The sequence below is a fragment of the Saccopteryx bilineata genome, chromosome 1 (genome assembly GCF_036850765.1).
Source record: "Saccopteryx bilineata isolate mSacBil1 chromosome 1, mSacBil1_pri_phased_curated, whole genome shotgun sequence".
Taxonomy (NCBI): domain Eukaryota; kingdom Metazoa; phylum Chordata; class Mammalia; order Chiroptera; family Emballonuridae; genus Saccopteryx; species Saccopteryx bilineata.
Window position 1 is genome coordinate 95,397,272 of NC_089490.1, and position 69,195 is coordinate 95,466,466.

At 47.7% G+C, this 69,195-nt stretch overlaps 3 protein-coding genes, 1 long non-coding RNA gene and 1 other non-coding gene across 10 annotated transcripts in view; 4 read left to right on the forward strand and 1 right to left on the reverse strand.

Moving 5' to 3' along the window:
• Positions 1–12,248: 12,248 nt before the first annotated feature.
• RBP5 (retinol binding protein 5) lies at positions 12,249–16,860 on the reverse strand. The gene is made up of 4 exons (XM_066253117.1): positions 16,527–16,860; positions 16,061–16,239; positions 13,684–13,785; positions 12,249–13,215 (listed from the first exon to the last, which is right to left on the reverse strand). Exons 1-4 carry the CDS (start codon positions 16,597–16,599, stop codon positions 13,162–13,164), a joined length of 408 nt encoding a protein of 135 aa, XP_066109214.1. The 5' UTR covers positions 16,600–16,860; the 3' UTR covers positions 12,249–13,161.
• Positions 13,225–17,923, forward strand: LOC136319974 (uncharacterized). The gene is made up of 3 exons (XR_010728248.1): positions 13,225–13,389; positions 16,879–16,934; positions 17,579–17,923. It is a non-coding gene; the product is annotated as an uncharacterized lncRNA (long non-coding RNA).
• A 1,069-nt stretch (positions 17,924–18,992) lies between these two features.
• CLSTN3 (calsyntenin 3) lies at positions 18,993–48,146 on the forward strand. The gene is made up of 18 exons (XM_066261271.1): positions 18,993–19,403; positions 21,758–21,880; positions 22,343–22,538; positions 23,812–24,020; positions 24,242–24,391; positions 24,650–24,835; positions 26,446–26,727; positions 27,563–27,675; positions 30,399–30,561; positions 31,185–31,241; positions 31,897–32,054; positions 32,192–32,340; positions 38,437–38,663; positions 38,965–39,135; positions 39,949–40,094; positions 40,323–40,458; positions 46,533–46,735; positions 47,283–48,146. The coding sequence occupies exons 1-18, from the start codon at positions 19,340–19,342 to the stop codon at positions 47,421–47,423; spliced, it is 2,874 nt and encodes a 957-aa protein (XP_066117368.1). The 5' UTR covers positions 18,993–19,339; the 3' UTR covers positions 47,424–48,146.
• On the forward strand, positions 30,060–30,163 carry LOC136321670 (U6 spliceosomal RNA). The gene has a single exon (XR_010728809.1). It is a non-coding gene; the product is annotated as a U6 spliceosomal RNA (small nuclear RNA).
• Positions 48,147–58,746: 10,600 nt separating the features above from the next.
• Positions 58,747–69,195, forward strand: part of PEX5 (peroxisomal biogenesis factor 5) — a 20,161-nt gene continuing 9,712 nt past the window's right edge. For 2 of the 6 annotated variants that reach the window (XM_066261284.1, XM_066261307.1), the window contains exons 1-9: positions 59,494–59,629; positions 60,258–60,420; positions 61,040–61,075; positions 61,338–61,470; positions 61,682–61,813; positions 67,721–67,826; positions 68,313–68,403; positions 68,809–68,919; positions 69,179–69,195. The exon at positions 69,179–69,195 is cut by the window's right edge and continues 76 nt beyond it. In XM_066261284.1, the coding sequence (XP_066117381.1) occupies positions 60,274–60,420; positions 61,040–61,075; positions 61,338–61,470; positions 61,682–61,813; positions 67,721–67,826; positions 68,313–68,403; positions 68,809–68,919; positions 69,179–69,195 (773 nt within the window). In that variant the 5' untranslated portion in view covers positions 59,494–59,629; positions 60,258–60,273. Of the gene's footprint in view, positions 58,817–59,463; positions 59,630–60,257; positions 60,421–61,039; positions 61,076–61,337; positions 61,471–61,681; positions 61,814–67,720; positions 67,827–68,312; positions 68,404–68,808; positions 68,920–69,178 lie in introns of those variants that run through there. The other 4 variants (XM_066261316.1, XM_066261325.1, XM_066261297.1 and 1 more) reach the window with 3 other exon arrangements.

Genomic DNA, 69,195 nt, shown 5'->3' on the forward strand with positions numbered 1-69,195 from the left:
AAGCCATTTTTTCAGTTCCTGAGGTGGAGGCCATGGAGGCATCCTCAGAACCTATGGCCAACTCACTAGAGCCATTGAGAATTGACTGCAGGAAGGAAAGAGACAGCGAGAGAGAGACAGAGAAAGAGAGAGAAAGAGAAGGGGGAAGGGTGGAGAAGTGGGTAGTCACTTCTCCTGTGTGCCCTGACCAGGAATTGAACCCGGGACTTCCACAGGTTAGGCAGATGCTCTGCCACTGAGCCAACCAGCCAGGGCCTCTCTGGACAATTCTAAGAAAAGCTGACACACTAGGACCTCTTTGAGACTCAATATTATAGATAAATTTCAGTATTATTTACTTTTTTATAATATTAATAAGCAATATTGACCAATCCTTCCTTTGTGAAATGTTCTCATCCCTTGGGATCTATGACATCACATCCCTTGTTTACCTAACTCCACTCAGTGTTCTTTCATATTCTTTTTCTTCTGTTTACACTTGAATGTGGATAGTGTTCAAGGTTCATGCCCTGGTCACCCCTCTCTTAACTGCTTTCTTCTTATTAATCACACCCACTCCTATCTATTGTTTTATGCCTCAGATCTATACCAGCCTAATCTACATCTATCTCCTGAGTTCTCTATCGGAATGTGCAAGAGCACATCTCTACTTGGATGTCTCATAGGCACCTTGGGTCAGTCAGGCCTTAATTACAGAGAGCAGGATCATGAAACAGACCAGGGAAAAGCTAACGAACAGACTCTAGGCTGAGCTTCCAAGAGTGACTCCCAAGAGATTCTATTGCTTCTCAGCACCTCAAGGCCACCTTCTAAACTGAGATGTTACTACTTACACTCTAGCTCACCCTGGCTCTGCTACAGTTCACACCAGCAAAATGGATCCTCACTCCCTGCCTCTCTCCTCACTTAATTTTTTTTGACAGAGACAAAGAGAGAGTCAGAGAGAGGGATAGATAGGGACAGACAGACAGACAGGAAGGGAGAGGGATGAGAAGCATCAATTTTTTGTTGTGGCATCTTAGTTGTTCAGTGATTACTTTCTCATATGTGCCTTGACTGGAGGGTTACAACAGAATGAATGGCCCTTTGCTGAAGCCGGTGACCTTGGGCTCAAGCCAGTGACCTTTGGCTTCAAGCCAGCGACCATGGGGTCATGTCTATGATTCCACACTCAAGCCAGTGACCCCGCACTCAATCTAGTGAGTCTGCGCTCAAGCTAGATGAGCCTGTGCTCAAGCCGGAGACCTTGGGGTTTTGAACCTGGGTCATCTGCGTCCCAGTTCGATGCTCTATCCACTGTGCCACCACCTGGTGAGGCTTAATTTGTTTTTGAATTAATTCTTCTGCTAGTGCTTGTGGCTGTCAAAACCTAAGTTACATTAAAACTCCAGCTGTAGTAGAGTGTAGAATATGGAGTTTTTAGTTTTCCACTCTCTGTAAGGCAGGAGGATGCACATGAAGGAAGTCTGAATAAATGTTGAGCAAGTTAAATTTCAATATCTTAGCGTGTCTAAAATTGAGTCCTCATTTTCTCGCACAGTCCACCCCCACTAAGACTGGGTACCACTGTCAACCCAGTTACCCAATTGAAATACCTGAGTCATCTTCAGTTTCCTCAATTTCTCTTTTTCCTCACCTTAGGTCTCAACACACATAGGTACGTGCACACACACATGCACATACACACCCTTTGTCATCAAAATCTTATTGATCTTACCTCCTTAATATTTTTTACATTCATCTATCTCTTCATTATTTCCATCACCACTTTAGTTCAGTCTAATGCCAGGGGTCCCCAAACTACGACCCGTGTCCATATGTGGCCCCCTGAGGCCATTTATCCAGCCCCCACCACACTTCCGGAAGGGGCACCTCTTTCATTGGTGGTCAGTGAGAGGAACACATTGACCATCTCATTAGCCAAAAGCAGGCCCACAGTTCCCATTGAAATACTGGTCAGTTTGTTGATTTAAATTTACTTGTTCTTTATTTTAAATATTATATTTGTTCCCGTTTTGTTTTTTTACTTTAAAATAAGATATGTGCAGTGTGCATAGAGATTTGTTTATAGTTTTCTTTATAGTCCGGCCCTCCAATGGTCTGAGGGACAGTGAACTAACTGGTCCCTGTGTAAAAAGTTTGGGGACCCCTGGATCATTACTTTTAGGCTGTATTTCCTAAAAGCGGACACAAGAGGGCAACAAATAGCTTCTTAGACCAGTTTTTCAGTTACAGTTGCCTTTTCCTACATCTCATTTACTATTCCACTGATTGTTGATGTAATTTGTGCAGCATGACTCTTGAGCTACATCTGACAGGCTAGAAAATTCCTAATGACTCAGAACTGTTCTTCATTTGTATTCTGGTTGCCTTCTCAATGCCAGGCACTTCACTAAGTATTGGTAATTTAAGAAAAGATGAAACAGTTTGTACATTCAAGGAATCAAGAATTTAAAGGGAAAGAGAAGTGATTCTGAATATTCTTCATTCCCTGATATATAAGGAAACAAATGATTTAACTAATTTCATCAGTAGCGACAGCTGCTTAAGAAGATGGAAGGATTAGCTTATTGGGTACAAATAAGATAGAAATTTAGGGTCTCCTAAATGATTGACATGTTTGAAAAGCATGTTCACCACCAACACAGCAAATTTTATCCCAAGCAATTCTATGGCGGTGGAGAAGCATGCTCCTTCATAAGCCCATTGTTTTTCTTCTTTCATTTTTAAATAGGCTTTATTTTTTAGAGCAGTTTTGTTTTCATAGAAAAACTGAGTGGAAAGTACAGAGAATTCCCATATACCCTCTGCTTCACATACCTACATTCTCTTCCCCTTAAAGCCCGAACAATTTTTCCCCCCATTGATTTGAGAGAATGAGAGAGAGAGAGAGAGAGAGAGAGAGAGAGAACCACAACTCATTGTCCCACTTAGTTGTGCACTCATTGATTACTTCTCATATGTGTCCTGACCAGGGGTTATACCTGCAACCTCAGTGCGCTGGGTGACCACCCAGCCAGGGCCATGACCGAAACCTTTTTACCGCCTTACATTTTTATCTTTTTTCAGAGTATATATGGTTGGAATAGAACAAAATGTGCTAGACTTTTTCATGCCTTGCCTTCTGCATCTCTTCCATTTGGCCGTTCCTGAGTTGCAGCCTTTATAACAAATGGCTGATAATAAGTTGAGGAATCTTCTGAGTTCTGTGAGCTAGCTGTTCTAGCAAACTATTGAACTTGAGGAGGGGGTTGTAAGAACCCTGGATTTATACCTACAAGTATGGCAGGCAGGACTTGCAATTGGCATCTGAAGTCGGAGCCCTCATGTGAAATTGAGTCCGTAACTTGTGGGATGTGACACTAACCCCAGGTAGATAGTGTCACCAAGCTGGCCTTTGAGAATTGGTCAATGGAGGGAAAAATTCCATACATTTGGTTCAGTGTAGTAAAATGCATTTTTTACTTACACGGTTTTCAACTTATGATAGGTTTATGGGACCATGACTCCATCATAAGTTTCTGAATTCTGGAGGGATTAAGTAGGCAGAAAAAGTAAATGTTTCAACTTTGTTTACAAAGCTCTACATTAACAAAATTGGTAGAAGTCATAGGTAGCTTAAGAGAAAAAAATGTTTCCTTAAATTTGGAAAACAAAACATTAAGGAACCATCAATATTTTCAAGAAAGTATTGTAAAAATAATAGTCATCCTCATTAACTCGTCTAATCCTATGTTATTAATTCAGGTTCTTCTTGAATCCACTTTTTCTATTTGTTCTAGAAATTCTTACCCAGTTTAGTGATATGCTTAAAGCTATCAGAAATTTGTATTCTAAAGGACTTGTCAGAGTCTCTTCCATGAATCTCTCTGAACACAAAGCTTCTTGCAAAAGCATCACAGTCAAACAATGACTGCAAGTGACAAAAAGACTGAAACAGCAACAAAAAAGGCCATAGTTAAAGATCTGTTGAGAGCTCATTTGATAAGGAAGTGTAATTATTTCTGTGGCATATAACAATTTAGCATCATAATCGGACAATGAGAACACTGACAAATTCCTACGAACTTGAAACAATTTCTGGAATACCTATCTTGGTGATGTATACTGACACACATACAAACTAAGAAGGTTCACCATCACATATTGGACAATGCTTCACACTTCCTTTACATACCAATTAAACCTAATTAGTTTAACATCTCTCCTGTACAAGGTGAGAGGCAAACCTTTTGAGATATTCCACCCCACTGGGTTATTTCTATGTTAATTTTAGGGCAAAATGACTTCATTTCAAATTTGATTCTAGGAATTTATCTAAAACATCAAATGGTTTGACCATTGTATTAACTAGAATCATAAACCATTATGAGATAATGTTTTTAATCAAATCTATGTAACCAAAACAATAGTATAAGATTTTAAAGACAAATGTAAAAGTTCACATGACTGTGACCAAAACTTCGCTCTTCTAATATTAAGAAGACTCAGTTCTCCCAAATAATCAGAGTCCTAAAAAGACATAAAACCTTTGCTTTCTAGCCAAATTACTAAAAAGGTAGAGTTCCTTTCAAAATCTCCTATCAAGAAAGCACACCAACAGTCCAAAAATATTTTGTCTTCTTAACAGAGAGAAAATCACTAATTTTTTAGGAGTGTACTTTTAATATGAAGAATTCCTCCTTAAAAACATAAATTGATTCTAATTTTAGCCAGCTTGACAACATATAAAATTCCTTTCTTATTCTAATGAACAAAATAAAATAGAAACAGACTCATATATAGATATAGAGGGCAGACTGGCAACTGTCAGAAGGGGATGGGGTGGGGAAGCTGAGTGTAAAGGTGAAAGGATTAAGCAAAAAAAGAAAGAAAAAAACTAATAGACACAGACAACAGCATGGCTATTACCAGGGGAAAAGGTGCGTGGAGGCAGGTAGAAGAAGGTAAAGGGGGATAAATGGTGACAGAGGAGACTTTTGGTGTTGAACACACAATACAATATACAAATGATATATTATAGAATTGTACACTTGAAACCTATATCATCTTTTTTCTTTTTATTCAGTGAGGGAGGGGAGGCAGAGACAGAATCCTACATGTACCCCAATTGGTATCCACCCAGCAAGCCTACTAGGGGGCAATAATACTCTGCCCATCTGGAATGTTGCTGCATTGCTCAGCAACCGAGCTCTTCTTAGTATCTGAGGCAAAGGCCATGGAGCCATCCTCAGTGCCTGGAGCCAACTCGCTCCAATTGAGCCATGGCTGCAGGAGAGGAAATGAGAGATAGAGAGAGAGAGAAGTGAGAGGGGGGAGGGGTGGAGAAGCAGATGGGCACTTCTCCTGTGTGTCCTGACCAAGAATCGAACCTGTAACATCCACACATCAGGCCAATGCTCTATCACTGAGCCAACCAGTCAGGGCTGAAACCTATATAATCTTATTAACTAGCATCACCCCAATAAATTCAAAAATTATTAAAAAAAAGATTTAGTTTGACAAATCTTATACACTTTTTCTATATTCATTCAGTTTTTTTTTAATAAAGTAACCTTTTATTTATTTATTTATTCATTTTAGAGAGGAGAGGGAGAGACAGAGAGAGAGGAGAGACGGAGCTGGAAGCATCAACTCCCATATGTGCCTTGACCAGGGAAGTCCAGGGTTTCGAACCGGCGACCTCAGCATTTCCAGGTCGATGCTTTATCCACTGCGCCACCACAGGTCAGGCTAGTTTTTGTCCTATATTTTTCCTCTTTCCTATTCTGGAACAACCAGTCACTCAACTTATAGACAAGGGAATTAATTACTCTTTTCCTTAAGAAAAAGATGTCCTTTATACTTTTCTCTCTTCAAAAGAAAAAAAAAGCCTGACCAGGCGGTGGCGCAGTGGATAGAGCGTCAGACTGTGATGTGGAAGGACCCAGATTCGAGACCCCAGGATACCCAGCTTGAGCGTGGGCTCATCTGGTTTGAGCAAAAAAGCTCACTAGCATGGACCCAAGGTCACTGGCTCGAGCGGGGGGTTACTCAGTCTGCTGAAGGCCCGCGGTCATGGCACATATGAGAAAGCAATCAATGAACAACTATGGTGTCGCAACGAAAAACTGATGATTGATGCTTCTCATCTCTCTCCGTTCCTGTCTGTCTGTCCCTGTCTGTCCCTCTCTCTGACTCACTCTCTGTCCCTGTAAAAAAATTTAAAAAAATAAAATAAAATTAAATTAAATAAAAAGAAAAAAAAACCATATTTTACTTTTGTTACCTGTTTTTCCTATATGGTTGATTTTCTTTCAGCCTTATTATTTGTAGTAGTTTTAATTACATATATTGATTATAATTCTTAACCTTTAGAAACCTTAATTTCTAAGGAAAACTATGAAGTAAGCAATTGTAGGATGTTTATTACACTAACATTCTGTGGATCGGATACATTTCATAATTTCTACATGTATATTTCTCCTCCTAGTGAATTTTTCAATGTGGTGCAGACACATTGACACTGATAGATCCAAATATCTTTAGTTCCTTTGTAATAAGCAGCCAAAAGTAGATAAACTTGTATTCAATAATTGTTTCGGTATTTTATCTTATTTGAAATGACCTAGATATTTAATGAATATCTGTAATTTAACTTAGTAAAATTTTGAGTTTTCAAGTTAGCAAAAATACTTTGGAAACTACTTTTAAAGAAGACACACCATAAAACGTTTAGTGTTGATAACTATGAAGGCATCGTTATTGGACTAAAGGGGTCTGTTTGCCTGCGTGCATCAAAGGGATTGCTCAGCTGAGACCCTTTTCTTCAGGGCACCTCAGAAATGGAGCCAGGTTAAAGCTTCCCACTGTGGCACTGTAATGCAAGACTATCTTTTGCAAGGTTAACCTACTTGTTCAGCCTTAAAACAAATTTATATTTTTAAGATTTTATTTATTTGATTTAGAGAAGAGAGAGAAGAGAGGGAGGAGCAGGAAGCATCAACTCCCATATGTGCCTTGACCAGGCAAACCCGGGGTTTCCAACTGGTGACCTCAGCATTCCAGGTTGATGCTTTATCCACTGTGCCACCATAGATCTTTCAGTAAAGGATGCTTTAAAAGTACTGAGTATGTGCCTTGCTTGCTAACAGCTGTATCCTGCTCCATCCCTTCCTTCCACAGGAGGAGTTAATGGGTGAGGCTGTTTGAACCTCAGATAGTCTACTTGTATATTATCCTCTGTTCTAGTTCCTTCATTTCCACCACCACTTTAATAAATCCTTATTCAAATGGTGTACCCTTGTCCCATCTGTGCTACTCAGAAAGAAAGGAGTGGAGGGGATAAGGGGTTGGTGACTGGCAATGCTGGTGAGGGAAGACACCTGGAATCAGAGAGAGTGCTTAGCTGCCCCTTCTCATGTTGGGGCTCTCCCTCCATTAGGGACCTCACAGGATGAGCTTTAGTTACATGAAGCAAGACAATAGTTTCCTTACAGCTGGGTCAAGGATGGGGAGTCAGGGTTTCCTGAAAATAGTCCAGAAGGAGGGGGGGTGGGAATGGAAGGTAAGAGGCTAGATCATTCATAGACATCAAGGCAGAACAGACCAGTCCTGAGAGGAGACAAAGGCATACAGAGGGAAATACTCTGCCCAAGATCACAGTGACTCCTCAAGCAGTGCTTTCAGCTCTGCCCTGCCGCCTGCCTGAGTCAGTGAATCCCACAGCTATTGTCACATGCATGAAGCAGAGGGAGAGGGAGGTGCTGGCTCTCAGCAGTCTTCTAGAACAGCGGATGGAAAGGCCATGCAGATAATGCACACACATCCTACGTAGAAGAGATGTGTGCAAGACAGACTCACAAGGGTCACGAACATTTGTGTGAAAGGGAAGCTGTGCAGTTGGCACTCACTTGATCCTCCACCTCCTGGCTCATGTGTGGGGTAGCAAGAGCTGGTGAGGCCCAAACTGAGGCAGGAATGGAAGGATGGCTGGGGCCTCCTTTGGGTAGAAAAATGACAGGGGCTGTGCTGAAGGGGATGAGGGCAGGAGGCTGGAGGACTCTCAGGCAAGAGGAAAGCAGGAGAAAGAATCTCGGGGTGGGGTGGAGGGTGCTGGCATCCACAGGGAAGAAGGGTAAGGAGCCAGGACCGGTCGAGGGTAAGTGGCTGCACCTGCAGCGGGGGAATGGGGGGATCTGGGGCCTGGGCACAGTCCTTGCCGCGGTCCAGCCCCGTGAATGGTGCAGCTTCAGTGCGCACCCTGGGAAGGAGTACCAGAGGGACAGAGGGGTGGGGGCGGAGCCTGATGGCGCCGCACGGCTGACTCCACAGTGGCGCTGTCCTGCCATTGGCTCCCTCCCTTGCCCTGCAGCTTTCTCCGGCGGGTGGGAAGGGAAGAGTGCCTGCTGCTGGGCGGCAGCTCGTCACCAGGCTGCAGGAGCAAAAGTGGCCACGGAGATGGTGGCACAGGGACTTTGCAGGGTGGTGGTGCTGTCTGGTACAGCACACTTGTCCTGGGGCTGCGGGGATACGGGCACAGTGAGAGAATCTGATTTTGGAGCCTTGGGGAGATGTAACAACTCTCCTTCATCCCCATCGCCCCAGCTGTTTTACCTGCCTGACCAGCCAAGGCGAGGGCTATACTGTCTCTCAGTCTTTGGTATTGGTCACTTACCCTTTGGTATAAATATAAGCCACTGTGTGACCTCAGGGCAGGGGGAGTGATGCCTTATTCTTTTTTTTTTTTTTTTTGTAGAGAGAGAGTCAGAGAGAGGGATAGACAGGGACAGGCAGACAGGAACGGAGAGATGAGAAGCATCAATCATTAGTTTTTCATTGCGCGTTGCAACACCTTAGTTGTTCATTGATTGCTTTCTCATATGTGCCTTGACCATAGGCCTTCAGCAGACTGAGTAATCCCTTGCTTGAGCCAGCGACCTTGGGTCCAAGCTGGTGAGCTTTTGCTCAAACCAGATGAGCCCGCGCTCAAGCCCGAGCCCCCATTACTCACCTTGGGGTCTCGAACCTGGGTCCTCTGCATCCCAGTTCGATGCTCTATCCACTGCACCACCACCTGGTCAGACAGTGATGCCTTATTCTTAACTGTAGGATACAAGGCTTTGCTTCTAGTTAAGGGAATCTCATTCATCAAGTTAAGAGGTAAGAGCTAATAAAAGTAATAATAGCTAAGCCTCGCCAGGATTTACTCTATTCTAGGTACCATGCTGAGTGATTTTACATGGAATCGTCACAAAATTCTTAGAAGGAAGGAAGTGCCCTTGGTATTGCTCTTCATGACCAACAGATGTGACTTATTTACTCTAAGTTAGTGGCTTGTATAGTCTCACATTGTTAGTAAGAGGTGGCAGTTTGACAAGAGAGCCTGCTCACCTGACCACTATGTAATACTCCCTTCTAATTCTGGGTGTTATTTTAGGTTCATCTACAGCCTCTGAGGCAAGTGGTTTATCCATGAACTCGGCTATGCTGGTGACCTTCAACTTGGGCATTACTCACTGAGGACAGAATGGACAGTCCTAGGGCTCCCCCTCTTCCTAGTGGCCAGAACAAAAGTGGGATTAAGGGGCAGTAAGGCTTGAGAGCTGGGTGGGTAGGGGGAGGCAAGAAGCTCACTCCCAGATAGATGGTGGGCTCGGAAGTCCTTGAGAGGACAGAGGTCCTCTTGTTCTTGCTGGAAGGGTGAGTGTGGAAGGTCAGCTGCATCTCACAGCCCTGGGATCAAAATGGCCCCTGGTGAGGGTTGGTATTCAGTGTGGAGCACAGGGGTGCACAGAGCCAGCCCAGAGCCATTCTGTGGACTGAGATTTAAGATAGGAGGAGGAAAGCCCGGTGGGTGCTGGTTTTGGCCCCTGGCCAGGCAGGGCCATTGCTTGTACCTCTAGCCACAGGGCCTTGCCTACTGTCTTTGTTCTTTCTTTCTGCCTTCCATGCAAACCCAGGTTGGCTAAATCAGAGACCTGCTCAGAGCCCATTCATTTGTCCACTAGGCCCCCTCATCCTGTCACTTCCCACTTTACCTGCAAGGTCTCTCCCATCCTCACCTGTCCATAATCATGTTTTGGGTTGGCTCCAGGTCAGTGTTTGGGGGCCCTGATGGCATGAGTGCTGTCATAATTGAGAGGGTTATGGTGGGGGGAAGTTGGAAGAGATGTTCCAGAGAGCTGGATGTAGGTATTGGGGGTGTTCCCTAGGCTGGGTAGGAGTGAATTCCAGAGGAGCCTGTGGAAAGGCAGGAAGAGGAGAATGAGGCCATAGCAAGGGGAAGCCTCTATCCTCATCTTCACCCTCAACTATATCAGGGATTGCTGGCCTCTTACTGATCTTTGGATATTTAAGCCTAGATCATATAGGGTTCTTGCTTCTTAGGAGATAACATTTAGGTGGAGGAAAGTGGCCAATAGGTCAAGTCTGTGCTCTTCCTTGGGGGTCCTAGGACTTGCAGTGGTTTCAAAGGGGCCCCCAGGATCAGGCTTCTGGCTGAGATAGCCTTTGTGTTTTAGTGTTGAGGGATTTCCTACTTCCATCTGAGCTCCCTGGGCACATGAGCTGAGGGGAGAGGGGGACAGATGGGGAGAGGTACACAGCCAGACTTTGCTGCTCCTGCCTCCTCTTGGGCCCCTTCCTAGAATGTGGAGCTCAAGTCCTTGGGCAGTATGTGGTCCTTGGCTTCAGAGGACACATACCTGCTACTGTCCTCCTGTCCACTGTTGGCCAGTTTCTTCTGACTGAGATATCTGGATTGACCTAACAGATCATCTGGTGTTCAGGTTAGAAGGTTTTTGGTAACATATGGTGCTATCTTGGCCAAGTGGAGTGGAAACGGGATAGGGGTCTGGCATGGGGCTGGTTTAGAGGGGTGCAGTTATTCCATTTCACATGGAAATAAACATCTTGGATTCCTGATCATTTCTCTGAGATCTAAGACTGGTTAAAAAAAATTAGATTCAGTCCTGAGATCCACAACTTTGGTTTCCCTGAAAGGGCTGGGGTGAGACTGATTTTGGGGTCCACCCATCCATCTGCGGTTGTTGCCTCCTCTCCTGTCTTTTCTTTACTTACATGTTGTGCTCCTGGTGATTCATCTGAGGATGAATGGAGCAGTCTGATTTGAATGAGGGTAGAAGTGTTGTCAGGGTGAGTACGCAGGTTAGGATTTCGTGTGTGTGAGTGAGTGTATGTGTCTAATGGAGAATGGAATAGCCAAGAAAGTGGAGGAGGAGGGAAGACAATGTGGTGGATTTTTGGCTCCCATTGCAGTGAGATGCGCCCCCTGCTGCCCAAGGGGGAAACAGCAGCTGGAGCTCTTCATAGTCTCAGTAGGTCCAGGACACATCATTCTTCCCCACACCCTCCCGCCTAGTGCCCAGCCCCTTGTAGATGTCTCAGAGCTGTGCAGTCCTCCTCTAGTTGCTTGTATTCCTTTGGAGGTCTTCAAGCCTCCGGTTCCTGACCGAGTGGAATCGAGTGGAGAATGTGGACCTGCAGCGTGGATGCTCATGTCACAGGAATTTGGGGAGAATGAAGCTGCTTTCACTTGGGCCTGCCAGTCACCATGGAGGCCTCTAAGCTTCTGGGTCAGGCCCTCCGGCTAGACTCCAGTAAGGGGTGCTGAACTGACAAGAAGAGAACAGAGAACAGTGGGGAGAGGCTTGGCCATGCACTGAGGACTCAGACTGGCTGGGACCTGAATTGACCTGGTGACTTAGGCAATGAGTGAATATACATGAAGCATCATCTTTGACTCTCTCCACCTTGGAAAGGGACAAGGCAGAGCCCAGCAACCCTCAGAACCTCTGCTGGGCAGATTGTCTGTAGAGGACTCCCCACTTTGCTGGGGTCCTCTACAGAGATGCTGGGCAGGGAATAAGTTATTCAGTTCCACTCTGAGTTCTTCTCTTGCTCTTTTTCCAAATGCATTCCAGGAAGTGAGGTAAGGTCAATGTTGCAAGCCTAGTCCTTCTTGGTTGGTGTCTCAGTGACTGTCCTGAATGTGTAGGGGGCCTAGCCTTTGCGAGAAGAGAGGGCAGAAGTGTTCATTTAGTGAGCACAGGCCAGGGACTTTCCAACAATCGCCCCTCCCCGCCCTATCAGGCTCTGTCCCCACCCCACACTGAGTCCCCTTCTCTCTGACTCTTGCCTCACGTACTTTTATTCTGAAAGAATGAAAGCCACTGGTGGTAGGGAGGAGCCAGAGGTTAGAGCTGGCCCTGACCCTGAATAGTATCTTTCTGGGCTGTTTTCCACAGCAGTGATTTTAGGACCCTAAGGGAGGGGCCTTGCTGTTCTGCGCTCTCCCCCTTATCCTGTGTCCCCAGTCTTGCTGAACTTTAAGCAGAGGGTCTCTATAACCAGGCCTGTTGGTCTTTTCCCTATTTTTGCCTTCAGAGCTCCAAGATCCTCATCTTTCCAGCCCTTGGCCTTGTATCTTCTACTGCTTCCCTTTTCAGTCTTTTCTGGAATTCTTGCTGTCTGTCCTTTTCAAAGTAGAGATAGAGGCCAGATCACTATTTAGAAACTTCTCAGCTTCCCCAGTACTGTACAAAGGTCTTACCCAGTCACCTCTTTCTCCCCTGATATGTAGAATGTAACTATAAGATAGCCAAGTTGCAGTCAGATGTTGGTGAACTGAATTCTGTGTGGGTGGGGCCATGCCTTGGGCCTGGTTCTCTTGAGCATTGATGCTTTCTTCAAAATAAGGACAAGGAAATGGACAAACAGACTCTATCAGTAGCTTCTGTTTAAATTCTTGAACCTCAGCAAAGTATTCCAAAACTCAGCCAGGATAGAGTTTTACTAACCCCCAAAGGCTCAAAGTTTAGTTCTTTCTTAGATGGAAAATAAGAGGCTGAATGAACTAAAGAGAGTTGAGATTGGTTATTCTCAAGAGCCCTTTCCTCTTTGTCTGTTTCTTTCATCTAGGAGGCCAGATCTTAAACTGGATATGAGGTCACTATTGGGCAGTGGAGTGTGAGAAAGAAAGGACTTTGGCCTTGGGGGCTGCAAGTTATAGATTAACATTGGGAGGGATGAGGAGGGATTCTGAGGGTAAGTGTCTTGTGAAATGGACTGATGATCTGGGACAGTCTGGGCTTGAACGGACACAAGCAAGAGGAGTCTGGGCACTGGTGCCGTCTGGAGGGGCCCTCAGCTCCTTTCTGGCTACTTGACCTTCCTGAAGATCTGCTCGCACACTGCGTCCCTTGCAGTCAGTTCCTGGGGAGAGAGTAGGAACGACGAGGAGAAAGAAAGTTCTTGCCAGCTAAAGCTTCTTTCCCAAGGTCCTTGACCTCTATCTAATCCTTCAGGATACATCAACTAGAGCATCTGATGTATGAAGAATTGTATTATTGTTCCAGACCTTCAACTTTTCACCCCAGAGGAAGGAAGGTAGCTGGGTCAGGGAATGTGAGTTGGCGAAGTCTCCATCTCTCTAGTTAATGACTTATGGACATTCTTTTGACTTGTGGCCAGGGCCCATCTTGGCCACTCTGTTTTTTCCTCTCTCTACTCTTCCTAGTTGGCTTCTAGTTGTTTCCCTTCCTTGGTTGGCTTCTTTGGAGAAGGGCTAGGGGGTGGAGCAGTAGACTAATCAGATTTGGGCAAAGGGATGAATCCTAGCTGAAGGCCCCTCTCCCAAACATGCTCATTTGGGTCCCCTGCCCCGGACCTCACCCAGCTTACCAGGTACAGCTTCTCTCCTTCCAGCCAGTGCCTCCAACCTCGGTTAGGCACCTCCCCTTTCTGCACACAGACCAGCTGCTCCTCTTCCCAGGTTACTATGGTCTATGGGCAAGGCAGGAATAAAGAAGACTGAGGGCCGCTTCCTCTCACTCTGGCTGGGCTGCACCCTTTCTCTTCAGCAGATACTATCTTGCTCTACCCTCTTCATTCTGAGTGAGAAGGTTGCTCTGATTTAGAACTCCTGTCTCCCACTCCTAAAGGCCACTGAGGAGGGTCCACAGTTTGTCTACAGTGAGTGGGGCAGGGCAGAGATGAAGCAGGATAACTAAGGTGAAGTTGGGAAGTGGGTGATGAAAAACAGAGACTTTGTCCATGGATACTTGTGGTCGACCTGGAGGGGCCTTTGGGGAAGAAAAGAGATTCCCACCAGGGAATCTCTTTCCTTCTCTTTCTCAATTTCAAGGATAGCTGAACTGTCCTTGAAGGCTCAAGCCCCCTGAGTCAGAGCTAGGTGGGCCTGGGCATTCCAATCAACATTTATTGAGTCTGTCCATATAGAACAGACCCTATTAAACAAGGAGCTCAGAATCCTATTCAGACAGAGCAGTAAATAGGTATCTATACTGCTCACAAAAATTGAGGGATCAGGGAACGTGCATACTCCATTACGTTCAGCCTTTTGTATAGTGCATTTTCACCAATGAAATAAAAGTTGGTTTTGCATCTCGCTTGCATAATTGAACAACTTTCTTTGACTTGTTATTTGCTTTTCTGATGTTCTTGTTTAATAAAAAAAAATCAAATGCTTATTTTTTTATCGCTTTGTATTCATTTTGAAATATCCCCTAATTTTTGTGAGCAGTATAAAATACCAGGCAAGACTGTTGAGGATGGGAATGAAGAGGGAAGAGGTGAATTTTCAAGGAAGTGAGGAGTTAATTAAGTGGCAGCTAGTGAAAAATTTCTAGCAAGGAAAGTAAAGGCACAGAGGTAAGAAAGAGGGCAAGCAGTTCTGAGGGGCTCCGACCTAGAGTGTATGTGAGAAGGCCTATGGTGTGCTGTGTGAAGCATATGGACCTTATCTGGAGTGGAGTAGATTGTCATGAAGGGTTTAAGTAAGGGAGTGACATGATAGACAGATCCTTGTGGTTACAGTATACAGAGTGGTTTAGAGAAGGGTTAAGACTGAGGGCTTATTTTGGGCACCGGGTGAGAAATGAGGGCCTGAATTAAGATGGTGAGAGTGAGAAGACTAGGAAGGAACAGATGAGAGCCATGTGGGACAGCAATGTTCAGTAGAAATATAATGGGTCTTAAATGCAAGCCACATACATAATTGAAAGAGTTCTAGTAGCTATATTAGAAAAGTAAAAAGCAACAGGTAAAATTAATTTTAATAATATATTTTATTTTACCTAACTTATCTAAAATATTATAATTTTAGCATGTAATCAATATAAACATTTCTGATATGTTTCACATTCTTTTTTTGTATTGGCTTAAAAATCCAGTGTGTATTTTACTACTTGGCTAGTAGCTACTATATGGGGCAGTGCAGAAAAATTATAAAGACTTCTTGAGCAATTAGATGTGATGGACACATTTGTGCTTCTGTGTGTATGAGTGTGTGTATGTGTGTGTGCTGCATGTGTGTGTGGGAGTCCAGATGTAAGGGAACATGAGATACTGACTGTTACTTCCAGGTCTCTGGTCCTGCTAGTTATTGCCATTAACAGAGACAGTAAATACAAAAGCAGGAATAGGTTGGGGTAGGAAGCTAATGACTTTGGGTTTGACGTTGGGACATGCAGGTGTAAACATTTTCAGGAAGTTACAAACTTTATGATGGAGCTCAGGAGGCAGCTCTGGCTGGAGCATTCAGTCAAGGGCGGCCTACAGATGGTAGCTGAAAGCCTGGGGTAGATGATTGGGCCCACGCATGGTATACAAATGAGAGAGTAAGTCAAGAACAAAACACTGAGGAAAACCCAGTTCAAGAGATTATTAGGGGAACTAGGGTCTGCAAAGGAGACCAAAAGGAATGTAAGAAGCAGCAAAAAATGTAGGAAAGTGGAGCTATAGAGGTTAAGGGAAAAAAGACTGTGGTGACCAATAGGGTCAAGGCTAGATTCCAGGGTAAGCAAATGTTTGCTCGTTGGCCTGAGGGCAACCTGCTCTTTTTGTCCTTCTGGCTGGTGATAAGAGCCCACCAGGGAGAGAGTAGGGGTGGGGAGCACCAGGAGCTTGTGTGGCTACAGAGCCTGCTGTGATGGTCATTTTCCCTGGTTCTGGCTGGGTGAGGTCCCCTTCGCTTTGTCCTGAGTCGTTACCCTACCTGCTAATCCGTGTCCCCTCCCCCAAGCCCGAGGAAAGGTACCTGGCACGTTCGTCCGTCCACCATCCTTAGGTCCTCTTCAAACTCAACTCCCACCTCGAATTCTGTAACATAGTTGCGGAAGGTGCTGAGGGTCTTCACTGTCATACGGTTGCCCTGATGGTCGATCTGCTTGTCTGGCTTGAGCAGCAGTGCTATTTTCCGCAGAGCCATGTTGATATCTGTGGGAGTTATGTCTTAGCTGGGGTCCTCCCAGCCAGACAGCCAGAGGTTCCCTGTCCTGCAGCAGCATCGTGGGGCTGTGAGCTTTCCCTCAGTTGGGTCTGGACTGTGGATTTACTGCCTCCTAGCAATGCCCTGGCTAGAGATGGATCCCAAGATAGGTGCCAGCTCCTGAGTCTTTCCCCAAGGTCCAACCCCAGCATTTCCCCTTTTCAATGGGAAGAAGAGGCAGGAAAGGAGAGAGGTAACGGGAGTGAAAGGGGTCTAGGAGGGGTGAGGCCGTTACTTAAGGCTTGCAGGTAGTCCTCCATGTTCTTCTGAGAGACAAAGCGGTAGTAGCCGGTGAGGTTGGGAGGCATTGTCCAGGCTGGCCAAGATGGAGATCAAGATTTCAGGAGAATATAGGAGACAGGCTGAGGAGGGAGGGGTGTTGTCCGGCAGGGGGGCAGAGAGACCTCAGGCAGGTCTCCACACACAGAGGAAGGCTTGTCTAAGTCTGTGCTTAATAGGGCCCCGTTGCAATAAAAGCTCCTATCAGACTTCCTCCCCTCATGATGAGTTTGGGGTGGTGTCTGCTGTTGGAGGGAGGGGCAGGGACTGGGCAAAGTTGTGCTTGACCATGGCTTTTCCTGAGGAAGGAACCTGGAGCAGGATCTGGGGCTGTCAGTCATCCAAGACTTGAGCCGTTCCAAAGGTCAGTGTGACTTCTAGCCTACCTCTGGCAGGCTGGGCAACTGTGCCAGAGCCCTGCAGGGGTTCTGCCACTCGGGGAGGGCGCTGGTCTTGCTGTGTGGAGGGGGCCCTTCCAGGCTCACTAAGGGATGAGGTCTAACAACAGCCTGAGCTCTTGGGACTGAGTCAGGGATCCTGAGAAGTATGAGGGGACAGGTGGGGAAAGCGGGACAGCCAGCTGGCTGACAGCCAAAGTGAAGAAAATCCTATAGTGCTGGCCCCCCAACTCCTCCAGACAGCGTCATAGAGCTGCAGTCTGGACACTTTGTCCTAAAGGCCATTAGGAAGGAAGGGGGAGACACTGCTCTTCCTAAGCACAGAGGGGGCTGTCCACAGCCTGATGAGGCCATGAGTACAAAGTACAGTGTGGAAGGCGAGGGAGGAGTTTGGCTAGCTATTTTGGAGAATTTGACACTGTGGCTTGGGACCCAGGGGTTTCCTTCTCCCTCTGGAGTCACTGATGATACCAACAGCCCCCAGTCCCCAGCCTTTGGACAGCCCATGCTTACCAGTATTCCCATGGTGGGGGTAGGTGTGCCTGAATTAATTTGTGCCCCTCCCCCACCTTCCCCCACCTCTCAAAGCGACTAACTTCTCTGGCTTCAGAATCAACTGGACCTGACCAGGTGGTGGCGCAGTGGATAGAGCGTTGGACTGGGATGTGGAAGGTCCCAGGTTCGAGACCCTGAGGTCGCCAGCTTGTGCGCGGGCTCATCTGGCTTGAGCAAAAAGCTCACCAGCTTGGACCCAAGGTTGCTGGCTCCAGCGAGGGGTTCCTCGGTCTGCTGAAGGCCCGCAGTCAAGGCACATATGAGAAAGCAATCGATGAACAACTAAGAAGTCGCAACGAAAAACTAATGATTGATGCTTCTCATCTCTCTCCATTCCTGTCTGTCTGTCCCTGTCTATCTCTGCCTCTGTAAAAATAAAAAAAAATAATAAAAAAAAAGAATCAACTGGACTGAGAGACTAAGAGACATGACAGGAGTGTGGTGGTTGGGGGGGAGGGAAGGGGGGAGGTAAGTGGGGGAGGGGAAGGGGGAGGGGGGAGGGGGAGGGGAGGGGAGGGGGAGGGGAGGGGAGGGGGAGGGGAGGGGAGGGGGAGGGGAGGGGAGGGGAGGGGGAGGGGAGGGGAGGGGGAGGGGAGGGGGAGGGGTACAAAGAAAACTGGATAGAGGGTGACGGAAGACGATCTCTCTTTGGGTGATGGGTATGCAACAGAACTAAATGACAAGATAACCTGGAAATGTTTTCTTTGAATATATGTACCCTGATTTATTGATGTCACTCCATTAAAATAAAAATTTATTTATAAAAAAAAGAGAAAAGAATCAACTGGGCTGAGTTATCATGGTTTAAGGTGGGAAATTAGGGGATAGTGAGATAGGGAGGGTAGGCACTGGGAAAAATTCCATCTGGTAGTGAACTACCACGTCAGGTGTGTGTGCGCGCGCGCGCGCTCTCGTGGCACAAATATCTCACTTTTCCTCCAGTCCCAGGGCCCTTTCCGTCGCCCTGCTAACCGTCCCATGGTTTTCTTAGAGAGAACTGGGCTGGGAAGAGAAATGTTAGGATCTCTCGGGTTCAGGTTGTGGGTTTTACTTCACGGTTCCCAGGGGGCACGCAGCAGGGACTTGCTGATGGAATGGGCTGTGTAAAGTGGTTAATGCAGAGTTGGGGGGTGGGGTGGTGTGGATACTGCTTCTCGCTTCCTTCAGGGTTCCGTTGACGTCTCCCTTCCCCACCCCCGAGCTTTCAGCTTCTCAATTCTCCCCAAGTCTGTCTATTTCCCACCCCCATTACTGCTCCCCAGCTTCCTCCTCAGCCCCCGCAGTTCCTTTGCTCCCGCAAATTGCAATCCAGGGAAAAAGCCCTAACGCGTTCTCCCGCCCCAGCTCCCTAGTCCCATTGGTTCCCTCCCGCCCCTGCAGCACCTGGCCCTCCCAGTCAATCGATTGGCCAGCGGCCCCATCAATCTTCGTCTGGCTGTGCTTACGTCATCCTGCAGTAGAGGGGATGGGGTGGGAATGAGAGAGAGAGAGTGAGAGAGAGAGGGAAAGAGAGAGAGAGAGGGAGAGAAGAGAGAGAGGGAGAGAGAGAGAGAGAGCGAGGACGCCGGGTTGGAGAACGAACGGGAAGCCACTGCAAATCCCCCACTTCAACCACCCAGGTTGAGGTCTGCCCAGGTCTGCTCCATGAACTAGTGTGGGCGGCAGGCTCCCTTCTCTCTTTGCCCTGCTGCCCGCTCTCTTCCCGCCCCTCCTTAGAGATCCCCTGCATCCCTTCCCCAAGGTGCAATAAGCGGGCTTGAAGCTCCCAGGGGAGAGCGAACGCCTGGCCCTGCCCTGCCCCACACCACACCATACCATGACCCTCTTGCTGCTGCCCTTCTTGCTGGCCTCCCTACTTCCCTCCAGCTCCTGTAACAAAGGTGAGTGAGGTGGGAGGTGAGGGTGCTAAAAGAAGGGCATCAATCAGGACGATGTGGGCTAGGGGTGGGCAGGAGCCATTGAGGCTCCCTGGCACAAGACAGGTGTCGTTCTTCCCACCATCCCCCTTCCCATCCGTTTCCTCAGACATGCCCTTGCTCCCTTCCTTTGCACCCTCCTTGCCGCATCCTCCTGTCTGGTCCATCTCTACCCATGTGCTTCTTTTGCTCCCATTTGGTCCTTATTCCCATCCTGGGGTTTCTGTCTCCACCTCCCAGTTTCTCCTGTTGGAGATAACTCAGGTCTCAGGACTTGCCCTGAGGGACGATATATATATTTCTGGGTGGTTCTCCACGTTCACTGGGGTGTGTCTGCACTAAGGGTGTGCAGCAGATCCATCTGGTTCATCTCCATCCCATCTTGGGGAGAAACTGTTCCTCACAGTTCAGCAATTCGGAGCACGTATGTTTTGGCATGTTCCTCTGCGTCCATACCCTTATGCCTGCATGCAGCTGGGCTGTGGGTTACCAGAGCTGCCCTCTCTGGCAGACAGCAGATAAATTCAGCTGGCTGAGGGCAACAGAGGAACCAAGAGAGAAGGAGGAAGGGAGGAGGTGGGGTACCCGGTAGAGGGCTCAGGTAGGTGGAGAAAGGCAAGAAAGGGCAGAAGTGGGAGTGTAGGGGGAGCTAAATGAGTGGTGAGAAGGAAAGCTGAGATGGAAAAGGGAGAGGAGGTGTGGGAGGGGGACGAGAAGGGATTGGAAAAGGGTAAAAGTGGAGGCAAAAAATGAGAGAGAGGCATGAAAGGGAAACGAGGAAGAACAGATAAGAAGAGTAGGAGGGGAGAGTCAGGGGAGGAAAAGACAGGGAGCCTGGCAGTGAGTGAGAAGAGTTGGACGCAAAGAGGAGAGGAGCCGGGTGAGGGGGGAGCCGTGGAGAGGATGTCCCGCTCTGGCCTTGCTGTGTGCGGCCCACCATCCTCAGTCTCTGACCTCAGCCTGGCTTTTTAGCCTCCTGCTGCTTCCTGTGCTGCCTTCTGAGCACCATCTTGTGGCTTTAGCCTCTGCCACTAGAGAAGGGGGTGATGGTGGTCATCAGCAAGAAAGGGACAGGCTTTCACATGCCAGAGGGTTTTTTGGGGAAAAAAAATGAAAATCAGAATTTCTTGCTCATCATGTCATATGGGGACAAGTTTCCTTTGGTGACATCCTTTTAGATGATGTCTTCCTCTGCCATGTCCCCGCTGAAGGGCCATCATGAATGTGCGTTGGGAGCCTGGGGGTTGGCATGATAGGATTAGATAGAGCAGGCAGTGGAGGTTGGTTGGAAGGTGATGTAGAAAGGGAGGGGAAAATGCTGTTCCTTCCCTCTAGCCTCTTACCAGGCTGGAGGGAGATTGGTCCAGACAGGAGGCACCGTTGAGCTAAGTCTGGTAGGAGATGGGGATATTTAGAGGCTGAGTGAGTCCCATATCCACCCGGAACTGCTTGGTGGTTGAAGAAAAGTAGGGTGGGGTAAGCAAGAATTGAGACAAGTCATGAGTCTATATATAAAAAGTGGGGTTCAGGGAGTGTGGGGTTTGGTGGCCTTGATGGAGGGACATAGAAATGCGTTAGATCTAAGTGTGTTCTCTTGGCTGTGGGGGTGAGAAGCAGGGAGGAGATTTGTTATGTTTCTAGGCCAGCTCGATAATCCCTTAGGATGTCGGCTCTGCTGGGTCCAGTTATTTGGCATTGATTCCTCTGTTCTATCACTGCCCCTCACTGTCTCCCTCCCTCTGTCCTATATATTTTCTCTTGTTTTTCCTCCTCCCTCCACTCTGGGAGAATGGCCTTAGTTGGGGCTTGGCTGGAGGAGTGCAGAGGGGAGGGATCAGGTGAAATGGAATGGCGGTGCTGGGGAGGATAAACAATATCTCAGGAACCTTTTAGATCTTCTTTTCCTAATCTCAACTCTGCCCTTCATCTGTCCCATCTTTTCCCAGGGTCTCCTGATGACCCACTACTGTTCCCTGGACCCCCAGTGTTTATACCTCAGCACTTGAAACCCCTGAAGAAAATTCTCCACCTTCTGGCCATGTTTCCCAGGGGAGAAACGGGACCCCTCTCTCTGGGGCAGGCTGTTGGCATGGAAACTTTCTATCCTGCCATAGGAGAAGGCTGTGACCTCCCTTAGACCCTCTCACTTCTTTAATAGCTGATTTCTTGTCCTCATTTTTTTTCTGCCTGCAGGTGCTTCTGCAGGGTTTGGAAAGGGTAGTGATATGGAGTGTGAGTTTGTCTGAGTCAAGGACAGTTGTGTGGGAGTGGAGGGCCAGCTCACAGGTTCTTCCTTTCCTCTCCTTGGGGGGGATCAGCCAACAAGCACAAACCATGGATCGAGGCGGAATACCAGGGCATCGTCATGGAGAATGACAACACGGTACTGCTGAACCCACCACTCTTCGCCTTGGACAAGGATGCCCCCTTGCGCTATGCAGGTAATTGGAGTTGGTGGATGGCCAGGCAGGTAGGACAGAGAAAAGTGATTGGGAGGGCAGAGGGCAGGGGAGGAGAGGGCAGGGGAGGAGAGGGGAGGTCCTGGGAGGGAGAGCAATAAGGAAGTGAGAAGAGGCCTTGGAAAGTGGAAGATGAAGTACACTCAAGGAGCTGAAAGGGCTGCACTGAAGCTGGTGTTTGAGAAAGCAGCGGGAGAGAAGGACACGGCAGGCAGGGGTTAAATACATCAAGATTTTGCCAGATCTCAGACCTGGTGCCCCTGAGAGGTTGTTGCTCAGGAAAACTGGCGTTGGAGCTGTATGCTTGACGATTATTGCTTTCCCATGTACAAAGAAGGGACAGGGTTTGGCAGGAGAGGTGATGTGGGAAGCCGAGGCAGGGAGGCTGGACGGAGGTGCTGCAGGTGGGACAGGAGCCTCAGCCTCCCCTCCCCCTTCATCCAGGTGAGATCTGTGGCTTCCGGATCCATGGGTCTGGGGTACCCTTTGAGGCTGTGATCCTGGACAAGGCCACAGGAGAAGGGCTGATACGGGCCAAGGAGCCAGTGGACTGTGAGGCTCAGAAGGAGCATACCTTCACCATCCAAGCCTATGACTGCGGCGAGGGCCCCGATGGAGCCAATACCAAGAAGTCCCACAAGTGAGGAAGCCCCTGTCCCTTCCCCTGCTGCAAGGTCTCCTCCCTCCTTTCAAGCCCTCCATCATCCTTTATCTGTGCAGTCATTGAATATCCACTCCTGCCCTCTCTGTTTATAGGGTTTAGGGGCAGGAGACAGAAATACATAGTAGAACTCAGTGGGATCTCATCCTGGCTCGGCCTCTGATGGCATTGAGCAGCATGCTCAGCCTTCTGGATCTGCCTTTCCTTACCTGTAAGAAGGGGATAATAACACCCGCTTCTTTAGGTTTCTGTGAAGATGAAAGGGGATGGTTTGTATAAAAAGCATGCTCCGCAGTGCCTGACTGATGGTAAGGGGCTCGGTGCGTGGGAGCAATGAGGATGAGGAGAACAAGGAGGAAGGGGAGGAGCACACTCAGCACACACCCAGATTCTTTCCTACTGCCCCACCGGTCCTTGGCAGTGTGTACCACACTCACACCATTACCACATGCACAGTGCTCTGGGTGAGGGTGGGCAGGAGGTGGCTACAGCATGAACGGGACTGGGAGCTGGGACTCCTCTGAATGGTCCCAACTTCTCATTTGAGAATGGACAAAGATGGGTAGTCAGGATTCCTGGGCTGCTGAGAGGCACTAGAAATAAACTGCTCTTTGTGACTCAATCTCCCATTTGGGGATAGGACCTTTGCCTCCGGGCCCTGGGTGTGGGTGCCTGGATCTTGGCTAGGGACAGGGCTCAGCACAAAGGGCTTAGCCCTCGCTTTGCCGGCCCCACTGGGGGCCTGGGCACAGAGAGGCTACAGCCGACATGCGTATTGTAAATGTGTTGACAAAAGGCACTGCTCATCTGTGTACTGCTCATGCAAGATGACTAATGGCATTTGTACAAATACTGCTTCCTTTCCCATGGTTGGTTTTTAACTTTACTTTTACTTCACATCTTCCTTGATTATTCCATTGGATCCGACTGTTGTGAAGGAATGACCTGCTGGACATGAAATCCTTTCTTACCCCTCATTTTGGTAGCCCCAATCTATAGCATTCTGTACAGAAGCCATCAAAATCACGTTGATGTCACCTGGGGTTGTCCCTACCCTTCACAGCAGATAGCCTTTCCTTAGCATACTTCCCTTGAGGTGCCTGGTGTCTGGGAGCGGTGCCCAGGCTCAGGGTCAGACTACCTCCCTCCTGCTCCGATTTCCTGTCTGGATTCCTGTGCGTGCCTCTCTTGGGTCTCTAGTACGAGGTTGCCTGACTTGTTCTCTCTTCTCCTTCCGCTCTGGCCTGTGCAGGGCGACAGTGCACGTGCGGGTCAATGATGTGAATGAGTTTGCCCCCGTGTTTGTGGAGCGGCTGTATCGAGCTGCAGTGACTGAGGGCAAGCTGTATGACCGCATCCTGCGGGTGGAAGCCATTGATGGCGACTGCTCCCCCCAGTACAGCCAGATCTGCTACTACGAGATCCTCACACCCAACATCCCCTTTCTCATCGACAATGATGGTGAGTCCAGCTCCTGCCCACCTTGTGCACACACATCCCTCGGGACACCCCAGGGCTGAGCTGTTCACTTCTCTGCCCTTCAAATTTTCAGGCTACACCCTCCTTCCCAGATACCTTCATTCTAGATTCCTGCTTCCCAACTAGCTCATTCCCACCCCCTTGTCTCCCAAGGCTTTTTCTAGTGCTCCTGACCCTTCTGTCTTCCCCTGCCCCCACCCCAGGGAACATTGAGAACACTGAGAAGCTGCAGTACAGTGGTGAGAAGCTCTACAAGTTTACAGTGACTGCTTATGACTGCGGGAAGAAGCGGGCAGCAGATGACGCCCAGGTGGAGATCCAGGTGAAGCCCACCTGCAAACCCAGCTGGCAAGGTGAGGGGCCCTGCTCTGTGACTCATCTTTGAATTACCTTTCACCTTCATCTCTCTTTTTTGTTGCTTTTGACAGTCATAGGGGCTAGGCTAGGAGTCAGGGGAGGGATATTTGGGTGCAGGCTTATCGCTCTTTACCCTGGATGGCCATTTTAGTAAGAGCCCGAGATTGTCAGTGGAATGGCAAGAACAGGATGGATGAATAGGGGGCTGCCTTCCTCACTATCTCTGCACTGCCCTCTTCCTCTCGCCCACACAGGCTGGAACAAAAGGATTGAATATGCACCAGGTGCCGGGAGCTTGGCTTTGTTCCCTGGTATCCGCCTGGAGACCTGTGATGAACCTCTCTGGAACATTCAGGCCACCATAGAGCTGCAGACCAGCCATGTGGCCAAGGGCTGCGACCGAGACAACTACTCTGAACGGGCACTGCGGAAACTCTGTGGTGGGTGCATACCCCCCCCCGTCCCCCGCAAGCTCTACATGACCCTTCTCTGCCTCTTTCACAAGAATCTGCCTTGTTTCTTTTTATTTTTATTTTTTTTTAAATTTTTATTTTATTTTATTTATTCATTTTAGAGAGGAGAGAGAGAGAGAGACAGAGAGAGAGGAGAGAGAGACAGGGGGGAGGAGCTGGAAGCATCAACTCCCATATGTGCCTTGACCAGGCAAGCCCAGGGTTTCAAACTGGCGACCTCAGCATTTCCAGGTCGACGCTTTATCCACTGCGCCACCACAGGTCAGGCGCCTTGTTTCTTTTAATACCCATCCACAGGTATACATATGCATAGGGGTTGTGGCATGTAGTTAGGGGTTGTGACCCTAACAGCAAATAAATATGTTATGGCTAAGATGCATGGTTGTAGCACAAGACAGTCACCAGATACATTGTGGAACAATGATAGGGAGAGACAAACAGGTGGAGAATAAGTTAATTGGAGAGGTAGTTCCCAAAGATAGGTCCATCCTTTCTTTTTGTTGAAAAGCTGGAAGAGGTGGCAAGATGAACTGTAGGAGATTTTTTCTCATCCGTTGTTGGGGACCGAAAGCCAACAGAGTCTTTGCAGTTTAGATTTTGGGGGGACAGAGGTGTCGGGAACTGGCAGTAAGCTGACAGTCTGCCCAAATCCCCACCTCACTTGTTCTGTGAAGTTGCTAAAGGCTATTTTTTCCCACACTTTCATGTTAGCTATGGTGCCCGATTGTTTATATTAGTCCTATCCCCTGTGTCCCTAGGAAAGACTGGAGGCAGGTTTTTTTTATCCTTTGTTTTGTGAAGTTAAGATGTTATGTATGGTGGGGGTTTTCTGCACTTGGTAGAATTCTTGGGATGCCTTGGAAATGTGACTCTGTTTTAGTGAGATCTTTGATTTGCTAATGGCCTCACTTTGCCCTATAAATAAAGCAGGTAGGGGGTGGAGGCTTGCTTTTTTTTTTTCATTTTTTCATTTTTCTGAAGCTGGAAACGGGGAGAGACAGTCAGACAGACTCCCACATGCGCCCGACCGGGATCCACCCGGCACGCCCACCAGGGGCGAAGCTCTGCCCACCAGGGGGCGATGCTCTGCCCATCCTGGGCGTCGCCATGTTGCGACCAGAGCCACTCTAGCACCTGGGGCAGAGGCCACAGAGCCATCCCCAGCGCCCGGGCCATCTTTGCTCCAATGGAGCCTCGGCTGTGGGAGGGGAAGAGAGAGACAGAGAGGAAAGCACGGCGGAGGGGTGGAGAAGCAAATGGGTGCTTCTCCTGTGTGCCCTGGCTGGGAATCGAACCCGGGTCCTCCGCACGCTAGGCCGACGCTCTACCGCTGAGCCAACCGGCCAGGGCCGAGGCTTGCTTTTTGCAGGCTATCTCTTGCATTGCAAAGAGACCTCCTGAGCCCATCCTTTCTTTCTTTAGGTCTATTTTCTTAATTCAGCACTGTTTCCACTCAGGACCTGGAATTACTAGCCTCGCTGGTTCACGGCAATCAGTCTCTCGGTCCCTGCCTACGTCTCATTTCCCTATTTGCTGCTGCTCAGCTCTGACATGTGTGTGTTCTGGGGCTCCTGCAGGTGCTGCCACTGGGGAGGTGGACCTGTTGCCCATGCCCGGCCCCAATGCCAACTGGACGGCGGGACTCTCAGTGCATTACAGCCAGGACAGTAGCCTCATCTACTGGTTCAATGGCACCCAAGCTGTGCAGGTGCCTGTGGGTGGCCCAGCTGGGCTGGGCTCTGGGCCCCAGGACAGCCTCAGTGACCACTTTACCCTGTCCTTCTGGATGAAGCATGGTGTAACTCCCAACAAGGGCAAGAAGGAAGAGGAAACAATCGTGTGTAACACTGTCCAGAACGGTGAGCCTTCTTCAGGGTGCTGGTCTGAGAGTGGGGAAACTGGCTTCTTGTCCTGGCTCTGTCACTGTCCAGCCTGTAACTGTGAATGGGTCGCTTCCTCTCTCTTCACTTGTAAGATGGCAGTGCTAGGTATGATACTTTCTGAGAGTGCGATTTACTGCCGATATGACAAGCTGAGGTCCTCCTACTCTCCGAGTGCAGTGGGACTGCTCCCTGCCCTTCTCCCTTGCTGTTGCCCAGTCCCCTTGCACCAGTAGACTGTCCCGTGAGTCTTCTCCTATTAAGGCCCTTTCATTGTGATGGAAAAGCCTGGGTTGTGGGGTGCACCATTCTTTCTCTTCTACCCTCACCCCATTTTCCTCTTATAAGGGCTAGTTGGCTCCATCAATAAGTATGCCTCTTCCCTCAACAGCAGTGACATGTCCTTCTGGGAGAGGGGTAGGAGAGGCTTGGCTTGACCTGTTCTTTCATTTCTGCCACTTCTGTGAGGTCATTTCTCTTGACTTGAAAAGGATTGTCACCAGTGATGTTTGTATTAATCAAAGGACTAGTAATGATCTGGTGTGTGTGTGTGTGAGGGGGGGGGGGCAGGCTGGCGCATGTCCCCTCTCAGCCAATCAGAGTGCCCAAGAAGCTCTAGTTATCACCTGATATGGAGTGTGTGCATGTGAGTGTGTAAGTATGTGTATATGTGTTGGGAGGAGAAGACTGGTGAATGCAGGAGAGAATGCATGAGAAGATAAAGAGAACCCAGCGTCCTCTCCCTCCTGGTGCTTTGACCCTGTTCTTGCCCCAGGCCCTGTGTATGACCTCCATCCCCATCTTTTCTCTTCAGAGGACGGCTTCTCCCACTACGCCCTGACGGTTCATGGCTGCAGAATTGCCTTCCTCTACTGGCCTCTGCTTGAGAGTGCCCGCCCGGTCAAGTTCCTCTGGAAGCTGGAGCAGGTGAGGCTGGGGCCAGAAAGGTGGGTGGGTAGAGCTTACTTGCAGGGAAGGAGGGTCCTAGGGCAGGGGTGGGCATTTTTTGGCCCTGTGCCCCATCTTTTATTCTCTACTTTCTATTCCTGACCACTATGTCCCCATATTTCCAAAGTTTGTCTTGTTCTGTATTTCCAAAGTTTGTCTCCTACAGAAAGCACTCCTGGATTAAAAGGAAATAGGAAACAAATTACTATTAGCATCAAATGCAACCAACCATCTTTCCCCCTCCCCTTGTTTTATTTCATCTCTTTCTGATCTAGAGCCTTCACAGTACATATCTCTGACTCTCAAGCAGTTAGCATGTTGTAATGGTAAAATAACTAATTCTGAGGTATACAGACTGGGTCTGAGTCTTGTCAGGGGAACTTACCAGGCATGAAAATTTGGTTAATATGTCTAAACTTCAATTTATTTAGCTATTAAATGGGACTAATAAGAATTCTATATTCCCAGGTTGTTGTAGGATTAAGTGATGTAACAGACCTTTATACAGTCATCCTCACTTAATGACAGGGATACATTCTGAGAAATGCATTGTTAAGCAATTTTATTGTTGTGCAAACATCAGAGAGCACTTAGAGAACCCTAGATGGCAAAGCCTAGTACACACCTAGGCTGTATGGGATTGCCCATTGCTCCTAGGCTACGAGCCTGTACAGTATGTTACTGTGCAAAACCACGCGAGGGTAAACCAAACACATGAGAGAATGATACAGTCAAGACACACAGTGAACAGGAGAGGTTGAGGCTGCTGCTGGGGTAACAGTTCATACTGTTTTACAGCAAACTTTCTTTATAAGTAGAAAGAGTATACTTTAAAATAATGATAAAAAAGTATAGTATAGTATATACATAAACCAGTAACATAGTCATTTATTATCAAGTGTTATGTACCGTATGTAATTGTATGTGCTATACTGATATACATCTGTTGGTGTAGTGGGTTTGATTACACTGACATCACCACAAACATGTGAGTAATACATCACACTATGACGTTAGGATAGCTACAAAGTCGCTAGGTGACAGGAGTTTTTCACCTCCATTAGTCTTATGGAGTTACCATTGTATATATGGTTGACCGAACTTTATTCCATGCATGACTGTGGACTGAGAAGGACTCTATACTTAATAATTCTCATCGCTGTTATCCATGATGGAGGGGTAAATAAAACTGGACCAAAAAAAAGAGTAAAATCTGCTCTTGAGCCAACAGCTGCATTCTTCAAGCTAACCACAGGGACTAGTGGGGACTAATGGGTTCCCATCTCCTATTTTTCTCACAAGCCCTGGTGGAGTGGCCGATTAAGCAAATGGCTGGAAAAAGGCAGGAAGCAGAAGAGAGAGAAAGGGAAACAAAGGCCTTGAAAATCCACAAACTGGATAATTGAGGGCTGTCTACAAAAGCTGCTGTTTTTTTCTGTTACTCTTTTAAAGAGATAGGCTGCCATTTGCTACTTCTTGATCTTCCCCCATGCTGGTAATATTGGTAACATTACCTTTCTACTTTCCCTTTACTTAGCCCTATTTATTCAACAAATACTTATTAGGTATCAATTAAGTCCCTGTCATTCTTCTAGGTTCTGGGAGCCAAGGGAGTATGAGCTGGAACAAAATCTTTGCCCTCATTAAGCTAACATCTTAGTGGAGATAGATGTTTAGAAAGTAAGCAGACATAAAAAAAGAGGATAAATGCTCTGAAAGGACAAGGAAGAGACTGGCATAGAGAATGAGGGACAGCAGAGATTGGGCAGCTCACCTTGCGTTGGATGTTCGGGGAAGGCTGACTGAGATGAAACGTAAGCTTAGTCCTGTAGGATGGGAAATGGCTGTGAGGAGAGGGTATTCTTGGTAGAGGGGAAAGCAGATGCAAAGGCCCTGAGGTGGGAAAGAACTCTGCATGTTCCAAGTATAAATGATTTTGCGAAAAATTGATTCACAAAATAGTGTGTTACTCCTCTTAGAAATATGAATAGCTGTAAAGATTTACTTGTGCTCGCCTGACCAGGCGGTGGCACAGTGGATAGAGCGTCCGACTGGGATGCGGAGGACCCAGGTTCAAGACCCCAAGATCGCCAGCTTGAGCGCAGGTTCATCTGGTTTGAGCAGAGCTCACCAGCTTGGACCCAAGGTCACTGGCTCGAGCAAGGGTTTACTCAGTCTGCTGTAACCCCCCCCAGTCAAGGCACATATGAGAAAGCAATCAATGAACAACTAAGGTGCCACAACAAAAAACTAATGATTGATGTTTCTCATCTCTCTCTGTTCCTGTCTGTCCCTATCTATCCCTCTCTCTGACTCTCGCTCTGTCTCTGTAAAAAAAAAAAGAAAAAAAGATTTACCTGTCCTTGCTTTGGCAGCACATTTGCTAAAATTGGAAAAATACAGAGAATATTAGCATAGTCCCTAAGCAAGGATGATAATGCAAATTTGTGAAGTATTCCATATCAAAAAACAAAATTTACCCAAAGAGTGGAATTTAGGTATTAGGTTGGTTGCCTGATAGAATTTTTGCAAGGATCTTATTCCTTGAGCTAGGCAGGCAACAATTCACTAGTAAGCCCTGATATAGAATGGGAAATATAACGGACTGTCCCTTGATTCCTAGGAGAAGGGGAGCCATGCCTCATGCTAGTTCCTTGAAGAGGCAGTCACTGAGGGATTCTTGCCCCATCTTACTCCCCCAGGTCTGTGATGATGAGTGGCACCACTATGCTTTGAACCTCGAGTTCCCCACAGTCACACTCTATGCTGATGGCATCTCCTTTGACCCTGCCCTCATCCATGACAATGGTCTCATCCACCCGCCCCGAAGGGAACCTGCTCTCATGATTGGGGCTTGCTGGACTGGTAAGTCCCTGAGCTTCTCAGCAAAGGCACTGAAGGTTGGAGCCTGCAGTGGCACAGGATTGGTGAAGGAGCAAGGGCAGCCTGACTGCACGTTCCTGCGCATCCTTGCAGTTGGCAGGGTAACTCAGAAGGAGGCCCCCCAGGAGACCGCAGCCCCTACACCTCCCTAGTCAACTGGGCATCGCCTCTGACTTAGAGGAATTGTTTTCTTAGGCATTCCCAGAATCTTTCTGTCACTTCAGCTGGTTTCCACTTCGTTCCATCACAGCGATGATGGTTTCCGCAGCCCTGTCTGTTGTTGGAAGCTATCAGCCCTTCAGAGTCATTGGTCTTCCAACTTTTAAGCTATTTCTTTCATTTTTTTCCCGTCTGGGAGTGTGTCTGTGTAAGTGTGTGTGTGTGTCTGTCTGTCCAGAGTCCTTGTGTTTCCTCAGCAGCATATTTGGGAGTTTGTCATACCAAGGCCTGAGAGATTGAGACATAACAAAAGAAGGGTTGGGACTCACCTGAGCTATTGCAAGTCCTGCAAGGGCAGGTCAGAGCAGGGAAGACCTCTTCTTCCTCTCCGTTCAGTCTGTCCTCACAACCTTGAGCTCACTGCCACTTTATTTTTTTTCCTCCAGAAGAGAAGAACAAGGAGAAAGAAAAGGGAGGAGACAACAGTACAGACGCCACACAAGGTACTCTGTGTGTAAGAACTGGTGACCAGAGAGTTTTCACTTTAACTTTCGGCTCTGGCTCCCTTTTTCACACCAAATCCTGCCCAGCCTCGGAACTTACTGCTTCTCATGCCACTAGGGGGCAGAGCCTCCAGAACTATAGCAAGGCAGGGTTTCCTTGGAGAGTTAAGGTCCGATGGAGCCTAGCTGGATTCTGGGTGTCCCTCCCTGCCTACAGAGTGAGGTGAAGGAGATCTCTTGCTGGAACGCAGTAGCCGCACAGCAGGGAGCTCCTGTGCCTCTGAAGCTCACACACATTCACCCTGGCCTCCTTGCATGCCACTGAAGGTGCCCTGTCTTGCGATCTCCTCCTTTTCCTCCTTTTCTCTCCTCTTTCCTCCCTTGGTCTTGCTTTTCTTCCTCCACTTTCTTCCTGTCCTGGAAGCTTCTGCTTTTCATGCTTCTTCTCCCTGGTTTTATTCTCTTTTCTCTCTCTGCTTTCTCCAATCTCCCACTTAGCTTCACTTCCCTCTTTCTCTTCTTTCTTTCTTTTAGCTTCCACCTTTCTTCTTTTCAGTTTTCTTTCTCAAGCTTTCTGCTCTTTCTCTCAGTCCCTCTGCTTGTTCTGTTCCTCCTATCTTCTCACCTCCCGTCTGCCCCTGTGTTCCTGCCCTAGGAGACCCCTTGCCGATCCACCACTACTTCCACGGCTACCTGGCTGGTTTCAGCGTGCGCTCAGGCCGCCTGGAGAGCCGCGAGGTCATCGAGTGCCTCTATGCATGTCGGGAGGGGCTGGACTATAGGGATTTCGAGAGCCTGGGCAAAGGCATGAAGGTATAGCCCCTTTATCCAGCCCTCTCCTTCCGGGCATGCCCCCCTGTCCCCCGCCCATGTTCCACCTCTCTACCTCTGCTCCCTTCCTCTCTTGCCTCCTGGGCCTGCTCTCAGCTGTGTCTGTGTCTGGGGCCCAGGTCCACGTGAACCCCTCGCAGTCCCTGCTCACCCTGGAGGGGGATGATGTGGAGACCTTCAACCATGCCCTGCAGCATGTGGCTTACATGAACACTCTGCGCTTTGCCACGCCTGGCGTCAGGCCCCTGCGCCTCACCACTGCCGTCAAGTGAGTGTGGGTTGGGGCGAATATATCACAGAGCAGAGGCGGTCAGACCCTTTGGCTGTCAGAATGCCACTTTAGGCTGGGCATACCTCCCTCACTTAATGGACGGGAAGATGGGTCCCCAGAGAGAACACTTGACCTGCTCAGTTGACATAGCCTGGGCTAGACTAATTACCCAACAACTGACTCATTATTCTTTCCACTGAGCCACACTTCCAGGATTTGTGTGTTTTAATCTTCTCTGCTGATATGTAAGGTGGGACAAGGTGCTGGATTGGGAGCGAGGACAGCTGACATTAATTTCGGCTCAATACTAATTGCCTGGAAAATTTCGGGAGGATAGTTCTAGTTGCCTTACCTATTTTAACCTTGATTCATCAAGCTCTTGCAAGGTCAGACTGGATGGTCTAAGTGTGGGGGCTGGCAACCTATGGCCCTGGGGCCAAATCTGGCCTGCTGCCTATTTATTTATTTTTTTTATAATTTTATTTTTTTAATGGGGTGACATCAATAAATCAGGATACATATATTCAAAGATAACAAGTCCATGTTATCTTGTCGTTCAATTATGTTGCATACCCACCACCCAAAGTCAGATTGTCCTCTGTCACCTTCTATCTTGTTTTCTTTGTGCCCCTCCCCACCCCCTTTCCCTCTCCCATTCCCCCTCCCCCCCCGTAACCACCACACTCTTATCAATGTCTCTTAGTTTCACTTTTATGTCCCACCTACGTATGGAATAATGCAGTTCCTGGTTTTTTCTGATTTACTTATTTCGCTTCGTATCATGTTATCAAGATCCCACCATTTTGCTGTAAATGTTCTGATGTCATCATTTCTTATGGCTGAGTAGTATTCCATAGTGTATATGTGCCACATCTTCTTTATCCAGTCATCTATTGATGGGATTTTTGGTTGTTTCCATGTCCTGGCCACTGTGAACAATGCTGCAATAAACATGGGGCTGCATGTGTCTTTACGTATCAATGTTTCTGAGTTTTTGGGATATATACCCAGTAGAGGGATTGCTGGGTCATAAGGTAGTTCTATTTTCAGTTTTTTGAGGAACCACCATACTTTCTTCCATAATGGTTGTACTACTTTACATTCCCACCAACAGTGGATGAGGGTTCCTTTTTCTCCACAGCCTCTCCAACATTTGCTATTACCTGTCTTGCTAATAATAGCTAATCGAACAGGTGTGAGGTGGTATCTCATTGCCGTTTTGATTTGCATTTCTCTGCTGCCTATTTTTGTAAATAAAGTTTTATTAAAACACAGCCATACTTGCTCATTTGCATATTGTTTGTGGCTGCTTTTCCACTGTGATGGCAGGGCTGAGTAGTTGGGACAGAGACTGTATGGATGAAAAACTGAAACGAATTACTGTCTGGCCCTTCACAGAAAAGGTTTGCTGACCTTTGAATTTTAAGTGCATGATTTTGAATTCTTTAAAAGGAAAGTTATATATTACTTCAAGGTGTAAGTATATCTGGAGTTTAAAGATAGAGATTACTTGAGAGGTAACGAAAGCATAATAGGTATGGGCATAGAGTCTATTATTAGTTTTTTCACATTAAGCAAATGCCATAAAGCAAGGGTAACAATAGAATCTAACTCATGGAATTGTTATGATAACTGAACGACACAATCCAGATCAAATGTCTGGCAGAGTGCCTATTCTGCAAATGTTGGCTCTTATTATAAAGGAATTTTCACCTCTTAGTATATGGTTTATGGGGCAGTATTTAGGAGATACTGCCATCTAGTGGGTGGATTCGTCAGGATTCTTGAGTAAGTATTGGTTCTCCCTTCCTCTGCCTGTTTCTCCATAAGCTGTATAAGATAAATGCCTCTGGACTTGTCCCTCTCCTGAGAAGAGTAGTTTAGAGAAGGGAGGTCTCTGAGCCCTAGACAGTGACTGGGTGTGATTATCAGGCCTCACCATTAGAGCGGTAGAAGGTGGGTGCGGGGCCTTTTAGGAGGTGGGCTGCTGGTCTGTGGTGTGGTTATGGTGTGGAGCTGAAAGCTACAGGTAAAAATGAAGTCATGTGGGCACAGATCAGAGCGGAAGATGTACCCACCATGTTCAAGTCAGAACTCAAGTCGGTGAAGAACTGTCATCCAGTAAAGAAGGACTTACTTCCCTCTCAGTTGGCCAAGGACCAAATCAGAAGGGAGGGCTCTATCTTTTAGCTTAGGGTGGAGTTCTGCAAAGGTCACCCCTCAGGGGGAGGAGTTGACACCCTCTTCGTTGATGGGCTCATCTGAATCCTACATGTGTGCCCAGGAAGAGGCTTATACAAGGGCTGGGAACTGACTTTGGTCCTCTAGTACAGGAAAGGGGCCCAGTTTTCTTTCTGAGCCTAAGAAAGAGAGAACTTTCTTTTCTCCATTTCTAGGGCTTCCATGTGGTTGCTTAGTGTTTCCCTAAAACTTCTTTGAGGTTGTGGGAGAAAATACAGAGGTTTTGTGCGTGAGTGTATGAGTGAGTGAGACAGGGAGGGACAGACACCTGCCAGCACCTCCGTTCCTCTGATGCATATCCTTGCCCTGGTCCGTGTGGCTTCCCTAACTTCCAGTGTTCAGTTCTTGGGCCTCTCTCCATTTAAAACCAGGTTTATACAACTGTTCAGTGAATGCATGTTTTCCCTAAGGTTTTTTTGTTTGTTTGTTTGTTTTTCAGAGACAGAGAGAGAGTCAGAGAGAGGGATAGATAGGGACAGACAAGCAGGAATGGAGAGAGATGAGAAGCATCAATCATCAGTTTTTCATTGCGACACGTTAGTTCATTGATTGCTTTCTCATATGCGCCTTGACCAGGGGCCTTCAGCAGACCGAGTAACCCTTTGCTCAAGCCAGTGACCCTGGGCTCAAGCTGGTGAACTTAGCTCAAACCAGATGAGCCCGCGCTCAAGCTGGTGACCTCAGGGTCTTGAACCTGGGTCCTCTGCATCCTAGTCCAACGCTCTATCCACTGTGCCACCACCTTGTCAGGCTCCCTAAGGTTTTTATATTTATTTTTTTAATTCTTATTTTTTAAAATCTTTTTCTTAGAAAGCCCATCTCCTTGTGGCATTAACCCAAGAACAGATGCTACCCCATCTTTTTCTCTGGCTTCATCTTTTTTCCATAGCTCTTGAATTTCTACCAGCTTGCTATAACCTTGACCTAGAAGCTCTTACAGCACCTCAAAAAAAAAAAAAAAAAAAAAAGAGCGAAAGCTGAAATAATGAACTTCAGTGCCCAGACTACCCCCTTCCCCTGAATTCTCTATGTCTGTAATTGTATCTCTGTCCTTGCAGTCCCGGGATTAACACCTCTGAGTTATCTTGGGTTCCTCCTTCCCCTTCTCCTCCATGCCCCATCAGTTCCCAGGTCACCCAGATCCCACCTCTGTGCCACTGTCCGGACTCTGTCTCTTCCTTTTCCATTTCTGCTGTTACCACACCAGCCCAGGCTCTAATTCCCCTCACCTGACCTATTGCAGTAGCCTAACTACTACTGGACCCATCTGTAGTATTCTAACTTCAGTTTACCCTGAAGCTGGCTTCGTGATCTTAAATCAGAATTTTCATCCTCACACATCTCTGATGAAGAAGACATCAATGGCTTTGTTTTGCCCACTGCACAAAAATTGCACTCAAAGCTCTCAGCCATCTGGCCCTGACCTTCCTGCCTGATGCTCCCATACCTACCCTGAGTGTGCTCCTCACCTCTGTGATGTAGAGTCCTCCTTCCTTGACAGGATAGCTCACTCCTTTTCTTCTTTTTCTTTGATTTTGAGGGTACAGCTCACTTCTTCTTTTTCTTTGATTTTGAGGGTACATTGATTAAAGCTGGGGGAAGTGAGACAAGGAAAGGCTCATGATAGAAGAAGCAAAAGGAGAGCCTATGTGGGGCTGCTCTGGCTCACTGGAAAGTCAGAGAAGAGGGGGCCTCGGAGACAAGGTCAGGGGGTAGGAGAGCTGCCACTGCCCATTGCTCCCCTGGTTGTGAGTCTCGTAGGGTCCCTTCGGGTGTAGGAGATGCACGGCTGTGGGGGAAGAAAGGCATGGGCATGCTCCCAGGAGGGAGGGCATGTGCTGCTACTTTTCTTGATTGTCCCTGCCCTCCCTTGCCCAATGTCCTGTTCCCATCAGAGCCAGGAGTAGTCTCTCCCTCTCTGAATTCTCATGGGTTTTTGTTTGTTCTTCTCAGGTGAGAGTGGCCACGCTTGCCCTTGTTTTCAGGTTTGTGTGCCCTATCTAATCTCTAACGTGATCACTGGTGCCTTCGGATTGGGGCCATCCTCTTGTTCTCTTTTGTGTTCCTTTCGATTGCTCATAGAAGTGGGAATGTCTGTTGGAGCCTGTGCTCCCAGGGTCAGCTGGGGCTCTTTTCCAAGAGGCTTTGATCTGGGCCCTAAGATTGCTTAGGGCCCTACTCCTCATGACACAGGAGCTCAGTAAGCCATGGGTATCAGTCAAATCAGGAACTCTGAGCTCATTATGTCTACTGAGGCTTCTTCCCTTCTCTCTTTTGGCTCCAGCCGTCGAGCTGGGCATGCTCAGGCATGCTAATAATGGTCCTCTTAGCAAAATCAGTTCAGTTAGCAAAAGCATGTGGACCATGGGCTTGGGCCATGGTTGCCCCTTAATTAGCAACTCCCTTATGAAGAGTGCTTGTTCAAGGGGACACTTCTTTATGCATAAATTTGTTCAGTGCAAACCCAAATGGTGGCTGCGGTTTAGTGGAAAGGTTGTGGACTTGAAATGAGATAAGCCTCGATTAAGACACATCTTTCTTTTCTTTCTTTTTTTCATTCTTTTCTTCCTCCCTTCCTTCCCTCCTCCCTCCCTCCCTCCCTCCTTCCCTCCTTCCCTTCTTTCTTCTTTCCTTTTTTGACAGAGACAGAGACAGAGTGAGAGAGAGGGACAGAGAGGGACAGACAGGAAGGGAGAGAGATGAGAAGCATCAATTTTTTGTTGTAGCTCCTTAGTTGTTCATTGACTGCTTTCTCATATGTGCCTTGACCTGGGGGCTACAGCAGAGCAAGTGACCCCTTGCTCAAGCCAGTGACCTTGGGTCCAAGCCAGTGACCATAGGGTCATGTCTATGATCCTATGCTCAAGCCAGCGACCCCATGCTCAAACTGGTAAGCCTGCGCTCAAGCCAGAAGAGCCCGTGCTTCAGCTGGTGACCTTGGGGTTTTGAACATGGGTCCTCCGCATCCCATTCTGATGCTTTATCCACTGTGCCACCACCTGCTCAGGCAAGACACATATTTCTTATGTGGCCAAGATGCTTGATCTAAAAGTTTTGCTTTCTTATTCATATCCTACAGCATTGAAATAAAGTTAAATGAAGTAATATGGATAAAATACTTTATAAACCAGTAACTACTGTGAGAATTATTATTAACATGGGATGGGACTAGAGGGCTCCTGGGAGCGTGTTCCTGAGATGATGCACTGTTGGTTGATTTAGCATGACTGAGTGTTCTAGGGAGAGTTTGTATTGGCACCAAGATCAGTGAGGCTTCCTGGGAAGGTGGAAGCAGGTCTAAGATAGTCAGATTAGTTCCCTACCGAAGTGTGTTACTCTGATGGTTAAAGGGAATGAATGGAAGACTCACCAAGGAGGAGGACATCTTTTGATAGGTCCCTGCCCCCCTTTGTTGTTGAATATTTAGGGGCACGTATCTGCCAGATATTGTACTAAACACACTTAAAAACAATAACCTCCTGGATAGAGAACTGTTTATATATGTGTGTATGTACATTGTTATAAGCTCAGCTTATAAAATATAGTTTGATAGATGTTCTATAATCTTGGGGTAGGGTATTGATGATGTGGTCACCCCTTAGGTCAGGGTTTCCTGACTTTCTGTCCTTGATCTTTCCTGTAGTGGCGTCCTCTGAGGAGACGGGATGTTCCCTCCAGCGTTGCTATGGGGTGGTAGTGGTGGTGGTACAGAGATACTGTCCCCCTTTCCTCCCCTCACCCTCCCTATGTGGGGTGCTCTATGTGGAGGCGGGAGCCCAGAGGGATGAAACGAATATTGATTACAAGGGAGGTTTTGGGGTTACAAGCTGTCTCTCCCCATTTCTCATATAGGTGCTTCAGTGAAGAATCCTGCGTCTCCATCCCTGAAGTGGAGGGATACGTGGTGGTCCTCCAACCTGATGCCCCCCAGATCCTGTTGAGTGGCACCGCTCACTTTGCCCGCCCAGCTGTGGACTTTGAGGGATCCGAGGGGGTTGCCCTGTTCCCAGATCTTCAAATCACTTGCTCCATTTCTCACCAGGTGGAGGCCAAAAAGGATGAGAGTTGGCAAGGCACAGGTAAGGATGACCTCAGGGAGTGATCTCATCCAGGGAAGGGGTCCCTAGCATTAGAGTGAGGGGGAAAATTGGGCTGGATGTGAACGAGCAACTTCATCCTGCATTTACTGGACTAGAACCACTTACTATTAGGAAGAAGAGCCAGTAGGAGGCCCACAAGGGTATGGAAATTGTTGGGTAGTGGTGTTCTTAAAACTGATGCTGACTGCTCTCTGGGAATGACCCTGGAAGGGGAGGAAGAGTGGCCATGAGGTGGGCCTTCAACTCTGTCTGACCCAATTCCTGACTCTCTCTAATCCAGTGACAGACACACGCATGTCAGATGAGATTGTGCACAACCTGGATGGCTGTGAGATTTCACTGGTGGGAGACGACCTAGACCCAGAGCGGGAAAGCCTGCTCTTGGACATGGCTTCCTTTCAGCAGCGAGGGCTGGAGCTCACCAACACATCTGCGTACCTCACCATTGCCGGTCAGTGAGCCCAAAGGCCTGTCTTCTTTTTCTGTGTGTGCTCCTCCCCATAATCTGGGAAATACAAAGGCCCCCCTTCCAGGCCCAAGGATGTGGCCAGGTGACGTTTTGCACTTTCCCAGCCTGGAAGATGCTTTGGCTTCCAGGTTGCTGCTAGAGGAAATGTATGGAGGTTGAGGCTCAAAACGATCCTTTCTCCCTGCTTCCCTCTATGGCCTGGCTCACTTACACCCTTCCTTAGGCTCAGTTTTCTCTGACTATCTTCCTAATCTTCTAGCTCTTTGATACCAGCCATTCTGTCTGTCTTCCATCTCATCGATCTCACGTCCACAGCAGAGCTTTCAGTTAGAGATGATCTAACTAATGGTCATGATTTGAGGACTTCCAAAGGAAGCCTGCTCTTCTTCAAAGACCCTCCACAAGGGAGGATGGGAGCTGATAGGCATAACCAGTCCCCTCCTGTTTCCATTTCCTTCCAGAGCCTGCCTGATGACTTCCGTGTTTCCTCCTCTCTCCGTTTCTCTCCTGCCTGCCACCCTCCTAATGTTTGCGGAGTCTCCTGATTTCCTTCTCTGCATCCCTACTCAGAAGCCACAGAGCTATTAAAGGAGAGCGGGGCAGGAAATGCAGTCTGTCCCAGCCAGTTAGCTCCAGGTGGGGGGTGGAGGGGAACATCTTATCTTCTGAGATCTCAGGTCCCATCTTTGTGGAAGGGTGGGACTAACCCATTCTAGGCTAGTGAGAGTCAGAGAGAGAGTCCGGCCCTGGGCCTCTTCACGGGCTCCAGCACCGAGCTGCTTCCTCCTCCCCCAGGGGTGGAGAGCATCACTGTGTATGAAGAGATCCTGAGACAGGCTCGTTACCGGCTGCGACACGGAGCTGCCCTCTATGCCAGGAAATTTCGGCTGTCCTGCTCGGAAATGAATGGTCGTTACTCCAGCAATGAATTCATTGTGGAGGTACACAGAAAGTCTCCTTCCTTCCATGCTGCCCTCCACTGACGAGGGGCCAGGGCAAAGTGGACTGAAACCGATAGGGGGTGTGAATGACTATTACAGCAGGAGGACTCCTGGACCCGGTGGAGGGTGGGGAAGCAGCAGCTGTGGGGCAGTGGTTCAGAGATGGCTTGAGAGAGGTGGTGTTGGGACTGGGAAGGAGTGTGTGCCCACCAAACCCTCCGTCCCCAGGTCAATGTCCTGCACAGCATGAACCGAGTTGCCCACCCTAGTCACGTGCTCAGCTCCCAGCAGTTCCTGCATCGTGGTCACCAGCCACCTCCCGAGATGGCCGGACACAGCTTGGCCAGCTCCCACCGAAACTCGAGTAAGTAAGGCTGTGCGGGGTGGGTGGGTGTTGGGGGACTGGGCTGGGCCCCGCATCCTCCCGCTCCACCCTTGGGAGAGGAGGGCGGGATAGCTCAGTGAGTTCCCTTCCCTGGACCCGACGGCTGTGTTCCAGTCCCTTTATGCCCGTGGATCATTCACTTTCCCTTGTGAAGAATCTGAACTTTGTGTCATTGTCGGGGTGCTCATGCTTGCAGTCACAAAGTCAGTGTGGGCTTTAGGCAAAACCTTGGTTGTCCCCGCTGCCCTCCCACAACAACATCAAATTAACCCTGGGCCTAGGGATCCTTGGTAGTGAAGTTATCAGTTATTTTTTAAGCACCTATTATGTATTAGCACTGTCCCAAAGTACTATTAGGAACATAAAAGAATGATAAGATACATACAATCCTTATCCTCAAGGGGAAAGTTGATGCTATTACATATGTAATGATGTGCTATTTACAAAGTCATTAGACTATTTCTTTTTTTCTTTTTTTTTCTTTTCCTTTTGTATTTTTCTGAAGCTGGAAACGGGGAGGCAGGCAGACAGACTCCCGCATGTGCCCGACCGGGATCCACCCAGCACGCCCACCAGGGGGCGATGCTCTGCCCATCGGGGTGTCGCTCTGTTGCGACCAGAGCCACTCTAGCGCCTGGGGCAGAGGCCATGGAGCCATCCCCAGCGCCCGGGCCATCTTTGCTCCAATGGAGCTTCAGCTGCAGGAGGGGAAGAGAGAGACAGAGAGGAAGGAGAGGGGGAGGGGTGGAGAAGCAGATGGGCGCTTCTCCTGTGTGCCCTGGCCGGGAATCGAACCCAGGACTTCCACACGCCAGGCCGACACTCTACCACTGAGCCAACCAGCCAGGGCCTAGACTATTTCTAAAACAAAATATGCAAACATGCAAATATTCAGATGGAGTGCTGCCCTTCAGAGCAGTCTCATTCCCTGGCCGTGCCCCTTTACCAGTGATGCAGTTTTTTAATTCCCAATTTAAGATTTGCTTAATTGTAGAAAAACTAGAAACTACAAGTATAAAGAAAAAAAATCATCCATAATTCTATCACAGAGAGGAAACTATTTTTAATATGGTATATTATGTGTCAATTTTTTTTCTATACCTATTGTTTTTCTTTTTACCAAGTTGGGATCCATTTATTTTGTAACCTGAGATTTATACCAAATACAAAATGAGTCTTCTCCAATATTATAAAAAACTGCAAAATGAGTCCGATGTTGCTAAAAATGGTTTTTAGAATCCTTTTTTAGATTGCTTTCAAGCCGATGTAGGGGATACATTTATTTTACTTTACTGTTTTGGATACACCTTGCTTTGGGCCCAGTTCAGCATTACCCAACTTTAGCACCCACTTTTGTCAGAGTTGGCGCTGGATGTCATTTTATGTTGTCAAACATTAAAGCCATTCTCACAGGGCACAGATTTGTCACTTTGAACAAAGTCAAAAGGTGTATCACAGGCTGTGAAGGCAGTTCCTTAAGGAGCTCCATGAATGCTTTCTTGGAAGAAGCACGTGGTTAGCAAACACCACCCTGCAAACAGCCCTCCCCTCAGTATAAGAATAGCAAACACATCAGTGTGTGCCAGGTGCCATGCTCGTGGGCTTCACACATATTAACTCATTTAGTCATTACAAACAACACATGGAGTAGAGACTACAATTACCCTCTTTAAAGGCAGGGAAATGGAAGCCCAGAGAGGTTAAGAATCTTATCCAGGTCACACAGCCAGAAGGTGATAGAGCCAGGATTCAAATTCAGGCAGCAGTTGCAGAGTGTGTGCTAACCATTGCTTTTCATACCCTCTCCATTTATGTTTGATGTTTTCAAAAACTATTATTAACCTTAATACTTTATAGTTGCACCCATTTTGGGGGAGTTTGAAGGGCTTCCCAGGGCTTCTTATTCAGTCTGGCTCCCTCTCCCTGGGCAGCGGCCACTACTACGCAATCCTTTGTGTTTCCTTTTCCCAAGGACTGGCTGGCTCCCTACTTCCTTTTGCAGAAGCCTTTTTTTGGGGAAAGATTTTATTTATTGATTTGACAGAGAGAGAGAGCAGAGGGGTGAGGAGCAGGAAGCATTAACTCACAGTAGTTGCTTCTCTTATGTGCCTTGACGGGGCAATCCTGGGGTTTCAGACCTGCGGCCTCAGCATTCCAGGTTGACACTCCATCCACTGCGCCACCACAGGCGGGTTTTACTGTGTGTTACTGTGACACACTGTGGCAGGGCAGATGGAAGCAGGGCTGAGGAGGGAGCACAAGGCATAGCCCAGTTGCAAACATTCCAAGAAGCTTCACTCGGTCTTTAGTTGGTAGAGACGAGAGAGAACTAAACCTGCTTTTGTTAAGGAGACCCTCAGGGCCAGCTTCTTTCTTCTTGTGACTCCCTAGCTCTTTCTCTAATCTTTCCCTGGGAATGGGCCCACTCGACCTTGTCTGGGTTGGATGCTGGATCCTGCTACACAGATTAGGCCGAAGGTAGAGCCGGATTGGCATTGTTGCTGGATCTGTTGAGATGTTCAGTTTTTGTTTTCTCTGGTATGAGGTCCTGGCGGCCAGAGAGGGGGTGGTCAGGCTAATTACACCAGAGCTCCCTCCCCTCACCCTCATCCCCCAGCTGCCTGGAGGTGATTGTAAGTGCTGCCCTCGCTTCCTCTCCCCATTCACTGTTCTGAGATGATGTCCAGGCCAACCAAGCTTTCTCTGAGGTCCTAATAGAGAGCAGTAGCCTGCTTTCGCTTTTTCTCTTATTTTGGCCCAAGTATTGTGCAGAGTTCATAGTTCACCTGGGGTCACTGGTGATTGACATTTCCTGAGCTAATCAGGAGATCCACTCATAAAACTTGGTCCATATGTCTCCTTACAACGGTCCTTTCCCTACCCCTCCCAACCCCGAGAGTAATGTTACAGAACTATGGCTTTGCAATGTTAAATTCCTCCAGCCATGCAGAAGCAGTAGGAGATACTGTTTTTCAGTGGATAGGAGGTTAATTTTTCTGAAGCTTCCAAGTGCATCAGGAAACAGGTCAGAGTGAAGAGGGGCAGTCAGGGAATGCTTTGTGGCACATGTAGAGTTTGAACTTGGACCTTGAAGGGTAGAAGGGATTTTGCATGGCCATGAGAGAGAATGAGAATTTGAAAATCGGGGTAAGTGGTTGGTTTACAGTGATCACGGTTAGGGAGAATAAAGTCGGAGAAGGGTGAGACAAAATGATAAAGACAATATTTATCTAGTCATCCAAAATTTTGATGCATGCCAGAGTCCCCTGGGGAGCTGTAAACACGTTTGGTGGTTAGGTTACGCTCCCTACCTGCTGACTCAGAACGTCTGGGGGTGGGAGCCAGGCTTCAGAGTTTTCAAAGATCCTTAGATGATTCCAAAGGGCAGCCTTGGAACCATTTCCCTACGTTGTTTCCGACGGCTCTGCAGAAAGACCTACAATGTAATAGGATAAAGTCAGAAAATGAATTAGGAAGAGCAGAGGAAAGGACAAAGATGAAAGAAGCATGAGATGAAACCAGCTCATAAAATACATATTCTGAGAGACTGCAGTTGCTAGAGTGGGTCAGAATTTTGACCTTGAGCTTCCTTGTAGCTAAAGCAAGAGGGAACCTGAGCAGGTTACGAAGGTCAAATGGAAGGAGAGAAGCAGGATTTCAGGAGAAGCCCTGGAACCCAGGGCAGAAAGAAATTTCTCCGGAGGGTCTTCACAGAGGGGGACCTGCGCAAGGCACCGGACAAGGCTCCCCATGGGGTCCTCACCATCAGCTGAAACCACGAGTTCACATGGCCCATTGGCTAAAACAGCCCTTCATGTTGAGTGCGGAGGTTATGGAAGGTCAGAAGTAACGGCTTAGATCTAATGCAGTAAGAAAGGTTGATTGTAGTTTTAAAATTCTTGTCTGTAGCTAATTTAAAAATCCTTCCATCTCCCTGGCCTCCTGGCTCATTTTAAACTAATTAACCATGCTCCTTGGCCTACAAATAGAGTGTCTGCGTTTTGTCTTTCCTGCGGTCATTTCTTAGGCCTGGCAATAAACCTGTGATTCCCTTCACTAGGCCAGGGGCTCAGAGGGACAAATACATTTGATTAAGGCACAAACCAGAAGCTTTGGCTTGTCATCATTGTGCCCTAGAGCAAGTTCACCTGCTGTGGCCTCCACTCTCAGGAGAGGTCTCCACTCCTTCTAGAGCCTGGGCTTAGCTGCTGTAGGGACATTCTGCTGGTGGGACCAACCCCTTCTCCTCCAAATATTGCTCATTAAGGTGAAGAATTGAGAGGGACTATTTCCTGCAGAGGGGCAGAAAGGTCATCTCAGTCTCCTGCTTCTCCTCCCCCACCTGCAGGCATTGAGAAATGCTGATCCAGCCAGGCCCGTCTCTGCCCTAGAGCCAGAGCCCAGGGAGCCTGCTGCCCTGCTAGGCAGAGTCAGCTCTAACTGGAGAGTGGCCCGAAGTGGGCTATGGGTCGGGTCAGCCCGGGTACCAACTTGGCAGAGAGCCATCAGGGCGGCCTAAGGGAGGTGTGAGGCTAGTGTGCCTGTTCAGGCAGGGCGTTTTCCACACACCTGGTTGGCCCCGGAGTGAGTGGCAGTGTGCGTGTGCCTGTGCTGGCTGCTGCGAGGAGGGGACTGTGGCAGGGTGTGTGGGGCGCCTGTGCTGTGTGCTTCTCCGCACTCTTCTCTATCTCTTGACATGTGAGTCTTGGAGGCTGCGGGTAAATTCAGGACCGGGAGGTCTCTCTGTGGCTTGGAGCATAATGTGTGTGTGACACATACATGTAATGGTCCCTGAGCAACGGGACTGCTTAGAATCTGCGCTTCCCAAAGCCTCTGGTCGTTTGAGCTGTTGTGAGCAAAACCAGTGGGGAGGGGTGCGCACCATGTGGGCTGTAGTGACCCAGCTGCCTGTGAGGGCCCTGGGTCTGGGCATGCGCATGTGGGAGCTCTACCTCCAAGTGCCCCTGCAGCTGTGCGGTTTCCTGCTTCGCCTCCTCCTGCTGCTCCGAGCGCTGTGTGTGTTTGTGCAGGAGTGGTGCCGGATTGGGCTCAAGGCAGCCCCTGTCTGTGGTGTTTACATCTTTCTGCAGGGGGTTGCCTGGGCTGCCCAGCTGGTGGGGAGCTGGGTGACACTGCACCTGTGGCTCTTCTCTGCCTTACTGGAGACCCTGAGATGTGTCCTGCGGACCTTGCCGTGTGAGCAGGCTGCCAAGTGGCTGGTGCAGGCAGCCGTGTTGGCCGGCAGAGGCTTGGCTCGGGTGCAGAGTATGGCGACCTTTGTCCAGCTGTGTGCCCACATGTTCTTCGTGGGCATGTACATGTGCATGCACGTCTGCTTCTCCACTATCAGCTCTCGGGTCCGTGTGAAAGTCAACATGCCCTTCAGTGTCTCTCTGCCCTTTATGGTCCATGCTCCCCTGAACCTGGGCCTCAGAGTAAAGATGCAGGGCCAGGAGCATGACAGGGCCAAGGGGAAGGAGTGTATTCCTCTGGGGGAGGTTAGGGAGGAGCAGAAGCCCCCGATGACCAGGAGCCCTAAGCCCACAAGGAGAAGGGAGGCGGCACCACGCAGGAGCGAGCTCAGTTCAGGTGGGTAAGCGAAGGGGCTGCTTCTTGCCTCTTAGACCTGTCCCCAGCTTTGGACGTTCTCTCCTCCACACCATTAAGCCCATGTAGCTGCCTCTCTCCTTCCCCCACTGGACACTGGGCACTTCAATCCGAGGCTCAGTGGTCCTGAGAGGATGACGTGGGGTGATTCCAAACCTTGCCTTTCGCCTGCTGAGAACAGGGCTGCTCCTGAGAGCGTTGGGCTGGGAGCCCGTTTCTTCCCCTGCCCTTGCCCCCTTTTGCACACCTTCCTCCCACTGTCTCTTTGTCCCTTTGGTCCTGATTCCCTTCCAGCTGCTACAGGGTGGTCCCTTCTTCTGGGCATCATGGATCCTATCTTCTCTTACTCAGACACCCCCTGCCCAGGGTCCTCCTTTCTGCGCCCTGTGCTGAGTCCCCTCCGGTGGGCCTGGCCAGAGTCTCCTTACCACATGCTCTCCCCGCAGTGGTCCCCAGTGCAGCGACTCTCATCATTGTGGTGTGTGTGGGTTTCCTCGTGCTCATGGTCATTCTGGGCCTGGTGAGAATCCACTCCCTTCACCGCCGCGTCTCAGGGGCTGGCGGGCCCCCAGGGGCCTCCAGTGACCCCAAGGACCCTGACCTCTTCTGGGATGACTCCGCTCTCACCATTATCGTGAACCCCATGGAGGTAAGTGGCCCTGGGAGTGGGGAAGTCTACAGGGTCAAGATTCAGCTGCAGCACACAGAGCAAACACCCTCTAAGGCAGTGGTCCCCAACCCCCAGGCCGCGGACTGGTACCGGTCCGTGGGCCTTTTGGTACCGGTCCGCAGAGAAAGAATAAATAACTTACATTATTTCCATTTTATTTATATTTAAGTCTTAAGGATGTTTTATTTTTAAAAAATGACCAGATTCCCTCTGTTAGTTATATCTGTCTAAAGACTCACTCTTGACACTTGTCTCGGTCGCGTGATACATTTATCCGTCCCACCCTAAAGGCCAGTCTGTGAAAATATTTTCTGACATTAAACTGGTCCGTGGCCCAAAAAAGGTTGGAGACCACTGCTCTAAGGAACAGCCAGGCCTGGGGAAAAGTGCCCGTGGGTAAGAAGGAGAGGTTTGGACAAGGGAGGAGGTGGGGGTAAAGGGACTGAGAAACTTGGGCCCTAAAGGAGAGGCTGTGGGGTGTGTTCGGCGGCTGAGCCCCTCTCCTCTTCACCCCTGCCTTCTCCAGTCCTACCAGAATCGGCAAGCCTGTGTGGCGGGGGCTGCTGGTGGCCAGCAGGAGGACGAGGACAGCAGTGACTCAGAGGCAGCTGACTCACCCAGCAGCGATGAGAGACGCATCATCGAGACCCCCCCACACCGCTACTAAGGCCTATCCCCTCCCCAAACAGAGAGAGAATTCTGCCCTGGTGAGACAGAGACCCCCCCTTCCCCAAAGAGAAGGACATTCTGAGAGAAGAGAGACCAAGGGAGAGAGCTTGAATCATCCTTTAATCTCAAAATCCCCGTGGGCCCCACTGGAGGCCACCCTCCTCACCCCAGCCCACCTCCCTCCCATGCCTCTGGAAGACTACTATTCCCCCTGTGGAAGACGATAGTGACTACCTTTTCTGCCCCGCAGGGCAGCCTTCCCCTAGCTCACTCATGGCTGTTTCTCCCCCTACCAGCCATGCTCTATTGGGGGGCAGGGACAGTAGCAATGGCAGGGGCCTGGGTGGTACTGAAGGAACCCTTCCCTCCTCTCCTGTCCCTGAGGCCTTCCTCCCCGCAGCTCCCTCCGCAGGGCCTTCCTGCTTCTCTTACAGGCCCCCACCTCTCTGTCCATTTCACTCTGGGGACCCCTGCTTCTTTAACGTGCCCACTTTTCTTCCTTTGTTGTCCTCTTTCCCTCCTGTCCTTGCCTGAGGTCCTACAGCCCCTGGCCCTTCCTTCATGGCCTGGTCATGGCTAGGTTGTGGGGGTGGGAGCGGGAGTGGGGGCCCTAGTATATTATATATAATGTATATTTTTTCATGTTGTCGTGAGCACAGCCCCTGTGTCCCTGTGCAGCTCACAGCCTTGTGTGTGCGTGTGGCATCGTCATGTCCTGGGGTGGGTGGTAGGGGGTTGGGTGTGGTGAGGAAGGGGACACACCTGAGAGTTTTCAAATAAAACAACCAGAAAAAAGTTCCGTGAGCTGCCTCCAGCCTGGCTGAGCCCATGTGGGCCCTGTGTGGGTGGTGTGCCCTGAGTGGGAGGTGGGCCCTTGGGTGTCAGGGCCCGTTGGGGTCTCTGAGCAGGGCTGAGGTGAGGGGCACAGGGCTGGTCGTTTTGGGTGCTATCACCAGGATGTCAGGCCACAGGGAAGGAAGTCAGGGTCAGATGGCTCTCACTGCTCTCTTCCCTCAGCACTCTGGGAAAACAGAGGTAATTCAGGGGATGCCACAGATGCCTGGGCTTCCTGTGGTGACTGCCAGTCCTCCCCATCTCTTAGAATACACCGTGTGCAGCACATGGGCTCCTGGCTGCGGAGTCCAGGACTTGCAGGCACGCAGCCCTGCTATTTGTAACGAGAGAGACGGGCTCTGAGACGTGTTCCGAGGTGGTAGGGAGCAGTGACTGGAGGGGCTTGTTTCAGCAGAGGGACCTGGAGTGGAAGCATTCTTCCTGTGCTGTCCCTGCCCCAGGAAGTACCAGGGGTCCAAGACTCAATTCCTTTCTGTGGGATGAGGGGTTTGGAGTATCAGTACGTTCTCTGGGGTTCTTGTTAACATACATGGGATGGAGGTGGAGCTCACTAGCCGTCCCATGCCCTACCCAGTGCCCCATCCTTACCCATGGCTTCAATTACCAGCTATGTGAGGATGCCTCCACATATATTTCTCCCAGCCAGACCTTTTTTCTGATCCCTATTTACAACTACCTCTTGGCATGTCTACTCAGGCACCCTGTGCCTCAAACTCAACCTTAGCCCAAATTCTGCTCTAATCTGGGTTACTTCTCCCTATCCCCTTTTGCCCAGTCATCTGAGCCAGAAACCTAGATTTCTCCCTCTCCCTTAACCTCATGTCCAAATGGTGATGAAACCCTATCATTTTTACCCCTTAAAACCTCTCAGTATGTCTGTCTTTCTCTTCCCCCTACTGCTGTTACTGTCTTGATTCACAAACTCTTCAATATAAGCCTGGCCCGTTGCCAGGACCTCCCACCTGTTTTCCTTACCTTTGGTGTCTTACCCCACGTCAGCCTGACTGGGTCTGAATGACCTTTCTACAGTGGAACTCTGGTTATGCCACTTTTCTCTCAGAACCTTCCCTACCTCCCTGGCACTGCCAGGGTCAAGTTCTCAGGCCTTGGGAAGCCCCTTAACCCAGGTGGGTCGGGCCTTGCCTTCTTCCCTGGCCCCTCTGCACCACTCCTGTGCACCTGGCTGGTCACACAAACCACCAGTACCTCCCCTGCTCTTTCTCGCCTCCGTGTCTTCCCTGTGCCCAGCATGTCCTCTCCCCTTTGTGTGCTCCTGTCCTACTTAACCATTCTACATATTTATCCTACTTTGTGTGTAATCTTCTACTTATCACTGAAGACCCAGTTTCACTGTTACCTCTTCCAGGAAGCCTTCTGTGCTCTGGCACCTCCTGTGTGTGCCTCCATCATAGCACTTCTTCCTAAACTGTGGTACGCGTCTGTCTCCACCACCAGGTCTACTGTATCCTCAGCAAATTGTATAGGGTCTGGCACATGGCAGGGGCTCGGTAAATAATGAATGAGGTAATGTGTGTGGCTCTCACACTGAGACTTATTGGTAGAAGGGGAGAGGAGAGCTGCTCTGCGGGCCCCCTGGCTGGGAAGTCAGTGCATGGAGGACAGAGGTGGCCAAGCAGATGCCCTGCAGCAGCCTCTCCTGTGGCGGTGCTCCCTGGATGCCAAGCTGATGTTTCTGCCTGTGGCCATACCATGTGGGAGGCGGCTCTACCTGTTCAGCCGGAGTCCCTCAGAGGGTCAGGTGATGGCTCAATAGTAGAGGTACGAGAGAGAGTTTGTGGCCCTGAATTTCAGTGTGTTAACCCCATTCTCTTCCCCCTTGCTATCCCTCCTCATCCTCACCTGCCCCGGTCCCAGAGACCATAGCTTTCCACAATACAGAATGGCAAATGGCAGTGTGGTTTTTCTTAGCATCTGCCCAACCTTGACCGGACTCAGAGGTGGATTTAACAGCGAGCACGCCAAGCACATGCCCTGGGCACCGACTTCTGAAGGGCCTCGCAAACCCCAACTTTACACTTTTTTCTAATGTAAGGGGCCCAATATTTTCTTCTGTGCCCAGGGTCTCAACCGACCTTAATCTGCCTCTGGCTGGACTTGTGGCCTTTTTGGATCATTTGTCTCTGGGATGGTTTTTTCTGAAATGCACTATTCTACAGTGGTTTCCTGGAGACTTTAGAATCAGAGCCTCTGATCACTGATTATGTCTTAAACTTGTAACCTTTCCTGTCCTTCATGTCTGACATTCCAGATCTCAGTGTATGGTTGGTTACTGCCATCTCCCTGTATGACAACTGGACACATAGAGGAGTCCTTGGGGGGAGGGTATAAGTAGGAGCCGAGGGAAGACCTTGAACTCTTTGTGCCCTTGCCTGCTGGCCCACCCCTCTCAATCTCTCTCAAACATACACAAGAAATAGGCAGCAGGAATGAGGCAAGATACCAGCCCTGATCATGCGCAGAAAGGACAGCGGGCAGGAGTCCAAATGGGTTTTTATTTTGTTGCTCAAGATCTCCTGGAAGGCTGTTCCATAACCTCCCTCACAGAAGCTGGCAAAGCCTCTGGGTGCCAAGCCCTGGGCAGCGTTTCCAATTTACCTACTTCCATTTACTTTGCAATTGTCAACACATCTCCTTTGGCCTGACTCCATTCTTTCCTTCTACACTGGAGGGCTATTTTCCTGTGAAGTCCTCTTTCTGCAGGAAAATTAATTAGCTTCCTGAAAGGGGCATGATGAAGAGCTATGCCCTTGGGAAAAGCCGGGCTGTAGAGGCAGGTAAGGTAACTAGGAGTTCGAGAACAAAGTGTCCTTCTTCTAGGTACCAGCCAGAGGCCTGAAAACTCACCCTATGCCTCCTGGGTGGTGGGCACACACACACTGGTGTGTAAACGCAGGCGGGCACTGCCCTCTTCAGGAGTCTCCAATTCCACCCTGCAACTTTCGGGCTAATGCACCAATCAGAAGGAATTCCATTTCCCCACCCACAGACCGCACCCTGGGGACTTTGTTGGGTAGGTAAAGAATGACACTTCTGCTCCCAGTCTTCTAGCAGGTATGGGAGATCGCATATGCCCTTGAGATCCATGTTTGCTCCCCAAAGTGTATCCCCTAGGCTCCCCCAGCCTTATCATACATACCTCAGGGCTCCTCTGGACGATATGTCTATCTGGTGAATCCGAGACCCTGGGATGTCTCAGAGGGGTGTATGACGATGAGTTTGTGCCCACTCTTCCTCTGTGCACTGCGGGTATGGTTTCCCAAACTCCACTTCCTGGGAGCCCCCTCCTCACCCAGCATCCTTTGGGTGAGTCCCTGGCGAGCAGGCAGGTGCATCTGACAGACGGAGAGGAGGGGCTAGCACGCTTATTTTTACAGAGCGGGTGTCACTACATCCCCAGCATCACCACGCTGTCGCTCCCTTAAAATATCCACATCCTACAGGAAAAAGACAGATGAAGGTTTAAATTTAGCAGCAGTGGGTAGGAGGGGGAGGTGATGGCGTCTCTGGGATGTGGTGTCATAACAGGAGTAGAAACCCTATGATGCCTGGGTGAGGATTCCAGTCCACAAGGATAAGGGGACGTCTGTCCCAAATAGCCAGTCGAAAGACCTGAACCAGATTTCCTAAGTTCTCACGTCAGGTCTGTAGTCCTCTCCCATCACCCCATCAGTTTTGGTCTTTTCCCCTAAAACATGTGCAGTTAGGATTATACCACGGTCTCCCCATGGGTTGCAGCATGGCTGGCTCTGGGGGGAGGCTGTTAGTGGGCAAAAGCAGTAGTTGAGAAGACCTCTAATTTTAAGTTAGACCTGAAGGAAGAGTAGCCTTCCTTCATTCTACAGTGCTACAGAGAGGGTCAAGTCCAAAAGGCATGAAGCAGTGAAGAGAGGGTAATACGAACATCCTCCCGAGGACAACTGGTCAAGCCCCAGGGGACCAGGTGGACTTAAGCTGCTCATGCTACCTTATCCCCTGATAGTTTAGCTGTCCCCCCACAGACCCAAAGTCCCTACTCTTGACATGCCACCTTGTTGCTTTGAGGAAATCCCGTAGCACAGAGGCTCCCCTGCCAGGGGAGGGGAAGGGGAGCAGGGCGGAGGAGGCTTTGCTGTCAGCTCTGCTTTTGTTTAAAACCCAGCAACTTAGTGTTTCTTCTTTAACTTCTTAAGCTTCAGTTCATCCCCTAAATGGGAATTGCTTCCTCAAAGGGTTGAGTGACACTTAAATAAGAACTTTTTTTTAAAATTTAATTTTATTTATTTACTTACAGGGACAGAGAGAGAGTCAGAGAGAGGGACAGACAGGAACGGAGAGAGATGAGAAGCATCAATCATCAGTTTTTCGTTGCGACACCTTAGTTGTTCATTGATTGCTTTCTCATATGTGCCTTGACTGTGGGCCTTCAGCAGACCGGGGAACCCCTTGCTGGAGCCAGCGACCTTGGGTCCAAGCTGGTGAGCTTTGCTCAAGCCAGATGAGCCCGCGCTCAAGCTGGTGACCTCGGGGTCTCGAACCTGGGTCCTTCCGCATCCCAGTCCGACACTCTATCCACTGTGCTACCGCCTGGTCAGGCAATAAGAACTTTTTGAAGTAACTCAGAATCAGCATGTTATATGCCAGCAATCATCAATTATTGGAAGATGGACAAAACCATCCCCAGCCACAGTAAATGTGGTATTTACCAGCATGAAGTTCTAGGCTGCCTGAGGTTGTGGTTTGGAACATATGCTTTGAAGCCAGGCACACTTGGGTTCCTTTCTTTTTGGCAGTTTACAGAAGCTTATAATAGCTAATGCCTATAGGAGAGTGACTATTTTTATAGTTCCTAGGTTGTTTTAAATAGACATCGGGTTATTTTTGAATAGATGGGGGTTTCAGCAACAGGATATGCTAGCATCTTAGCAAACAAGAGCTCACAGACTTTTGGGTACTGACTTCTGTGGGTGACCTTGAGCTAGATGGGCAAAGGTGACCTAGTACTACAATAGAGACTGGTTCACCAAACAGGTGGTCTTTAGGTCACACCTCAAAACGAGCAGAATTTTGGCTATAAAAGCTCTGATGTGTAGAAAAAGAATACAAATGGAGAAGCCACTCTAAAATGGAGTTGGAGCTGCCATCCCACATGAACAGCCTTGTACATCTTACTCTTCAAACCTTTGGAATATTAACTGGGCAAAATAATCTTTGGACTGAGGCTAGAGCAACCTTGCATCCCAAATACCTATTTGTAAAGAAAATAAGAAAACAGGTATTATGACTTCTGAACTGAAAATTAAAGATATCTTTGGAATTAGCATCATGATCTTAGCTTATCTGTACCAATAGAAATGCCTTCTTTCTATTGTTGTAATTGTTCCCTTTCTTTTTTCTTTTCTTTTTTTTTTTTTTTTGTATTTTTCTGAAGTTAGAAGCAGGGAGACTCCTGCATGCACCTGACTGGGATCCATCCGGCATGCCCACTAGGGGGTGATGCTCTGTCCATCTGGGGTGTTGCTCCACTGCAGCTGGAGCCATTCTAGTGCCTGAGGCGGAGGTCATGGAGCCATCCTCAGTGCCCAAGCCAACTTTGCTCCAATGGAGCCTTGGCTGCTGGAGGGGAAGAGAGAGACAGAGAGGAAGGAGAGGGGAAGGGTAGAGAAGCAGATGGGCGCTTCTCCTGTGTGCCCTGATCGGGAATCGAGCCCAGGACCTCCACACGCTGGGCTTATGCTCCCTTCCCTTTCTTATATATACCCATTGCCTTTGTCTCCTAATCAAAACACTATTTGAGTTTCTGCCTGAATCAGCACTTCCCGAATAGCTATTCCTTTTTTATCTTAAACAAGTGCTTGTTGCCTCTCACATTGGCCTTTTATTTTTAGGTTAACAGGTGGATGGAATAACTTTTTGTACTGCTGTGTTTTCCAGGTTTTCAGACTGAGCCTCAAACCCAAAAGGAACTAAGTTGCATTTCTGAGCATACGTGTGTGAACTTTGTGCAGGCCCAAGTAGGCCATGTCTGGTCAGCTTCTTACTGTCCTTGTGAACTGTATCATGGGACCTGGGAATGAGGTATAGAGCAGCCAATAACTCAGATTATTAGGCTTGTCCACAAGTTCCCAAGAGTTACCTCTAACCACCTCAAGGTAAACTGGAATTGTAACCTTTATAATCTTTTGGTTAATTATGCAATTCTTGGCTGTGACTTCAAATTTGGGAGCCCCAGGCTGTGGCTTTAGCTAACAAGGATGGCATATTTTCCCAATGAAGAGATCAAAAGGAGTGGGGATCCCTTATTATATAAGGAATATACCATTTTCTTGTTAAGAAAGGAAAATAATTGAGCTTACTGAAAACTCAAAGGCTTAAGAGGGCAATTGAAAAGGCCCATGTCTGGAACATTCTGACTCTAATAATCCTGTTTACAAAGAGTGAAGGAAGAACTGCTTAAAAACAGAAATAATACCAACATCTTTCTCTTGGAACAGGAGAGGTAGAAATTGAAAGAAAAAAAACAAAAGGCTGGTTAAGCTGGAGGAAGAGATAAATCTCATTAGAAGAAAGGTTTATGGTCTTTGAAGACAGGCTAGACACATATGAAAGGAACATGAGGACTCAGGGGCGAGGCAGGTATGAAAAGGAAAAGGAGATTTATGTGGGTCTGATGATTCTTAATTAGAAGATTAGAAAAGAGAACATCGACAGAGCAGGAGAATCCGGTAAGACAAGAAACAACAGAAGGAATGCAGAATTTATTAGGTGGGGGAAATCTGCTGAGACTGGGGTGGGGGTGCAGCAGCAGTTCCTCTACCCAAGATTGGATGAGGTGGAGTGGGAAAGATGCCCTGCACATGTGGATTATGGATTGGTCCAGCTGAAAGCCCACCTTGCAGCCAGCAGAGGTAGCTCCACCGGGAGATTGCTCAGTGTGTGCACTGGTGAGAATTCCCTCGGCAGCACATGTTCCACAGGCCCTAGCTCTCCTGTCCTGTTCTTCAACCTCACAACTGACTGTATTACAAAGTACTTTATGACCTAATAACTTCAGCCTTCTTGAGATGACTCTATGGCTCTCCTGAGGAGTAGAATTTAGTGTAGAGACAGTGAAGTCACTGAAGTGTACACCATAGTATTTTGATGTTAAGGTTAAGAATCTGTGAATTTCAGTTAAACTAAACTTTGCATTTTCAATTTGAAATCTTTGTCGATTTTAGAGGTATGGTTTTTAGTTTTAAGGTGTAAGACTGCTCCAGCTTTATTTATTTATTTATTTATTTATTTATTTATTTATTTATTTATTTTACAGAGACAGTGAGTCAGAGAGAGGGACAGGCAGGGACAGACAGACAGGAACAAAGAGAGATGAGAAGCATCAATCATTAGTTTTTCATTGTGTGTTGCAACACCTTAGTTGTTCATTGATTGCTTTCTCATATGTGCCTTGACCATGGGCCTTCAGCAGACCGAGTAACCCTTTGCTGGAGCCAGTGACCTTGGGTTCAAGCTGGTGGGCTTTTGCTCAAACCAGATGAGCCCGTGCTCAAGCTGGCGAGCTCGGGGTCTCAAACCTGGGTCCTCTGCATCCCAGTCCAACGCTCTATCCACTGCGCTACCACCTGCTCAGGCTAAGACTGCTCCAGCTTAAAAACATTAGAACGTTTAAGACAAATCAAACATCTGAACACAGTAAATCAAGTAATTAGATTTATGAGTTGCTTATTCTATAGAAAGATTTTGCATGTGAGGATTTTTTTTTGTATTTTTCTGAAGTTAGAAGTGGGGAGGCAGTCAGACAGACTCCCACATGCACCCGACTGGGATCCACCCGGAAAGCCCACCAGGGGGCGATGCTCTGCCCATCTGGGTTGTTGCTCCATTACAGCAGCTGCTATACTAGTTAGTGCCTGAGGTGGAGGCCATAGAACCATCCCCAGCACCCTGGCCAACTTTGCTCCAATAGAACCTTGGCTGCAGGAGGGGAAGAGAGAGACAGAGAGAAAGGAGAGGGGGAAGGGTGGAGAAGCAGATGGGTGCTTCTCCTGTGTGCCCTGGCTGAGAATCGAACCTGGGACTTCCACATGCTAGGCCAACGCTCTACCACTGAGCCAACCTGCCAGGGCCTGCATGTGAGGATTTTAAGTTTACCTTGTCAAGCAATTGAAGTGCATGAGGAAAAAATCAAATATATTAAGCATATGGATATGATCTAAACAGTTATGGAAATTTTACTGTGTCTGTAGATGAGACTAATTATTAAGGAAATTTAAATCTGTTTAAGTAGAGTTAAACATCAATCAAAGAATAAGTGGAAGTAATTTTTAAAAAAATTAGTACATTTATAAATAGACTTGCAGGATTTGTAAGTTAAATTTAAAGGCACAAGCAAAACCAGATTTCATACTTATAATTTTACTATTTACTTATTTATTTATTTACCTTAAAGAAAGGCAGACTGTTTGTTACATGCAGCGCCTCATTTGGATGTGTCTGGAGTCTTGGAAGCTCGAATACCTCAAGTTCTCCTACAAATGGACCTGGAGAGCCTGCCTGGAGGTTCTAGTAGGGAAGCAGAGCCACTGGCATACCCTTGACTGAAGAACGGTCCTCTCTTCTATTGGGGAAGGTTATCTTCCTTGACCATGCACATGGGATGGTGAAGGGGGAAGGGGACACCCGACCAGCCAGGAAGATTAGCTGAATAAATCCTAGAGATCAATAGGATGACAGAGTGCCCTCACATCCTGTACTTATAATTTTAGTAAATTAAATACTAACTTAAAACCCAAGTAACTAGAAATTGTCTTTTCCACACACATTAAAGATATTCACAGTGATGTGGTGTTTGTGGGGCTTATATCAGGTTACTGGATTAGAAAGAGTGATGGGATCTAAAAAAATTTGATGGAGAAGACATGGCCCAGAGAAGACTGGAGATACCATACGGGAACCCTGGTCTAGGAAACAACTGAGAAGTGATCCTCAAAGCTGCAGTAGAGGCGACGATAGAACAACTGAACACTGGAAGACTGAATATTAAAACAGCCACACAAACTTCTTGTCTGAAAAAAATCTTTTCAAAGTCACTGGCATAGCCTGACACTGGTGATGAGAGGGTGGACTGTTGTAGAGATCACCAGCTGCTCACCAAACCTTGGTCCAATTCATCATGGGTGTAAATTACATTTCCTAGCCTCCTCTGCTATTAAGATGGCTAAATTACTAAACATTAGCCAATGGAACGTGAGGATTACACCACATCAAACCTCTTGATTGGAGAATCCATCCTCTCAATGGAGTTTAATTTCATAGTCATAATCATTGCTGGACACAGACCAATATGTCCTCCATTACTCTTTTTCTCTAGTTACTTATAAGTCTCCACTGCACAGTTACATACCTTCTCAGGTCTGAAATCCACAAGGAACAAGTAGAAATGATTATTTTCATTTAATAAAATTATTACTTTTACGAATAGAATTTAAGATTGAAGTTGAATAAACAAAATCTAGGATTTTAAGATAGAACTTCAATAAACTAAATATTAAACACCCAAGTAACTCGATTAATTCTTTCTTAGCATCATCTTGGACTTGTGGGTCAGGTTTATGTGAAGAATTCTACGGCTAGGAGACTAAAGCTCTCCACGGCTTATAAGTAAGGCTTCTCTAAGACTGGAAACAGTGGGTATAATGGGTAGGATTTTGGAATTATGTCTGAACTGAATTTTTGACTTCCTAGCTGAGTGTTTTTGGATGTTTTATCTGTAAAGTAGGGTTTGTAATACCTATTTCATAGGGCTATTATTAAGACTAAAGCACTAATGCAAATAAAGTGTTCAGTGCAATGACTAGATTTTATTAAGTATTCACTAAACATCACTTTTATTGGGAAGGTCATATAATTAGTTATTGCTAACCAGTTACTAATCTAGCAGAGCAGAAGGTTGGTTATGTGTATGGTTTGAGAGGTATTGGGAAGTCCTCTCAAGCTGTCTTGATTTTGAAATTCTACCATGTCAGTTAAATATTGCTCTCTCTAGGGATTCCCTTTTTAAACATACACTTCTCAGAGGACATCTCTTCCTTCTTGGCATGATTTAGTTTGTTAGGTACTAGGTATTTGCTTTACAATGGTAGCCAGAGAACAGTGAACATGCAAGGGCTGGGATTTGTGTACCAGGGGAAAAAGGGTTTGGGTTAGTTAGGGCCTCTGAAAAAAGGTGAAAAGGTAAGGAAAAGGAGAAATTCTGCACGATTGAATGTCTGCCCTGTCACTCTGTCCCCCTGATCTTTCAGAGCAGTTTTTCTATCTCCCGAGATTTAAGTTAGTTTACACAGCTCTGCCCCTCTGGTTCCCTGGAGCCTCCACCTTTGAAATCTGCAGGACAGCCTGGTCCAGGGCGCCACCTGCTGTCTGTCTCCTCTGCTGCCCCTGGGCTGAACTGGGGCTTTTGTCTTTTTGGCACCACCATCCCTGCTCATCTACCAGCAGCCCTTCTTCATGACATCAGGTCTACCTTGGTCTTGGAGCCAGGTAAGATTTCAGGGTTTTCTTGAAGTCTGACACCAGATCCAATCCTGTGGCAGATGGTGGGGCCTGAGGCTTAAACCGTGATTAAAATCATTTCTTGCATCAGGTCTGTGCTTCCCCAGTTTGGGGCAGTGGCAATAGGCCATCATAGTGACCTTGACCAGTGGCGCGGGAGAATGGAGGGAAGAGGAGTGACTCACTGTGCACCTTCCCTGTAGGGTTACCAGCTTGAGGTCTCATGGTGCGTTGGACTCTACTTTCTTTAGTCTCCGGAATTTGTCATCATCCAGTGCTGTTTTCCTTATTACGCAGGGTTGTCAGGAAGGATTGGGGGCAGTCCGCTGTCTCCAGTCAGACTATGTATGATACGGTCCGCTAAAGGCAATTTGAAAGGGGACAGGCCTAGAAGGTTGGGGAGGCCCCCAGATTTGACTCTCGCAAATCGCGCGTTACACAGTGCGCCTCCGGGGAAGAACTAGAATACACTGAGCCCAGGATCCCGTGCCCTCGGATTTCACCCCAGCTCAGAAAGTCCCCTCCTAGCTCCATTCTTCTTTGAGTGTCCCTTCAAACAAGTCCTGGAGACCGTAAGCTCCCAGAGTAGTCCTAGACTTCCCCTTTAAGACTCCCGGCTCCTCCCATCACGCTGCGTCGCAGTCTTACCTTTAAAACAGCTTCCGCAAGGCAGGACAGCGGCGCGGTGGTCACGGCTCCTTTAAGCTCGAGCTCCGCCCCTGGCTCACCACCCCATCGTTTCCTCTCGGGTTCCATCCCGCACCAGGTGCCCAGGCGGGTTGTGCGGCGTGGCGCGCGTTGGTGAGCGCAGGGTCGAGGGGGGCCCGAGGACACGTTCCCGAGCTTTCCTCGCCCTTGCTGCGTCCTCGCGGGTCCCGGGGGCGGGGCTGGAGCTGCGACTGGGGTTGGGGGAGATGAGGCGGTCCGGAGCGCGGGAGTGGTGGGCCTGGCCTGGCGGAGCTGGGGGAGGGGCTCAGGTGACTTAGGGGAGGGGCTCAGGTGACCTCGGGGAGGGGGTGGTCCCCCCGCGGTGTGCGCCTTACTATGGAGAGTGTGGGGCACTGGAGTTTACGGTCAGGCGTCATTGCCCCTCTTCGTTGCCCTGCCAATGCCCCGGTACAGCCCGGTTGCGGAATTGTAACCCCGTGGTCTCTTGGGACCCAGGCCCCTCTGGGGGACGGCTGCCGGCCAATCTGTCCGTCTGAGACCACAGTCGTGGAGGCCGCTGTGGAGGCCCAGGCTGATACCCGGGGCTTTTGGGGGTGGTGGCATGAGGGCAGCGGTCCGCTCTGGGACTCCTGGCAAAGGTGGGGGCCAGGAGCGGAGAGTGTGGCCACTAGCTAACCTGGGACAGACGTCTATCTGCCTCCCCCAGATACAGGCTGAATTGTGGGTGGGGACCTGGGTTCCTAACCTTCTCTCCCATCAGAGAGTTGGCTGTCACCATGGCAATGCGGGAGCTGGTGGAGGCCGAATGCGGGGGTGCCAACCCACTCATGAAGCTGGCCGGGCACTTCACCCAGGACAAGGCCCTTCGGCAGGAGGGGTTAAAGCCTGGTCCCTGGCCACCAGGAACCCCAGCCTCTGAGGCAGTGAGTATTCTTGAGATGGAAAGCCCAAGTGGTGGCTGGGAATGGAGGGTCCACATGTACACTTAACTCCTTTCTCTGTTGCAGCAATTTTCAGCTGGTGTGCGGCAAGAATTTTAAAAACATGCTGCACCTGACTATTTAGACAAGGGCTCTGACCTTTTTGCCTTTACATTGTCAAATAAAAAAGTGACACCAGCCAATAATACAATAATAGCAGTTAGTGTGAATGAATTAATATTATACCTATTTTTTTTTGGTCAGGTCAATAAAAACTGTAATTTTTTTTTTTTTGGTGTGCTGCAGAATTGTAGTAATTAGTTGCATGAGATAAAAAACGTTGAAAAATCACTGCTCTATTGTGTTGCGAATAATAATTACCACTTAATGAGTGTTTACTGAGTAAATGGGTAAACACTCATTTACTGAGCAATATACTAAGCACTGTTCACCTTTACATTGATAAAGGCAGCCATTTTATCGGTGAAGAAACGGGGGCTCAGAGAGGTACTGTGACTTGCCCAAGGTCATATAAATGGCAGACCTGGAGTTTTAACCCAGTTGAAGTTAGTTGTGTGTCTGGTCTTCACCACTGTACCATGTTGTTTCCCTTCTGTCTTAGGTCTCTAAGCCTTTGGGCGTAGCCTCTGAAGATGAGGTAAATATACCAGTTTCTTTTGTTGCAGTTTTTTTTCCCCCTCATTGTGTTTTTACTTTAAATTTGGCTCACCCATGTTTCAGTCTTTGGACTTTCCTGACCAAATGAAATTTGCCTTTGCCTTCCTGCTTATTTTTAGAAATGTATTCTTTGAGTATTTCCAAATTAATAGTTTCTCTGTTTCCTTGTAGTTGACATTAGTAACCCCTACCCCATGGGTCTGTCACTTGCTGGGTTCATCTCACCATCTCTCTTCTGACAGTTGGTGGCAGAATTCCTCCAGGACCAGAATGTACCACTTGTATCGCGTGCCCCTCAGACCTTCAAGATGGATGACCTCCTGGCAGAGATGCAGGAGATTGAACAGTCAAGCTTCCGCCAGGCGCCCCAGAGAGGTGGGTCCAAAGTCTCGTGAGAGGGGAGATCACCATTTTCTGTGTAGATAGAGCCCAGGGGTTTTATATTTGGTTGCTGCTGGGACTGGGAAGCTGAGATGCAGGAGGAGAAGAAAGCAACAGTGTTTTCATGTGCCCTCAGGGTTCTTTATGCATGATAGAATAATACATATTTCTTTTGTTTCTTAGTTCTCTCTTTCTCTCTCTTAAGCCCCTGGTGTGGCAGACTTGGCCTTATCTGAAAATTGGGCCCAGGAGTTTCTTGCAGCTGGAGATGCTGTGGATGTAACTCAGGATTATAATGAGACTGACTGGTCCCAAGAATTCATTTCTGAAGTGACAGGTGAGGTTCCTCATGGAAAAATCTAAATGGTTCCTATGGGGCAAAGTTCTACACTGTTACCATAATTCGTCTTAGGATAGAGAGTCATTTTAGCTGCTTGTGACTTTTTTGGACTCTTGATTATTTCTATGGTGCACTGAACCTGATTTCCCTTAGGTTATAATAATAGGTAATTGAAACTTATATTTAAAAGAGGACTGGGTTTGAACTGGGGAAAAGATTTGAGAGAGAGAGAGAGAAAGAACATGAATGAGAACATGAGGAGTTATGTTTACCTCTTTGTTACCTGAAACTTTATTACTGTAGTTTGGTGGAGAGACTGCGTAGATTGCAGTGTGGCCCAGGAAGAGAGAAATATTTAATACAGCCTGTGGGATTCTGGCATTAAGACATCTTGAACAGGATTCGGCCTTTGAAGATGGAATTGTTGAGTTCAAGGGCCTGAAGTATAAGATCTTGGAGAGCAAAGATCATACCTTGATGATAAAAACTAATAATAATAGCTAATGGTTATTTACTATGTTTAAGGCTTTGTGTTAAGTGCTTTAAATGCATCTTCTATTTAATCCCCATGAGAACCCTTGAGCTAGTTACTGTTTTTATTCCTGGTTTATAGATAAGAAAACTGCCCAAGGTGACACAGCTTTGTGAGTGGTGGAGTTGGGATTTGACTCTGGGTTTGAATGATTCCAGACCCTGTAGGGTTAACCATCATGTGGCTCTGCCAGGCCTATAGCTTTGGCTCTTCAGGGTCTCAGCCAACTTTTTCCTCTGAGAGAGTCCATTCTCACTGCATCCTCTGAGATTGATTTTTCTCTCCCCTAATCCTGTCTGGGGTATGGAAGAAGGGCATTCTCTTCAGCTTTTCTCTTCTTGATTGCCCTCAGAGAAAAGCATTGTTAGCCTTTTTCTAATTTAAGAAATCCAAGAATAACAAGAGATTCAAAGGGACAAAGTTACAAAGATCCTAGAATCTCAGGGTGCTCACATCATCATAGTTCTGAATTTTCTTGAGGTGATGAGTGGGACCTAATTGGTTTATCCCTCATCATTTTTATTCTTCTAAAGATAGGGCTTACTGCATACACAGGAGAAAACCCCCAAAATTTAACAGCTAAAACTCACCTTTGATAAAGCCAGTGGTCTCTTTTATCATGACTCCCTTTCCTACCCTTAAGTTGAAGTTGAAGGTAAATAGCAGGTGCTCTTGGTTCATTAATCGTGCTGTGCACATTATATTCTCAAACCTATTTGATCTTTATAGGAACACTTACAAGGTAGGTATTCCTCCCCTATTTTATGGATAAGGAAACTGAGATTTGGAAAGGTTAAATACTTTGTCCAGAATTATTCAATAAAGAGATGACATTTGAACGCATGTCTGTTGCCTGTAGTCTCTATACTTAGAACCATTACACTATCATTGAGAAATCTGAGCTGTAACAGGGACCCTCCACTAGACTGAGATGGTGTCTCATGGAAACCTTAGACCTAAGTGCTGTCTCTCATTATGGAGAGTCTTCTGTTGTAATGTGTGGGCATCAGTTATTTTTCATAGCTCAAAAAAAGAAAAAAAAAATCACTACTATATAGGCATTAAGACTGATGAGATTTTTGTTATAATTATCTGAATTGTTTGCAGCCGTTGAAATCTTCCATAATGTGTAAACTTCAGAAAAACACTTTGGGCCTGTCTTACCTGTGATACCCTCTTTGGGAGAGCTCTCTCTTCTTTTTCTTATGTTCTTTTGTAACCATGTCTGCTTCACAGGAGCAAGGACATGGGAAGCTGGGAAGAGAAGCTGAGCTATTTGGAGTCTGCCTTCATAAAAAATGTCCTATTGCAGTAGTATATTGCTTTGTATGTAGTGGATCTTCAGTATTTAGGGAATGAATGAAGTGAGATCTGGGAGAAAAGGCTAAAGAAAATTGATTTTCTAGTAATTAAATTTTTTTGATTATTCTGATAACATTAGTGGGTGATATAATTATACTGATGATATAGATCACCTATTACTTTATGGTTAAGTAGACTGAGATGAGATAAGGATATATTCTTGAAAGTCTTATTATTTTCTAATCTCCATTGTTACAAATATAGACTTAAGTTTAAAAGGCACCTTGAAGTTAATTTTTGTTTGTTTGTTTTAATGTTCTATTTGGAAATAATTATAGTTTTACTGGAAGTTGCAAAAAAATGTACAGAAAGGTTCTGGTTTTCTTTTACACTGTTTCCACCAGTGATAACATTTTGCATAAATAACTGTTAGTTATGCAAAATATCAAAATAGGAAATTACCCACAGAGCTTATTAGATCTCACCAGTTTTACATGCCCCTATTTATGTGTGTGTATAGTTTCATGCAGTTTTATCACGTGTAGATTTGTGTAACCACCACCACAGTCAACGTATAGAATTATTCCATGACCACACCAAGCTCAGTTTTTAGTCTGCCATATTTCTTGATGGACTCTGTCCCCCTAACCCTAATTTTCTGGGCTGAATAATTCTCTGTCTCATGATTGCTCACGTCTAGAAATGAAACATAACCTTAATGAGTTTGAGTTTAAATTATTTTTATTTATTTATTTTTTTACAGAGACAGTCAGAGTGAGAGATAGACAAGGACAGACAGACAGGAACAGAGAGATGAGAAGCATCAATCATTAGTTTAGACAGCCTCAGCTAACATGGTATGTGAGGTTCAGTGATAATCATGAGAGAGAGAGAAACCTGTACTTCTGTAGGAAAGCAGTGGGCAGCAGTAGCAGAAGGGGATTGTCCTGGATCTCCCCTGGATAACAGAGGAAGAGGCTATGGAACAAAAGGAATAACCATCTCATTGTAATGTTTACTACTTGCGGTGTGGATTTGCAGTAAACAGCTGTGATAGCAATAGCTAATATTTGTTATTTTGTGCTTTATATGTGCATTATCTTATTTGGCCTTTATAACAATCCCTATGAGGTAGCTACTATTATTTCTATTTTATAAATAAGGAAATGGGAACTTGGAGGGTTAAGTAATTTGTCTGAAGCTGGATGGTGGAGTTGGGATTTGAGTGCAGGTAGCTTGATTCTAGAAGCTACATTCTCTACCACTGTGCTGTCTAGCAAACACAGAAACTTTTGATAAGGGTAGGAAGTTCTGAGTTTTTGACTTGGGGTCGATGTGCCTAGATGCAAGGAACACATAGTGAGCTGTATGTGGTGAACATTCTGAGTTGGATGTTTGGTATCTAGGTTGTTTGCTTGAATTCTACTCATCTGTGTGACCTAGGAGAGTCCCTTTCCCTTTGTCGGCCTTAATTGCTTCAATCTTAGAGGTATCCATATGGATCCGATTTTCTGTAAAATGTCTCAAAAAATATTGTGAAGGCCAAGTGGTATTTTATTTTGACTTCTTTATTAAAGCAGGTTCCCAATGCCAGAAAATTCTGAGCCTTGTGGCTAATATGGCCAGATGTCAAATTACAGATATTTGAAGATGTCTTTTTTCACCTCAGTGATTTTCTTTTAATCTATCTCATGTCTCTTTTAAAGTCCAGGTACTTTGTATTTTTTCACAGAAATGGTGTTCTCTAGAAGGGGCATTTGTGGTTGCAGTATGCTTTTGCAAAAAGCTCTAGTTGAGAGTAAGGAGTGAATGGAGAGTAAGGGGCAGGAACTAGTGATTTTTCAACAGAATGGGACAAAGGAACTGGGGGGTGCTATAAAGTCTGTGTTAAGCATCTCCTTAGGTCACTACTCTTGAGCCAACAGTCTCGTTGGGGCAAAGGAAAAATAAATGTTGCCTCTAAGAGCGAGTGAGGGAAATCTGGATATAAATGTTGAGAACCTGTGAAAATAAGAGACTGAATTTATGACCAAAAAATTTGTCAACTGTATTTTTTATTGTACTAGTAATAGATTACTTAGTTATACTTAGGTATGTTCTGAGAGTCTTGCTCCTTTGTTTTTTTTCAGCTTTTGAAAATACTTCCTCAGATATTGAGATTACTTTGTTGAAATTATTAAAGCAAAGTCTCAGTTAAATGGAGTGTAAAGTTCTGCTAAACATTAATACTGGGGGGATAAATCTCAGTTTTAAAATTAATGACAGCTCTTCAAATTGGGGACAAAGACAAGATGTCCATCTTCGTATCTGGTTTGTAAAGATGTGATGCAGAGTAGAAGGAAGGAACACTGCAGGCTCACGTTTTCTCTGTTTACTCGTTTTTTACTTTTTTTTTTGTATTTTTCTGAAGTTGGAAATGGGGAGGCAGTCAGACAGACTCCCGCATGCGCCCGTCCAGGATCCACCCAGCATACCCACCAGGGGGCAATGCTCTGCCCATCTGGGGTGTTGCTCTGTTCCAACCAGAGCCATTCTAGCACCTTAGGCAGAGGCCATGGAGCCAACCTCAGCGCCCAGGCCAACTTTGCTCCAATGGAGCCTTGGCTGAGGGAGGGGAAGAGAGAGACAGAGAGGAAGGAGAGGGGGAAGGGTGGAGAAGCGGATGGGTGCTTCTCCTGTGTGCCCTGGCCGGGAATCAAACCCAGGACTCCTGCATGCCAGGCCGATGCTCTACCACTGAGCCAACTGGCCAGGGCCTTGTTTACTCATTCTTTACAGTCCCATTGAATAATTTTTCTTTGCCTTTTCCCCCCTGGTCCCGGAATAGTAAAGGGCGAAGTCCTAGAGGTTGAGAAACAGAGTTTGGCACCCTCATTCGATCTGTGGCCTTGATTTGTTTATTCAGATGTTGCAGCAGTGCCCTTTGTCACTAGAGCTAAGACAATTTCTAGAATTAGACTTAAAAACATAGCCCTCAAAATTAATCAAAAGTGACTGAAGTCAGCATAGTGTTTATCCCTGGGGGATGGAGGTATGAGGGAAACTTCGAGGGAACTCTGAATATTCTGTATCTTCATCAGGTGGTGGTGATTTGAGTGTATTTATATGTGGAAGCGAATGAAGCAGTCTACTTAAGCTTGGCACGCTTTATGTACTTTCATGTTTGTATTTTACATCTCAATTAAAAAGTGAAAAAAACAAACGCCCGTTGGGAAGAGTGGACCCATGTATCTTTAGCTCTAGCTCAGCCTTCTGCTTTTCAGATGGTCTTGGTAGGTATATTCAGATGAAACGTGCTGCTTGGCTGCTTTCATTGGGAGGATGTGAACTCTAGGTGGGGGACAGACTGGAGATCTGGTTACGGAACAAGAGCTCCTCTGTTCTCCCTGGATCCCTTGCTGCTTCCCAATAGCACCTTCGAGGAAGGTGGAGACTCTAGTTTAGGGGTCCCCAAACTACGGCCCGCGGGCTGCATGCAGCCCCCTGAGGCCATTTATCCGGCCCCCACCGCCCTTCTGAAAGGGGCACCTCTTTCATTGGTGGTCAGTGAGAGGAGCATAGTTCCCATTGAAATACTGGTCAGTTTGTTGATTTAAATTTACTTGTTCTTTATTTTAAATATTGTATTTGTTCCCGTTTTGTTTTTTTACTTTAAAATAAGATATGTGCAGTGTGCATAGGGATTTGTTCGTAGTTTTTTTTATAGTCCGGCCCTCCAATGGTCTGAGTGACAGTGAACTGGCCCCCTGTGTAAAAAGTTTGGGGACCCCTGCTCTAGTGCCTGCTCTTTCTTACTGAGTTTCCTGGCACTTCATGCAAAAGGGTTTGGTCATTACTCCTTTTCTGAGCCTTTTTATTTTGTCTCCAGTTCCCAACTCAGTAAGTTTCTGCCCCAGGCCCCTTGAGGGGCAGTGGGTTGGATGTGGGAAATTTAGTAATATTTTCTTTTGACCAGGGGTCTCTGAGGGATCAAGTAGGATTTTGACTGCTTTGGCTTGGTCCAGTTAGTACTCTTTCCTTGCCAGCTCACTGAGTCCTGTATAATTTCCCCAACTCTCTGCTCCTTGCAGACCCTTTGTCTGTGTCCCCTGCGCGCTGGGCCGAGGAATATCTGGAACAGTCCGAGGAGAAGTTGTGGCTGGGAGAGCCTGAGGCAACAGCTGCCGCGGATCGCTGGTGAGTGCAGCTCCTTCTTTCTGGATGGGTCCCTGTGGGAGGAGGATGGGACAGTTTTCCAGCCCCTTCCAGTCTCCTCCAGCCACATTCCCAAACCAGCTTGTAACCCCCTCGTTTTGTACATTAAGGTTTCCACTTGTGTTATCCCTGAGAATCCTAACTGCCCATACAGAAGTTCATAGTTTTACCTTATGCACTCTGTTTCCGTTTTATTTTGGAGCCGATCTATATTCCTTCTCTCTGTAAAGATATGTGTGGGAAAAGGGAGAGGTACAAGGATGTCTGTCACTAGCACTTTACCACTCCTGCCCAAATGTCCTTCTTTAATGTAAATTGGAATTTGTACATTCTTAACGAGAGAGTTGAGTAAGGTCACTTTCTTTTCTCCCACAGGAACTGTGATAGCTGTGGGCTGGGAGTGGGGAATAGCCTGGGAAGGTAATGGCTAACAAATGTGTAAAGTTAGTCTGGCCTTACCTGTTCCAGGTACGACGAGTATCATCCTGATGAGGATCTGCGGCACACTGCCAGTGACTTTGTGGCCAAAGTAGATGACCCCAAATTGGCTAACTCTGAGGTAAGCCAAACCCACTGCTGCCTTGCCCAGCAGACCTGGTCTTGGAAGTGAAGGGTCTGGCTTCTCTTACCCTAGCTGAGTTTAAAGAGAAGGAGATGAGATCCCAGGCCCATTCCTTCCAGTCTGGAGAATGGAGACTTTGAGTCCTTCCTCTTTCCTTCCAACATGCTTTCCCTCGTTTCCTTGCCTGCTAACCCTTTCTCTTTTCTGTGCCTTCTCAAATCTTTAGAGCCAGAAATCCCTTTCTTTTTTTGCTCTCTACATTTTTTAGGATCTTTAGCATATCTTGTCTGTAGCCAGAGATGGTCAGAGGGGAGGGTAAGCGCAGGCTCCTCTTGGGCATGGTTGAGAGTGCACACCTGGAAGTTCTCTCCCGAGTGGCCTATGTGTGTCTCTGTGCCCCAGTTCCTGAAATTCGTGCGGCAGATTGGCGAGGGGCAGGTGTCCCTGGAGTCCGGTGCAGGGTCGGGCCGAGCTCAGGCAGAACAGTGGGCAGCAGAGTTTATACAGCAGCAGGTAGGACATTGTCACTTCCCAGTCCCACTTCAGAGCCAGCTGGTGCCCTAGGTCTTGGGTCCAGTGTTCAGTGGTTCCAGATGGGGAAGGGGTTTTATTGCCAGCTTGTCTTGGTAGCACCCAGGTCTGAGTGGGTGGGAAAGAGATTCTGAGAAGGTTCTCAGAAGTGTCCAGGTTGGTGGTGTTCAGTGGGTATTTAGTTGGTGTTTAGTGGGTACTTAGTTAGTGGCGGTGGTATGACTGTATTTCTTTGCCACAGGGTACATCAGATGCCTG

Coding starts and splice junctions, on each gene's coding strand:
- RBP5 (XM_066253117.1), bottom strand. CDS start 16,599: ATGCCTCCCAACCTCACCGGCTACTACCGCTTTGTCTCTCAGAAGAAC. Junction 16,240..16,526: donor GGACTACCTGCAAGCCTTAA/GTAACGGCCTCA, acceptor TAACTCCCACAG/ATATCAACATGGCTCTGCGG. Junction 13,786..16,060: donor TGGACGGACGAACGTGCCAG/GTACCTTTCCTC, acceptor CCTTGCCCATAG/ACCATAGTAACCTGGGAAGA.
- CLSTN3 (XM_066261271.1), top strand. CDS start 19,340: ATGACCCTCTTGCTGCTGCCCTTCTTGCTGGCCTCCCTACTTCCCTCC. Junction 38,664..38,964: donor TGAGAGTTGGCAAGGCACAG/GTAAGGATGACC, acceptor TCTCTAATCCAG/TGACAGACACACGCATGTCA. Junction 39,136..39,948: donor TGCGTACCTCACCATTGCCG/GTCAGTGAGCCC, acceptor CTCCTCCCCCAG/GGGTGGAGAGCATCACTGTG.